This window comes from Miniopterus schreibersii (genome assembly GCF_964146895.1).
Source record: "Miniopterus schreibersii genome assembly, chromosome: 10".
Lineage (NCBI taxonomy): Eukaryota > Metazoa > Chordata > Mammalia > Chiroptera > Miniopteridae > Miniopterus > Miniopterus schreibersii.
In genome coordinates, this window is record NC_138110.1 from 49163552 (window position 1) to 49232602 (window position 69051).

General features: G+C 55.8%; 1 protein-coding gene across 3 annotated transcripts; it reads left to right on the plus strand.

The window, feature by feature from the left end:
• The first annotated feature begins 2058 nt into the window (after positions 1 to 2058).
• On the plus strand, positions 2059 to 51976 carry PLXNA1 (plexin A1). 3 transcript variants are annotated; one of them, XM_081149178.1, is made up of 32 exons: positions 2059 to 2121; positions 7506 to 8763; positions 10841 to 11023; positions 21981 to 22121; positions 23004 to 23104; positions 23433 to 23556; positions 23643 to 23796; positions 24154 to 24253; positions 25656 to 25770; positions 26976 to 27176; positions 29055 to 29151; positions 29222 to 29415; positions 29539 to 29690; positions 29782 to 29902; positions 30242 to 30378; positions 31593 to 31760; positions 32342 to 32435; positions 32642 to 32881; positions 32989 to 33132; positions 33471 to 33705; positions 36202 to 36344; positions 37687 to 37943; positions 38305 to 38371; positions 42654 to 42800; positions 42892 to 43051; positions 43839 to 43942; positions 44236 to 44332; positions 44697 to 44887; positions 45008 to 45177; positions 46455 to 46667; positions 46749 to 46899; positions 48628 to 51976. In XM_081149178.1, the coding sequence occupies exons 2-32, from the start codon at positions 7528 to 7530 to the stop codon at positions 48721 to 48723; spliced, it is 5733 nt and encodes a 1910-aa protein (XP_081005304.1). In that variant the 5' UTR covers positions 2059 to 2121; positions 7506 to 7527; the 3' UTR covers positions 48724 to 51976. The 3 variants fall into 3 exon arrangements, with proteins under 3 accessions (XP_081005304.1, XP_081005303.1, XP_081005305.1); XM_081149177.1 differs by lacking the exon at positions 2059 to 2121 and adding an exon at positions 2178 to 2232; XM_081149179.1 differs by lacking the exon at positions 2059 to 2121 and adding an exon at positions 2178 to 2232 and having other exon boundaries at positions 37693 to 37943.
• Positions 51977 to 69051: the final 17075 nt, after the last annotated feature.

Here is a 69051-nt window from a genome sequence, read left to right on the forward strand (position 1 = left end):
TAGAGGGCTGGACCCCAAAAGAGCGGCCCTGGCTCTTGGGGACTGTTGAGCACAGAGTGAGAAGGGCCTTGAGCAGTGCCTGCCTCAGTGGCTCCACAGAGGATAGGTTAGCAAGAAGCAGACAGGTGAGGACAGCCCTGGTGCCAACACAGGGAGCAGGGATGGACATTTTCTCAGGTCCACTGTGGCACTAACACTACACCTCCTCACCATACCTCCAAGAGGGGTTTCCAATTCCAGCTCCGGAACAAGGAATGCAGGGCTTGGAAACAGATGGGATTTACTGCATGTCAGACAACCATGTCAGAGTCCGCACCCAGGTGTGTGGCTCAGAAGTCCACAAGAAAGGAAGGTACTTGGGTCTGGTTTGCTGGTTCATGTGTGTGCAGTGTAGCAGAGTGGCTGAGCTGAGACCACAGACTATGGAGCTAGACTGCCAGGGGTAGCCTCCCAGCTCTGCCACCTATCAGCTAGGCAACTTGGGCAAGTCATGTCACCTCTCCTGCCTCAGTTTACCCATCTGTAAAATGTAGCAGAGTCCTGTATAGAGTCAGTGCTAGATAAGTGCTTGTTCAATAAAATAGTAAATAGAACTTTTGAAAAAGATGCTCACCCTCATTCAGGGGCATGCAAATTAAAGCCACAATGAAAAACCAGTGCATGTCACCAGATAGGCAACCACTCCAGAGTGACAGTACCAAGTGTGGACGAGCATGGGGGCCACCAGGACCCTCCCAAAGTGCTGCCAGGACTGCAACTCAGCTATCATTTAGGAAAATTGTTTTGGGTATCTGCCAAAACTAAGCGCACACCTTTGTGGCGAGCTTAGAGTCCACCCCAGCTTCTAACTGCCGCCAAGGGCCTATAAAGATATGTCCATAGCAACCCACTGCACAGTGGCCCTAAACCAGGGGCGCTGGTCCGTCTGCCGAAGGGATGGCCAGTACTGTAAGGACACTACAGAGCGGAGTGAACAAACTGCCCACCAGCAACCCCACCAGCGGGGGTGGGTCCTCGCAGCGGGCAGGTGGCACTTCCGTGAAGTCCCACAAGCACAGCAAAGGAAACCCAGGGAAGGATTAACCCAGACAGGGGATAAGGGCAGAGCGAGGGGAGGGAGCGGGGCGCGGCGGGAGGGACCCCTTGGCCAATCTAAGCTCCGATCCCCGCGCTGTGGCAGTTTTCTCTTCCGTGGAGATGACAGCCAGGTTCGCACACAGCGTGAGCACGGAGGTGCCTGCTGCCCGCACCCACCCCGCTCGCCTCCCCAGCGCGGGCTCTCTGGCCCCGCGGGTGCAGTGAGACACGCTCCTGCGCCTCGCCTCGCCTCCCCTCCCCGGGCACGCTGCCGGGAGGCCTCCCCCGCCCACCTTCGGGCGGCTCTGGAGCCTGCAGGCCGCGAGGTGGGCGTCAGCACGGTCGACTGCCCTCTGCCCTCCTGCTGGGCAGCCCCGGCCCCCGCGCCCCCGGCCGCGCGGCCTCGGTCCCTGACCGCCGGGGTCTTCCCGCCACGCCCCCCGCTCAGGACCCTGAAGCTGAACTTTCCTCCAGGGTGGCGTCCGCAGCAGTCAATGCGCAGCAGGGGTGGGGAGGGGTGGGTCTTGCAGCGCGGCCGACAAAGGGCACTGTTTTGCTCCCTGGAGAGGGCACCCATCCCATCCAACAGCCGTGGCCAAGAGGACCTGCGGCGCCGCTTCCCGCCTTCGGCCTCGGTTTACCCTCCCGTGAGTGGAAGTTGTGCTCCCAGCCCAGGCACACGGAATCCCGGCCCAGCCCCTGGAGACCCGGGTTCAGGACAGCCCAGACGCGGGGGCCACCCGGGGACACCCCGCCGCGGCCCCCGCGCGGAGCCATTTAAGGCTGGCGGCTGCATCGCCCTTAGAAGGCGCGCGGTGGGTCCGGGAGGGCGCGCGGCGCGGGGCAGAGCGCCCTCTGGAGGCCGCTTCCGGCCCCGCCCCCGTGCCTGCCCCGCCCCCGCCAGCCCCTCCCCGGCCGCGGGCCGCGCATGCGCGTGGCGCGCCGCTCCGCGGGCGGTGAGATCGAGGCTGGTCTGCAGCCGCGCGGCGCTCGGCGCCCCATTCATGCTGGGCAGCGGCGACGCGGCCACGCAACGGAGCCCGGGTGCGGCGGCGGCGGCCTCGGGCTGGGCGGCCCCGCGGCTGGGCAGGCGGCGGCGGCGCGGGCGGCGGGGCGCGGCGATGGCCGGCGGCGGGGCGTGCCCCGGGGCAGCCCGTGAGTAGGGGCGCAACTTTCCCCTTGGCGCGGAGCGGGGGCGGCTGGGGTCCCCGGCGAGGGCGCCCCGGGTGGGAGACGCCCTCGGGCCCTCTTCGGCGGCCTCCGCTGGGTAGCGGACGTGCGACCGGGCGGACAGGGGGTGTGCGTGGGGGACTGCGGCGCGCGTGTCCGCGTGTCCCTGCGGCTGCGGCCCGTCTCTCGCGTGTGTCCGGGCGCGGCCGCGGCGCCGGCGGTGAGCTGGTCGCGTCTCCGCTCGTCCGGAGTCGGACCCGGCCCAAGGCCCCGCGCGATTGGCCTCCCGCCGGCCGGTCCCGGCCTGCGGAGCTCCGCGGGCAGCGCTGTGTGCGGGGCGCCGAGGCTAGGGCCGGCGCTGCCCTCCCTTCATAGGCAGGAAAGAAAGTTTGCGGCGGCCCCGCGGGGAGGGCCGTTGTGGGTGCCCAGGCCGCGCCCGGGGCTGGACCGCGGGTCGGACCTCCGGCCGCCGGCAGGGCCGGGCCGGGCCGGGCAGGGCAGGGCAGGCCCCGGCAGGGCCGTGGAGCCGGAGGAGGGCGTGCGGGGCTGCGCCCCCGGTCGCCCCTCAGGGCCCCGGAGTAGAAGCTGGAACCTCTTCCTCTGGACCCACGCCCGCCCCTGCTCCCTCTGGCCTCGGGCCCCGGGAGATGGGTGCTATGTCCGCCCCAGGCCCGCAGGGCCGCGCACCCGGGCTGGAAGGGGCGGTCGCCCCGCTCGCCTGGGCCTCCTCGGACCTCCTCCGACTCCCCCTCGCAGGGCCTCTCCAGGGTCAGCCTGCTTCCCTTGGAGGCTTCCGATTGCTTCCTGAAAGGTCCGGGCCTGGTGTGCACCATAGCTGGGGGCAGCGTGGCTGATTGCGGGCTGCCTTTGGGAAGGGGGAGCGGGGCTCCAGGGAGTCCCTTTCCTGCTGTAAGATCCAAAGTGCAGTCCGGGAAAGGGGGGTGAGAGGGGTTCCAGTGACTGCTTAGAGCCTGAAGCTGCCATTCCTCTTCTGTGGGGTGCTGGGGCCACGCCCCTTGAAAGAAAGGGGTGTGTGTGTTGGGGGTGATGTGGACGATGCCTTTGCCCCCTGAACCTGAGCTCTGGCACCTTCTCCTATGCTGGCCCCGGTTCTCTGGGTCTTCGTAGGGAGTGGGGGCATGGGGGAGGGCTCAGCCTTTGCTCCTCTGGCCCCTATGGAGCACCCCCTAGTACCTTTGGCTCCCTGCTGGTTTGGGGGTATACAGGAGAGACCAGGTGTTGCACCAGGCAGCCAAGACTCTGCCCGGCCCTTGAAGGGCAGCACCCAGTCCTAATGCCAGAGGCAGACTGTTTTGCTTCAGGGGCAGGCTGCAAGCCTAGGAGGGTGGCACAGAGAGGCCCCGCAAGGGCATTTTAGGCTGGGGACAGCATGGACAGAGGTCTTGCAAGCCCGTGTGGTTGAGGTGTGTGTTTGGGAGTGGGTGACAAGTGAGATCCAATGGACAAAGTAGATAGCCCTTTTCTGGCCTCGTGTGGCCCGAGGTTGTTGCCTTTGTGTTTTGGTCCCCCAGGAAGCCCCCCCTCCACCCTCCCATCCCCCTGTCTAAAGCAGCTGGCCAGGAGGAGAGGGCACCACATCCAGGGAAGGCCAAGTGGTTGACATTTTTTCTGAGAAACAGGACTCCAGTGCCCCAGGTCTTGGTACCTTAGGACTGATCTGGTGGGAGAGCAGGTCTTCTTGGGACCATCTCCCGAGGCCTCTGTTGGGGGAGGTGAGGTGACAGGCAGCTCTTTGTCTGGTTGATAATGGTATACCACTGGGTAGTATTGTAGAATCTTCTCAGTACCCCCATGCTCCAAACTGTCTAAGCCCCAGAAGGATCCAAAGCCAGGGATTTGGGGCTTGGCCTCTCCCTCTGTGAAGAAGCTTCTGAGTGAGTGAGGGTCTTTGTTTCTCAGGGTGAGGAAGAGTGGTGGAGAGGCCACTGGGAGAAGGACAGGGGACATTGCTCTCTCCATACTCTGTTGCATAGCTGAGCCTATCCTGTCCAGGAGTGGAGCCTGCTGTTCCAGGCCTGCCTGCTTCTGTCCTGGCCTTTTTCTCCCTTGCTTACCCCCAGTTGGCACACCTAACACCAGTTCAGCTTCTTCCTCCCCAGTCTGGCTCTGACTGGGCCCCAACACAGCCTGCTTCCCATGCCAGGAAGCTGCAGTCATTCTCACTGCCCACTCCAGGAGGTTCCACTCTAGGCCTTTGCTCTTGCTTTCTGCCACCCAGGACGCCCCCTCCTCCACCAGCTCCCACTGTGCCTGGTCCTTCTAGAACAGGTGAATAAACTCCCTGGGGAGCTTCCCCAGACCACAGTGGCTGGTTCTGGTCCTTCCCAGCAGCAGAGCACAGCATGTGTGGTGCTCCGCTCCCCTAGCCCAGCATGGTCCTCCCCAGCACCCAAGGCAGCTTTGGAATGAATGCATTTTTCTCCTGGGCAGACCAGAGGTATGTGGGAGTCCCAGCAAGTCTGCTGGCCGTCCTGGTCTCTGTAGGAGCGTGGGAATCCTTCCCTGTCCTGCCTGGACTAGCTGGGTGACCTTGGGCCTATCTAAGCCGTGGGTGCCCTATCTCTAAGATTAGAGAAGTGACCCAGACATCTTTGCTGGCTCTTGTGAGATGGTGAGCATGAGGGATCCAGCCCTGAGTACCAGATCCCCCTTTTCCTGGCTGGCAGCCCCATCCCCTTGGCCCATCCCTTGTCCCTTCCCTTCCCTTCTGGGCAGTCTCTGTTGTGGGAGGAGACGGGGAGTGGGCCCAGGGTTTGGATGGTGGCTTCTTCAGCTGGGTCTCTCCTGTTTAATATAAAAAGTAGGGCCCGTAATTGCATTAAGATGTGTATAATTATCCCAGAGGAGGGGAGAGCCCAGCCCCTGGTAATTGCAGGTCTGCTTTGAACTGATAAACGGTGAGTGATTCATGTTTTCTTTGGAGTTCACATGCACTCAGCTTTCAGCCCAGGCCTTGCTGCCACTGTGAGGAGCCTTTTCTCTGGTCTGCCTTGCACTCCTGAGCTGGAGGCAGGGTTGTGGGGGGTTGGGGACTCCTCTCCTGGCTGCCAGCAGAGGTCCCTTGTGACTGTAGTTCTTGGGGCTATGTCTGGGCAGAGATCCTCAAGGGAAGGCAGCTGACAGCCTGCTGGGAGGGTCCTACAAGGCAGCACAACCCAGTTTTCTTGCTGGTGGGGTCCTGACTAATGCCTCTCGCTTCCTGAGCATCACCTTCCCTACGTGAGCAGTGGGTGTGGGCATTCACTGGGCAAAGGGTATGTGGAGAGTGAGGACAAGGTGAGGGAGCAGGTCCTGCTCTGTCCAGGACCCGTTCATTCATTCACAAGTACTGGCTCCTGGAGTCAGCTTTGAGGATACTGTGGCAAACCACAGAGCTAGGCCTTGTTCTTAGGAAACTGTCATACTAGTAGTGGGGAGAGTGTCTGGGAACAATAAGTAACAAAGCCATTAGCAAGCTTTGTGCCTCAAATTCAAACTGGGTGACTGGTTGTGAGAGAGCAGCTGCTACCTTCAGCTAGCAGGTCAGGGGAGGCAGCTGAGATTGGGTAGGGGTGTGGGGGCAGGGGAAGGAAGAGCACTCAGGGGAGGGGACAGCAAGTCCAAGGGCCCAGGGGAAGACAGACATGGAGGCCCAGAGACCATTTGGCCTTATCTGGCAGCCAGCTGCCCTGTGCCTAGCTCCCAACCTGGACTTGGCTGAGAGCCCTTTGAGCCTCAGCTTCCTCGTCTGTAAAATGGAGCTGCAGAGCTATATTAGGGGCATTGTCTGGGAGCAAAGGATATGTGCAGCTCCTGCCAGCACCTGCCTGCAGTTGGTGCTCAGCATCTCTGTGGTCAGTCTCTAACCAGGAGTTGGGTGAGAGGCCCAACACCAGGGCGGGGCCCCTGCTAACTTGGAGAGAGTACTCCTGCTGATGACACCTTGCAGGAGTGCCCTGATCTTCCCCCTTTTACTCATGAGAAAGAAGCTATTGTTATCCCCATTTTACAAATGGAAAAGCTGCTTGGCTACAGGGACAGAGTCTGGATTTAACCCCGTACCTGAGTGCCACCTTCTGGGCTGGGGGAAGATGAGACTTTTCCAGAGGAAGGGACCATGGTAGGATTTAGGGGGGCTAGTGACCTTATGTGTAGTTCAGAAAAGTGCCCAGGCTACTGTGTGGAGACTGGGCTGTAGGTGGACATGAGTGGATGGGGACAAGTGCTGTGGTCATCCAGGTGGGAGAGGGTGTGCAGATTAGAGAAGATTTAGGGGGTGGTGTGACCTGGGGGTTGAGGGTAAGGTCATGAGCATGCCTGGGGCCTGGTATTAGAATGGATGGTGTTGGTAGTGTGATGAGGTAGGAGAGGAGTGTCAGGTGGAGGTGAGCCTAGGGGCTGGTCAGATTGGGGGCTGGTTGGGTGTAGAGGGGCTGGAGGTTGGGGAGTGAGGGCTACAGCTGAGGGGTGGGGTTCAGGGATTTCTCTTTCCTTAGAGCTGGGTTGAGGGTTTTGAAGGGGAACTCAGAGGCAGTTGACAAGGGAACCTGAGAGGGGTCAGGTGGGGGGGACCCATTGGCTGGGGATGGTAGGTGGGAGGTACACACAGCTTGGCTTCTGGATCAGTCCTCAGAGTACAGTGGCTTAAAGTCCAGCAAGGGGCTGGCCCCAGGGCCAGGGTGACCCAGACTGCCCTCTACCCGCACAGAATTGCTGCCCATATGTCCTTGTCTGCTGTGGGGGTAGTGCCTGCAAGTAGGATTGTCCAGGGCATGCAAGGGAGCATGTGTCCCCAGATCCTTGAGCAGAGGCTGTCATTCACCCTGAGAGCTTGGAGCTTGGGGGGGCTTGCCCCTAGTACATAGAGAGGCTCTGAGGTAGGAGGGAATGGCTCCCAGTCTAGACCCCCAAGCCCTTCTCACTTGCCTCCTTGTTCCTGGGCCCATTACTTTCTTCCACCCAGCTGGTGATGGCAGGCCTAGGCATTCATAGTGTGTGTCTGGTGGCTAGACAGGTGTCCTGTGCTACGTGCTGGGGTCACAGGCTTGGTCTTGATGACTCCTGGTGTACCCCTTGCTGTTTGCAGGGCTTTAGCCAGGGAGGTGTTCTCTCTTCACCTCTGGTTTTTCCAGGGTTAGATCGTGCCCATGAGGGTGGAGCACACCAAAGACCTCAGCAGATGGTGTGTGGGCATGTCTGCTCTCTCAGGGGTAAGGCCTTGCCCACCCTCACACCTTCTTTTGCTGTTCTCCCCACAGGGCTGAGGCTCCTGGCTCCGTGATGTCCATCCCTGTAGGACCTGCACGCCGAGGCCTGAGGCCCAGGCCTGCCATGCCACTTCTACATGTGAGCCCGCGGGCACTCCTGATGCTGTTGCTGCTGCTGGGGGTTGTTCGGGCACTGGTGGGTGCCTCTAAAGCAGGTGGAGGTCCTCAGCCTGTCTTCCGCACCTTCTCAGCCAGCGACTGGGGCCTCACCCACCTGGTGGTCCACGAGCAAACAGGCGAGGTGTACGTGGGCGCGGTGAACCGCATCTACAAGCTGTCGGGGAACCTGACACTGCTGCGGGCTCACGTGACAGGCCCTGTTGAGGACAACGAGAAGTGCTACCCACCACCCAGCGTGCAGTCGTGCCCACATGGCTTGGGCAGCACTGACAATGTCAACAAGCTGCTGCTTTTGGACTATGCTGCTAACCGCCTGCTAGCCTGTGGCAGTGCCTCCCAGGGTATCTGCCAATTTCTGCGGCTGGATGACCTCTTTAAGCTGGGCGAACCGCACCACCGCAAGGAGCACTACCTGTCGAGTGTGCGTGAGGCTGGCAGCATGGCAGGTGTGCTCATTGCCGGGCCGCCTGGCCAGGCCCAGGCCAAGCTCTTTGTGGGCACACCCATTGATGGCAAGTCCGAGTACTTCCCCACACTGTCCAGCCGCCGGCTCATGGCCAATGAGGAGGATGCAGACATGTTCAGCTTCGTATACCAGGATGAGTTTGTGTCGTCGCAGCTCAAGATCCCTTCGGACACGCTGTCCAAGTTCCCGGCCTTTGACATCTACTACGTGTACAGCTTCCGCAGTGAGCAGTTTGTGTACTACCTCACTCTGCAGCTAGACACACAGCTGACTTCACCCGATGCCGCCGGAGAGCACTTCTTCACCTCCAAGATTGTGCGACTGTGTGTGGATGACCCCAAATTCTACTCATATGTTGAGTTCCCCATCGGCTGCGAACAGGCGGGGGTGGAGTACCGCCTGGTGCAGGACGCGTACCTGAGCCGGCCTGGCAGCACCCTGGCCCGCCAGCTGGGCCTGGCTGACAACGAAGATGTGCTGTTCACCGTATTTGCTCAGGGCCAGAAGAACCGTGTGAAGCCACCCAAGGAATCGGTGCTTTGCCTGTTCACGCTCAGGGCCATCAAGGAGAAGATCAAGGAGCGTATCCAGTCCTGCTACCGTGGTGACGGCAAGCTCTCGCTGCCCTGGCTGCTCAACAAGGAGCTGCGTTGCATCAACTCGGTGAGTGGGTGCCTCACCTCCTTGGTGTGGCTGCTCCTGCCCTGCCAGCCTCACAAACTGGGCAGCCTTGGCTCCATGTGACCCGTTCTCTGAAACAATAATAGTGTTGACCACATGCCTGTGTGTCACTTGCCCTATGCCAGGTGCTGACGCTTGCCCATTGTCTCCCAGAAGGTAGGGCCTGTCCCCTTGGTGCCAGCCTCAGAGCCTGTTTGCAGGTCTATGCTGTCCTCTTTAGGAGATGGGGGTGGAGGGAATAGGACATGTCCTTCAGTACACAAGTCCTTGGGGATGTTGGATGGAGCACTGCCCATGTGCCTGTCACTGTTCTGGGTGCTTGCTGGGCCCATGTAGTCTCCATTTTACAGATGAGGCCTCTGAGGCTCAGAGAGATGAGGTGACTTGCCAAAGGTTACACAGTCAGCCAGTAAGAGGCAGAGCTGGGGCCAGACCAGTGTCAGGTGTGCACCAGACACCGTCTCCCTCCCAAAGTCCCCTGTCAAGAGCTCTACTCACCCTTGTTCTTGGCGCCTGGCCATGTGTCTGCCCTCTGGGCCTTTCTGCCCTCACCTAGCAGTGGGATCTGATGATACCAACACTGACATTGGGGCTGCCTGAGCCCTGTGGGTACTGCGAGCTCAGTAGCTGGTAGCCACAGCTCCTGTCCCTAGGCTCTGATTGGGCCGGCCTGAGGCCAGCTGCTTTTTGGGGGACAACTTGTGTGGCCAGGTGGTAGCAACCACTGTTTTCCAGAGGAAGACACCAGGCTTAGAGTTGAACTTGTTCAGGGTCGCAAGGGAAAGATCCGGGAATTCACTCAGGTTGGGGACTTCCAGAGCCAGGCCTCAGTCCCACTACCCTTGCTGCCTGGGACTTGCTGGGTGGCCCAGCAAAAGCCCAACCCCACTCTGGCCTCAGTTTTCCCATGTCTCTCCCGGGAGTGACACTGGTTTGTCTCTAGGGCAAGTGGGACGGTGAGGGTCCCCTTATGTCCAGTGCAGTGGGGGCCTTGTGACAGGGCCACCCTTCGCATCAAGGCCCTGGGTGCATAGGCAGATGCATCATTCATCCTCCTCGTGGCCTTTCAAGGGCGGTGTTTTATCTCCATTGTACAGATGGAGTAAGGCTCTGAAGGGCAGTGCCTGCTGCAGTCACACTGTGTGATCTGCATTTCTTGTGCTCATGGCTAGGTCTGTCCCTTTCCTGGGCATTGTTCCCACTTCTTCCTCACATCCCTTCCATTCCCTCTTCCTTATGGCCCAGATGGCCATGTCCCCATCCTGGGGCTGCTCCAGGACCCCGGCCCAGCCCTAACATTGCCTCTTCGCCGTTGCATCCCCTTCTGGCTCCCAACCCTGGTGGCCCTACCTCATTGGTGACCTTTCCCCTGCAAACCTCAGACTCTGAGCCTGGTACCAGAGAGAACAGCTGTCCCCTTTGTCCACCTAGAACCTGCTTCTTTCACCCTGCCCTCTCTCCCTCTTGCGGTGGAACAGCTCCCACATTTCTTGTCCCCTGGCCTTCTCTGTAACTTCACACTCAGTCACCTCCTCAGCTGGGCCCCTCCCTTTGCCTTTTAGGTGTGACCCTTGTCTTCTGTTTTAAATAAACCCTTTAAGACAGGATGCAGTCCACAGCCCCCAAGGGCTGTCCCCTGCTTCTGTGTGGCTATCACTGGTGCAATGGGCCTGGCTCCCTGGTTGGCTGCTTTCTGGTCTTCCCCAGGCTGCCTCCTCCTCCACTCTTCTCGATCCAGGATCAGGCCCTATGGCCTGTGTGTAGTGTGCATGTGAGAAATGGATTCAGCTCTGGGTCCATCTGGGCCTCAGGCAGCCTCGAGGAGCCTTGATTTCTCCATCTGTCAAATTGTTTCAGGAGTCCCTGACCCCTCAGGTATATGTGGCTGTGCTCTGGGCCACATCCCTCTTGGGTGGCCCTGCGCTTGCCTGTGAGGACCCTCGGTGAGCTCCTTTCAGCTGGTAGAGCTGACCCGTTCTGGCTGTGAGGCCCCACCCTCAGGGAGAAGGTGTTTGGGGCAGGCTGGGCAGCCTAGGGTCTCACCTCTCCCCTCCCACAGCCCCTACAGATCGACGATGATTTCTGCGGGCAGGACTTCAACCAGCCTCTGGGGGGCACGGTTACCATTGAGGGCACGCCCCTGTTTGTGGACAAGGAGGATGGCCTGACTGCCGTGGCTGCCTATGACTACCGAGGCCATACCGTGGTGTTCACTGGCACTCGAAGTGGCCGCATCCGAAAGGTCAGGCCTGGGGGTGTGGGTGGGGTTGGGGGTGGAGTAATGGGGTAGATGGAGCTGGGGGTAGGACACAGCATTGGTCTGTGACCTTGAGGCCAGATCCAGTGTATGAGGAGGTGGGGGTGCCTCCCCTGATGATCATGGGGGCTCGGGTAAAGGGTAAGGGTGGGCCAGGGTGCCTCAGTGGGCCCCTGCCTACCTTCCCCTGCTGCTCCTGTAGGTCAGTGTTGCATTTGACACTGTTAAACCTCTGGCTGGGTGGGTCAGGTTTTGTGAGAAACCCTGACCAGGGACCTGGAGATGCTGTCCCTGCTCTCTGAGGACACATAGTGACTTGGGAAGTCTGTGTGTGGGGGTGGTAGGGGCAGGCAGGTATGCCTGGGCCCCCTCCCCTCCTAGGAATCCAGTGTCTGCTGAGGTAGCCCTCTGCTATGTGGGAAGCCCCCCGCCCTTTGAGGAGGCAGCAAGGCCAAGGGCAGGGTAAGGGTAGTGCTCCTCACCCCCACCCACCATTGCCTCATGTGAGTGAAGTGTGATGACTTACTGCACAGTGATAGGCCCCAGCTTCAGGACGTCCCCTGGGCCTCTCAAGATGAGAACTGGCCCAGCCGGGCGTGGCTCAGTCCGGCCTGGCATGGCTCAGTGGTTGAGCGTTGACCTAGGATCCAGGCGATCAGGGTTCGATTCCTGGTCAGAGCACATGCCCGGGTTGTGGGCTCGATCTCCAGTCAGAGGCATGCAGGAGGCAGCCGATCAATGACTCTCTCATCATTGATGTTTCTGTCTCTCTCTTTCCCTCTCCTTTCCTCTCTCTGAAATTAATAAAGATATATTTAAAAAAAAAAAAAGATGAGAACTGGGGGTGCTGTGGGGCAGGTCCTGTCTGGTGTTTGCAAGTTTCCTTCTTTCCAGCAAGTGTTGGGCTGAGTGGAGCTGTTATGGAACTGGGCTGGGAGGGCTTCCTGGAAGGGCAGGTGGAGTGAGCCACCTTGTGGGTCAGGCTGACTTGGTGGGTGGGTACCAGACCAGAGTAGGATTGGCCTGCTGTGGAGACAGTTCCCAGGGTGAATGTAGGGTGGGATTACCTACGGGCCGCAGAGGGTCAGTGCAGGAGCGGAGCCTGGTAGATGAAATAACAGTTGTCCTGAGGCCTAGTGCTGACACAGCTCCTTGTTGTGTGCCTGTGGGTGGGGGCTGGGGTTGTCTGTACTCTCAGCCCCCATGTAGGGTATGCAGGAGAGATCTCCCCATGTCTACATGGTGGGAATCATGTTCCTTCCACCACTCACAGATTCTGATCTCTGAGAAGGGACACCCCTCCCCAGCTTTGGGCTGGGGTGGCCCTGGGGGCCCCACTGCTGACTGAAGATCACCCTGGGGTGCTGTGGGTGACTGTGAGGCTGAATGCCTGCCTAATTCCAGTTAGTGGGGATAGGGGGAGGCCAGTGCAGACCCTGCCACCTTCTGTGCAAGCCTCTTTGTCCTCAGAACCAATCCTCTGGTGTGACCCACCCCCATACCCCCTAGCCCTGGTGATGAGGGTACTGCCTGTGGCCTGAGTATGGGGCCCTTTCCCTTCCCAGGGATGAGGCCCCCACTCAGAATTCACTCCTTCCTGTCCCAGGGAGGACACACGGGGCTGGGGGAGAAGGGGAGAGGACCAGCAGAGCCTCCATGGAGTGTGCTGTGCAGGTTGTGCCTGGTAGGGGCCAGAGAACCTCCTCTTGAGGTGGGTACGTGGGAAGTGGTGGGGGAGCCTCTTGGAGACATTCCACAGGGTGTCCCAGAGCCTGTTACCCAGCAGGAGATCAGGCTCCCTGGGGCTGGGAATGCCTCTCCCAGTCTTTTGATGGCTGATGGCTGGCAGGCAGCTGGCTGAGGTGCTGTCTGTGCCCACAGACCACCCTGCAAGTCTGGGAGAACAGGTTAGTCCAACCCTACTCCCTGCCCCACCCCCCACCCCCCTCCAGCCCCAGAGCCTCTCCTGGGTGAGGTCTGGGTGGGAGTTTTTGAGCCCAGTTAGTCCTGCTCTCCTGCCTGCCTGACTTCTCCCACAGAGGAGAAACAAACTCGGCATGTAGACTGTGGAGTTGGACTTGGACCCATTAATAAGAGGTTTAATTGGGCATGGGGAAGCCACAGCCAGAAGTCCCCTTCTTCCCCGCCTTCCCCAATACCTGTTTTACAGAGCCCCATCCTGGGTACCAGCTCCTTCCACCCCTGGAATCATTAGCTGGGCACCACGCACTGCACATGAGTGGACAATGCACTTTCTGGGTGGTGAGGTCAGCTGTGCCCAGATGCTGCTGGCTCAGCAGTGGCAGTCTGGGAGTTTGGGGATTCTATTGCATTGTTTTGAGGCTCTTCCATAGAAGTGTACCCCTGCCTCATCCCTAGACCTGCCACCTATACCCCTTTCATCCGGATGTACCTGCCTGAGTAGAGGGCATCTCAGTAGGCTGCTGCATTGTTGTTCACACCCCAATTTCATACAAATGGCTGAGCATGGCGTGGTCTCTGCTTTCCTCCTTACCAGCCGTGTGATCTGGAACTGGCCAGTCCAGCTTCTCTGAGCCATGGTTTCCCCGAGTGCAGCTGAGGAAGGAGAGAGGATGTGCAGGCAGGCGCAGAGCCTGATGCTCTCCTGCTCCCACTGAGGACATGTAATGGGTGCTTGTGTGGTGGCATCTCACAGAGTCCTCACAGTAACCTTGTTATTTGTTTGACAGATGGGGAAACTGAGGCACATGGGTGAAAGTGGCAGGCATCCAGGGTTACTGGCTCCAGGGTCCTTGCTTACGACTGCAGCCTCTCTCCCTTTTGTATGGGTGGGTCCCTGGAGGACAGGAAATGGGAGCCCCTACTTCAGTGACCCTCTCCCTCCCTGAGTAAGCCTAAGGCGGCCCCTCTCCCAGGAGACCCCACAGCCTGCTCCTGACCTGAGCTGCCAGCCTGCAGAGCTCTTTTTTTTCACAGCCCAGGATATCAGCCTGGGACCAGGTGGGGCTCTAGCTCCTATGGCCCAGCCTTCCTCTGTCTGCCTCCTCTTCCTAGAAACTGTGTGCCCTTGAGGCTCAAATTCCACCCCAGGGCACGTCTAGAGGTGGGAACTTAGAGCAGGGTAGGGCTAGGGGGAAAGGGCATCCCCTTTGTCTGCTCCTCAGCCCAGGTTCCAGTCCCATTCTGCCTACCACAGCTCTGTGACCTCCCCTAGGTCCCCATACTAGGCATCCAGCCTTGACCCACTGCAAAGGATGCCTGCTCCCTGGCACATGTCTCCTGGACTAAGGCCCAGTCTGCAGCAGCAGAAATTACTCTACTGCCCCATCCCAACCATGGGGGTGGCTGTAGTCCAAGGGCTAGGGCCCGGGCAGGGAAGGCCATGAGGTGCCCTCTGCTTAGCCCAGCTCAGGGCTATGCTGTTTTCCTACTTGGCTGTCTAGCTACCTCTCCTCTAGGCCTTAGGAAGGGCTGGGCCCTTCCTGCTCAGGAGATGGGTCCAGGCCTGCCTCCAGTGTGTGAGTGCAGCGGGCAGGCATTGCCTTCCTGCCTCCTGTCCTCTGTTCTTGTCCCATGCTGGGGTATGGGCCCCGGGCCCTGGGGAGCCCCACCCACTGCTGAGCCAGGGGCAGTACCTGCTGTGCTGGATGGGCTGCTGTCGCTAAGTGCGTAGCTTCACATCTGGAGCTTCCTGTTGTCACCTTGCCCTTGGGCATCACTGCTTTGCCTGTGGTTGCTGCTCTGGGTCTAGACTGCCAGGGACAGGAACACTTCTTACTGGGCCTGGGCTGCTGAGGACAGGGACACCTCTTACCCTCCAAAGACCTTTACCTTTCTAGAAGCTTCCCTCTTAATGTGTCTTTCCACTCCCCTGGCACCACCTTTCCCCCGACAGGATTCTGAAATTCAGAGATCCTGAAAGTCCAGTGGTGCATCCACGACCTGTGTGGAGTGATTGGCAGCAAGTTCGTACTGCGGGGGGGTGGCGCGCAGTGTGGGCTCTTCTCAGGATCTCTGTGCACACTGGGGAGTCTTGTGAGGCTGGGGCCAGGGGTGGGCAGGGTTGCTGGCCCCAACAGAGATTCTGGTCAGGACTGGGCCCTAGGCCCCCAAGCCCCTCAGCTTGCTGTGCCACCTTCCCCTGACCTGCTGCCTATGGCCCTGTGGGCCTGCATCTTATGGGCAGACGGGGTGTTGATTTCTAACAACTTGCCCCCCAGAGGCTACAGAAGCTCTGAGGAGCAGCCTGCACTGTCGACTTCTGTGGGCCCACATGTGTTCTCTTGCTGAAACATGAGCCCCGAGCATGTGCACATGGCTGCTTGTAGCGTGTGGCTACTTTGTGACTGACATCCACTCTGGAGGGTGATGCACCTGCAGGACAGTGCACAGCTGTGGACAGGCAGACCGGAAAGTGTCAATGAGAGCACATTGAGCACCTTGTTTCCTTGGAGCCTCTGGTCATTCCCCTTCTCCAAGGGTTGCTACACTGGTTGACCTCCATTCTCCCAAGGGCTGTGTTGTTGCTTTGGGGACTTCTGTGGCATGGGCCATACAACACAACTTCTTTTCTTTTCCTTTGCTCAGAGCTGTTTGTGAGACTTGGCCCTGCTGTGTGGGCAGCAGAGATGGTTCTGTGTGGTGGTGGCATGTACTCCACACACATGTGCATGGTGTTCTACTTTGGAGGATGCACATACGTATTCCATGTGGGTCTGTCACAGCAGTGCTGCTTTGTGAGCTTCTGTGCATGGCTTCTGTGGCTTTGGTTGGTTTTCTACCTGGGAGAAGGGCTGCCAGATCGTCTATGGTTTTTATGCTCTGAATCCCCAGACTAGGTGGGGTTGTGTGGCAGTGCCTGGCAGGGTGGTTGGTCAGCATGCAGCCAGGCTCATGGCAGGTTATAGGTCCTAGTGGTGTTCCTTCCCCTGGGGATTGTTGGTGGAGAGTGGAGTGGTCCTGGCTGCCTGCTTGCTTGTCTTAGTTGTTGGGCCTGTTTGCACCATGGGTGTACTGCCCCTGCTCACCAAGGACAGTAGTCACTAGAACCTTTGGGTGGCATTGTATTGTGCCCTGCAGACATCAGTGTGACCTGCTTTTTGTGGTTCTTCAAGGTGCAGCTGGCCATGGTGTACTGAGCCAGAAGGGCACAGGGACCTTTCATTCACCCTGCAGGTCTGTCTAGTGCCATCCCAACCCCTTGTCCCAGAGCCCATGCCACATGAGCATTGCTCCTGCTTCCCACCAGATCGTGGTCAGTGGAGTCACTCACAGATGTACACGGAGGGTCCTGCACCAGGCCCAGCACTCCAGGCCCTCCTTTTTGTGGGGTCTGGCTAATCAGGCCTCAGCCCTGGCAGGGGCACCTGGGTACCTTTGATATGAATGACCCTTGTAGGTGCTGGCTAGCAGTGGCCTCCTTAGTGGTGCTGTGCTAAGTCCTTAGCATGTCCAGGCTCAGGACCAGCCTGCTCGGGACAGCTTCATGAGGGCCCAAGGTTACTGCCCACAATATGCAGCCCCCCTCCCTCCCATAGCAGACAGGGCCCTGCCCTCCAGGACCTGTCCTCTTGGGAGTCAGAGTGTGAGAATTCTGGCAGCACAGTGAGATGGGTACAGAGGCTGGAACAGTCCAGGGGATTAGGAGTCTGCTGGGAAGGGTTTTTGGAGGGAGGGAACAGCATGGCCAAATCTCAGGGGTGCCCTAATGCATGCTGGGAACTGAGGGGGACCTGAGGAAGAAGAGGTATCAGGTGGTGCCTCAGGTGCCCCTTATTTGCCATGTGGTGGGTAATTCACTCGTGACCCTGTAGTGGTCAGCATCATGGGGGTAGGGAGATGTCACACAGGATTCTGAGAGAGGTTTTGGCGGGCTGGCCTGGATGGAGGCAGGGAGCCAGAGGATTATGGTGGCTTAGAGAAAGTAGAAGGGGCTTGCCTCTACTTGCTTGTGTTGGGGACCCAGCGGGTGAGGGTAGTGTGGGCAACATGGGTCTGTGAGGGCCCACCTCTGTGGGACTCTGGAGTCATAAATGGGAGGGTGGGCAGCAAATGGCTTTTGGGTTTGAGATAATATCAGGCCAGTCACTGCTGCCTGCCACAGCATTCTTGGTTGCACCAGGTACTAAATTTCAGGCTGCAGGTGAGCACCCTGGCCACATCCAAGCTGAGGACAGTCCCAGACAAAGACATGTGATGTAAGGCCATGTAATCTACTCTGCCTCGTGGCCTAGCTTTGTGCAGCCTCCACAACAGTCGCAGGTTCTCTGGAAGAGCTTTGCATCTCTGCCGTGTGGCAGGATTGAGCCTTGGGAGTCGTCTCCAGGCAGCTTCCAACAGGCTGGCCTCCCCAACTTTTGGAAACTTGAGCTTCTCACTTAGCCCTGTGAAAGGTGGTTGTCTGTTGGCAGATGAGACTGAGGGTTGTGGAGAACCACTGCTTGTGGCCCCTGTTCTTCTCTGTCTGCGAGTTGGAGGTGAGAAAGATAAGATTCCTGGGATCCTCCCCCCACACACCTTGCCAGGTGGCTTTGGCCCATTTATAGCCATTGGGTTTCTTGCAAATCATGTTTTAATTACCCAGTTACTGCCAAGAGGAAATTGCTTTTCCAATATCCAATTCTTCCTGGCCTTTCTGAGAATGTTCCCAGGAAGGGGCCTGGAACCTTACCCCAGGCAGAGGAGGAGGGAATCCTGTGGCAACCCATGAGGGGGTAAAGAATGGTCTGGGAGCTTGTGTCTATCAGGGCCTCAGTCATTTGGCCTGATCAGGAAGGAGAGGGAAGATGAGCTCTGCGCCTTGGGGAGTCCTTCCAAGAGAGGGCGGCAGAGGCTCCTTCCCCTTGCACAGCCCCTTCTCGGACCACCTTGCCTCCCGGAGGGCTGGAAACAGGCTTGGCAACTGCATCTCAGGAGGAAGGAGAAGCCTGTGAGGTGCCAGCCCTGTGTGTGGCCAGCTTGCTGGCTGCTGCCCCTGTCCTCTGCCTGTCCTCCCACCCATGCTCCTGTTTTCCCACCCCCACCTCCCGTCTGGAGACCAGGAATTGGCTTGCTCAGTGTACCTTCACTTCACAGAGAATTTAGGGCTGCCATCTTGGGGTGGGCATAGCAGGGAACTCTCTCTTCTCCTTTCCGGCTAAGCTGGGCAGTCCCCTGCCTCCGGGCAGCTAGGGCGCGTGCCGGCCTTGGCAAGCAGCCTGAACAGCCCAGAAATCCACCCCAGTGCCCCCGCCTGCCCTCAGTCTGGAGAATGGGCCCTTTGTTGGTTCCAGGCTGGACAGACAGCTGACCTGGTCCGGCTGTCAGCTGCTTGCCCACAGCAGTTGGCCAGGGCTGTGCAGTGATAAGTGCAGGGGCAGCAACTGAGCCAGCCTGGGGCCGGGACCTCCAGGGCCAGGGGCCACCCACCTTTCCCTATCTGCCTCACTTTGGCCCTGGACAGGGCTCCCTTTGCAGGGACTTGGGGGCGAAAGGGTGCACCTGTTCCCTGGCCCATCTGTGGGAGAGCAGACGATGCCCCAATGGTGGTGGTGTTAGGTGTTCGGCCCATGATCAGTGCCTTGCCTGACCCAGCCCCTCCCTGGGGGTACTGATAGCCCTTTGCCTCAGCTCAGAATCCAGGGGACTCCCCACTACAGAGGGACAGGGAATACGAAGGGAGAAGTAGACAGGGCTGGAAAGCACAGGCAGAGGCTGGGTGGTGGTGGCTATGCCCCTCTGGGCCAGAGGTGTGGGTGGGTAGGTGACCAGGCCTGGTGCAGCCTGGGAGATGTGACCAGGGAGGCTAGACAGCTTCACTAAGGCCATCTGGGTAGATGGAAGGCTCCTTTCTCAGCAAGGGTGGAGAAGGCCACTATGGCAGAGGGACCTCTGTGGGCAGGGCTGGGTGTGGGCCCTGAGTTTTTTGTGGTGGTGAGAGGAAGGTGGTCACAGCCAGTCCTGGAACGTTCTGGTGGTCTTTGGGGAAAGGTTTTCCAAGCACAGAGGTGACAGCTGGAGGTGGGGGGATCAGGAGGGGACTCCGGAAGTCTCCTGTGTACTCTTGCAGGCCCAGCTGCCCCAGGGTGGGCCACTCCCAGTAGGTGGCCTTAGAATGGACAGCTGTGGGTGTGGGAGTGGTGTTGGCATGCTCACTGCTGGTGGCATGTTCCACGATGTCCTGCCAGAGGTCTGGCCCTGTGCCTGCCCTGCATGCTCTTTCTCCCTGGAATGCCCTCCTGGTGGCATGCTGCATCCATCCTCCTACTTTTGGGGCAGACTCTGTGTTCTCCGGTTCAATTGGCAGTCCAGGGCCCTTGTGAGCCTCAGTTTACGTGTCTGCTACACAAGCCCTGCAACCTGAAAAACAGCTGGGTGCAGTGGGCATGTCCCCAGGACTGGTCATTCCCAGCCAGATGCATGCAGGGGCCCTGTTGAGCCTGACCATGGCTATTCAGTGCATAGCATGAAGCTGTCACCCACCTCACATTTACCCTCTGGCCTGTGGGCTGGACCTCCTACACCCCCCCTCGCTTTGCGCCCTTTAGGAATGCTCCGTCTCCCTGAGGCCTGCCTGTGTGTGTTTTAGGGCTGGGGGCCATCCAATGTTGGGCAGGTGGATGGACAGATGATGTGCTTCCTCCCTGTCGCAGCTGTTGGGTGCCACCTGTCAGAGTCGGCATGCTGCTGGCCCAGGGGCGGGGGCATTCCAGAGCCCATGCCTGGCCTGCCTCCCCTCTCCCACCTTCTCCAGGACCCAGGGAGGAGGCCTGCTCTCTGCTCACCCCCTGCAATGACTCAGAGCTGGTGTGACCCTGGATGTGATATCCATGTATCAGCCCATGCCCTCATCCCTGAGAGGGAGAGGCATGCAGGCCTGACCAGGTGGGGGTCAGGATTGGCACCATGTGACCCCTGATGGTCAGAGTGGGAGAGGCTGGGGCCCCTCAAATGTCCCTGTTTAGGAGACACCTCAAGAATGTTCCCTGTCAAGGACCTGGGGGCAAGTGTTCCCCAGTAAGAAAGACTAGCCTGGGGTATTGAGGTAAAGGGCCATAGGCCTGGCACTCAAAGATGGGGTCAGGCTTGGGCTTCTGAGTGCTGCTGGAGGCATCTGCAGGGATGGGAACAGGGGAGAGCCAGGCCTTGGGGAGAAATCCAGAGTCCTGATTCTAATCATTTGGATTAAGACAGTCTTTTTGAGCTCAGGGTCTCCACTGGGGCCCTGCCTTGCCCTCCTGTCTCTTGCTCCCTGGCTGCTGTCCAGGCTGGCCTTGCCAGGCCTATGTGACTGGCTGCTGGGGTTTGGTGATTGCTGTGGGGCTGGGCTACTTCGTGTCCCCCTGTTTGGCACACTGGCTTGGTCCTTATTTAACCCTCAGAAAAGCTTTGGTGTGGAGAGGGCTGTCTGTCATTCCCTTTTGACAGGTAGGGAAGTTGAGGCTCAGAAAGATTCAGCACCCTCCAGGGTCACACAGCTGGAGGTTACCTGAGCCAGGGCTTGGGCCCAGGCATTGTGGGTCCAGAGACTGGACTCCTGGCTTCTCTGGCTCTCCCTTGTGGCTGATGTCTCTCCTGGGCCCACCCAGCTCAAGGAGCTGACCTCCAGCTCCCTGTGAGCAGCTCTCTGTAATCAGTGCCTGCCTGCACGCTGCCCACCCAAGCAGGGCAGGAAGTTCGTGGGAGTAGGCTAGATGCAGGGTTGGGGTCCTGTCCAGTTTCCACCCATAGGGGCTCTGAGGCTGGGGGCCCCTCACCCGGTACCTTCTTCCCAGAAGCCAGCCTGGAGCCATTGCGGCAGCTACAGGCCCAACCCAGGTTCGCCGTCCCTTGCCCAGCACTGGGCTCTGCTCTTCCTGCTCTGCTTTGACTTAAGCCTGCCTGCCTGGCTGGGAGGCAGCTGAGAGGATGTGCAGCTGAGCAGATGTGGGGGGTGGCTCTGGGCTCTCAGGAATGCGGCCCTCCCAGTCTTCTGCAGCCAGCAGCCTCTGGCCCAGAAACACAGCGCCCCACCCTGGCTGGCCATCCTTGCCCAGCCCCTGTTGGAGCTGGTGCGAGCCAGGGGCTTTTACTTGCCCTGAAGCCCACCACAGCCAGTCAGGCCCCGCCCTCTTCCGTCAGTGTGGGGCTGCAAAGCAAGGGCTGAGAGCTCTAGCCCAGGCCCTCTCCCTGAGGTGGAGGTGGAGAGGTGGGCTCGCTGCCCTGGTTATAGCCAGAGCCGGCCTGAGTAGGGCTAGCAGCCCTGTGCCCTGGGAGCCTGCCCAGACCAGCTGAGCTGTGCCGATGCTGCCCCATGAGTCCCATCTCTGGAAAGCCCCCTGGGTCTCTCTGTTAATTAAATACATTTGTTTGGTAAAAGCAACTAAAAATACTTGTAGCATTGCAAGCTGCAGAGAAGAGCTCACTAATTAATGCCTGGTTTGTTTGGTATCTGAAATAAGCCTTCCTCTGGGGGGTGCCCCAACTCCAGGATGCCCTGGGGCTCGGCCTCTCATACTCAAGCAGCCCCCTCACCCTGGAGGCGACAGGGGTCTCACTTTTTAGCCTTCTCAGCTGTACTGGACCTCCCATGCTCCCTGTAGGCCCTTTTCCTCCCTCCCAATATCCCCTCCTCTGGGAGGCCCAGCTCGTCCCAGGGAAGGTGGTGCGCTTTCAGGGATACCTGGGCCTTTGCATTGGATTTGGCTGTGCAACTCGATGGGGGGTGAGGGATGGGGAGCTGTGGTTCTCTCCAACGCCCAAAGACCCTCACCCCTGGGCTGTGGCCTCTGGTGACTAATGAAGGGGCTAGGCCAGGACCAGCTTACTGGTACGCAGTTTGTCCTGCATATACTGCTTGGGTTGAGGTGGGGGGCCTCCGCCTTGTTCTTGTAGGGCTTTGGAGGATGGCTAGGGGAGGGGCTTGGGACCTACACCTTACGTGGGCATAGGGCTGGGACACAAAGACATCGGCACAGCTTCTCTCAGGCCCTCAATGCCACAGATCCTGGTGGACCTGGCCAATCCCGGCGGCCGGCCAGCCCTGACCTACGAGAGCGTGGTCGCCCAAGAAGGTAGCCCCATCCTTCGTGACCTGGTCCTCAGCCCCGACCGCCAGTACCTCTACGCCATGACAGAAAAGCAGGTGGGTGCTGCACTGCTGGATGCATGTGGCTGGGCCCACACTGTCCATGCTGCCTCTAGGTTCTCCTGGTCCAAGTTTAGAATCCCCACCCCTCCCTGAATGACTTCATATCCATTGGAGCAGATACTTGAATGAAAGCATTATCAGGGTATTAGGGTCATTGCAGGGTTTGGGGCATGCACCTGGGGCCCTGAGTTCTCAAACTGTGACCTGGCCCAGCACTGGCTCATCTGCCTGGTGGGGACTTTGGGCAGCAGCCTCTGTGGGGCCTGTGATTAGCCTGGCCCAGCTTGTCAAGGCTACATGCTTGTGTTCCTGGCTGGCTGCCAGCCTCTGCCTTTCTGCTCTACCTGGTGAACCATGCAGTTGGGGTGAGGGGGTTGGGAGGCAGGTGGGAAAGACCAAGACCTCTTTCCCTTCCTGACCAGCTCTTGCTTCTCCTCTTCCCCTCTCTGGCTGTCCGGTTCTTCCGCCTTTCCGGGGACCTCAGGTCCAAGCAGGCGAGGTTGGGGTGAGCAGGGCCCAACCTACCTCTGTGCTTAAGATTGGTGCCATGAAGCCATGGCTCCCCTGGAACCCCGGAGTCCAGACAGATGGGAGAGTGACTGTGGCTGGAGCAGTCAGTTCTCTGGGTGGCTCACCTGCACCAACTTCCTCACTACCTGGTTGTCACCACCCTGGGCTCCCAGGGGAGAGGCGTGATTCAGCCAAGGCCATGTCACCTACAACTGACTTTTGAATAGACCTAGCTAGAGGAAGTCCTGAGATGGGGGTGCCCCTGGAGTGTGGGATCAGGGGGACACATAGTCGTGGTGAAGTGAGACTGGTGGGGGTCCCTGGGATAGGCCTGGTGGAGGCCTGACACAGAGCCCCTACTGCCAGGTGACACGAGTGCCTGTGGAGAGCTGCGTGCAGTACACATCGTGTGAGCTGTGCCTGGGCTCCCGGGACCCCCACTGCGGCTGGTGTGTCCTGCATAGCATGTGAGTCTTGATGGGGGTGGGGACGTGCCGGAGGGCCCTGATGCCCTGGCCTGGTTGTCTCTGCTCTGAGAGGGCCCCAGGCGGCTGTGCTGTGTGCCTCAGGTGGTCACAGCTTACCTCCAAGCTCCTCTGGGTCTCCCTGGGTTTGGCTGTTTCCTGGGACCAGCTGAATAACGGCCAGCTCAGCCACATCCCAGTAAAGACGAGATGCAGTGAAGCTGGTGGGCTTCCCCGAGTGCAGGTGTTGGCTCCCCTGAGCAGGGGCTAGGTGCTGGGTTGCTCCTTGGGCCTCCCTGCCTGCAGCAAGGCCAACCTCCTCTGCCTGTAGCTGCTCCCGTCGGGATGCCTGTGATCGGGCGGATGAACCTCAGCGCTTTGCCTCAGACCTGCTGCAGTGCGTGCAGCTGACTGTGCAGCCTCGCAATGTCTCTGTCACCATGTCCCAGGTCCCGGTGAGTGTGGCTACCCTGCGAGGGCTGAGGGATGGGTGGGGTGACAGGACTCTGTTCACTCACGCCTCCTGCCATGGGTACTCTAGCTCGTGCTGCAGGCCTGGAATGTGCCTGACCTCTCAGCCGGCGTCAACTGCTCCTTCGAGGACTTCACTGAGTCTGAGAGCATTCTAGAGGATGGCCGCATCCACTGCCACTCACCATCCTCTGGGGATGTGGCACCCATCACTCGGGGCCAGGGTAAATGCACCACAGCTGGGTCTGGGCAGTGTCCGAAGGGGCTTCCTGCTAGGGGAGGTGGACTGTCATTTGGGGACAGAGAATGGGTGTCACATGGTGACTGGGGAGGATGGATTGGCAAGGTAAAGAGTAGATGCCAACCAGGAGCAGTATAGACAGGAAGCAGTGACCATAGGTGCAAAGATGCAGGGGGTCCACCTGGTATGCTCAGGTGTCCACAAGCCGGAGGGGCTTAGGTGCACACTGGCCAGGGGCTGTGCACTTGGTGGTTGGGATGGTCCTTGGCAAGATCATTTCCTGTTTGGGGATTGCCCTACATGGGTGGCCCTTGTGACTTGAGCCTGTGTTGCCCTGCAGGAGACCAGCGGGTGGTGAAGCTCTACCTGAAGTCTAAGGAGACGGGCAAGAAGTTTGCATCTGTGGACTTTGTCTTCTACAACTGCAGTGTCCACCAGTCGTGAGTGTTTCATGCATGAGCAGGACATGGTGTAGCATGACCCAGTGGTCAGGATGGGAGGCGAGTTCTGTCCTGAGAGCAGCCCCCTGGGCAGAGAGGCCAGATGAGTATGAGGCTGGGGCAGCAGTCAGAGCAGGTGTGGCAGAGGTGGTGGGGAGTAATGCACACTGGTTCACACCTGGAGAGTCTTGCTCTTAGGCTCAGTGTGAGGAATGACCTATGGGCACCAGAGCGAGGCAGAGAGCTCTGGGGGTTGGGGAGGGAGGCCGCTGCCTCATCTAGATGGGAAAATGGTGTGCCATGGGACAGGCTATTCAGTACCTGCTTTCTGGGACAGATAGAAGTCCTGGTCCTCTCTAGCTCATGCTGCCCCAGGTGTGAGTTGAGGGGTGGGGAGTGGAGAGGCTGGGGCACAGAGAACCAGAATGGGAGCTTTCCCTGGTGCTGGCCTGGTGCTTGTCTGCTGCCTGTCTTGGCTGAGTAGCAGGTAGAATGGAAGAAGCTGAGGACCTACTGGTATTCCTGCCATGGGCCAGGACACTGAACCTAGAGGGCACTCTCAGCCTCATTCATGACCTAGAGGTGTCTGGCCTTGGAAGGACCAGTATGGGGCATGGGGACTCAGCTGTGCCTGCCTTTGTTGAAGTGGCCTGGGTGTTGTTATTACCAGGGCATGACCTGTCTTTCCTGGGCAGGCTGGGATCTTTGGGGCAGAGGGCAGTACTCCAGAGCTGGAGGTGGTTGAGCATCTCAGGAGAAGCCCAGTGGCTGGCAGGTTGGGATGTCTTCTAGAGAGCCAGTGGCATTTGTCTGGGGGTAAAGCGAGCCATGGAGGCTGTAGAGATGAGGCCAGTCACATGAAGCTGTGGGGGCCAGAGCACTGAAAGGGTCCTGTCCAGGCTCTGGGGACATGTCAGAATGAATGGGACAAACTCCTGCCAGGTGGAGCCTTCAGAGTAGTGGATGTCTCCCATACTTTATCCACCAAAATTGAAAGACAAGACAGAATTTAAAATGCCTTAGTTTCACTAACACATTTCCAGTGGTAATTGTCATGTGTGTCTTGGTATGGCCAGTGGTCCCTACAGTGGACGGTGTAGACTTTAGACGTGTCCATCAGGAAGGCTCTGTGGGCTGGTTCTAGGGTGGACTGTCAGGTGATTGAGGGTCTGGGGGAGGAGCAGTGAAGGAGGGAGGGGAGCTCCGGGCAGTTCAATGGGTAAGACCAGTTGACAGGGAAGGTCTATCTGAGTAGGTGGAGGATCAGCCAGTGCAAAGGCCCTGGGATGGCCCTGTGATCAACCACTGGAGGGACAGCAGGAAGGTGGTGTGGTGTGGCCCTGTATAGCAACTGGTGGAGGCAAGTGATGCTCAGCCTTACTGTCCTACTCTCTCCTTGCAGCTGCCTGTCATGTGTCAATGGCTCCTTCCCCTGCCACTGGTGCAAATACCGCCACGTGTGTACACACAATGCCGCTGACTGTGCCTTCCTGGAGGGCCGCGTCAATGTGTCTGAGGTAAGGCCATCTTGGAGAGGATGCTCAGTGTTTCAGAGGTGCAGCAGAACCAGATTTTGCCTGCAGGTGGGCCTGGGAGAGCTCCTATGGGTAGCTGGGATGCCAACCACGAGGTCTCAGGCCAACCAGTGGCATCTGTTGGTGGTCACTGGGTCTCTTGTGACCGTTATGGGAAGTGCAGAAGCCTCAGACCAGTGGGCCCTCCTGGGGGAGGATGTGGAAAGGGGACTGTCCATGCAGGACAGTGGGAGCCTGGTGCGTGAGGTATCTGGCTAGGTGGGCCCAGTGCCCTGAGTCCATGTGGACAAGGGAACATGTCAGAGTATCTGCAAGAAGCTGGTCAATTCCTTGGAGCCATCTAAGGTCTTTGCTTGGTAACTGATAGTAATTAGGTCGTAATTGTTTGGAGCCTGGGCAAGGTACTGACTTTTATTTATGAGCAGTAGGGCCACTACTCCTGGAACCCAGGCTCTCAGAACTAGGATGGGGGGGCACCCTGTAGACCCAGGGGAAGTGGTCAACCTGCCTGGCCATACCCTGCTGGCTCTGCTCCCCCAGTTTCCTTTAAGAGCCCCAAAAAGCTCTGCAGAGCCAGGCCTGGGCCTGTGCTGTGTTGGGACATATTGCAGGCCTTGGGGATTATGGCCTGTTTTCAGCATCTCTATTTAAAACACAGCTCAGTAGCATGCCCCTGGGTCTTTCTCCTCCTGTGGCTGCTGTCAGTGTACTGCAAGGGAGCTAGGCTGTTGCATCAGTTATTGTTGCTGAAATGCTGGCCCTGGGGGCCCCAACTGTTTTTCTGCCTGGCTATTTTTACATGCTTTCCGGGCCCCCAGTCGAGCTTACAGCCCCAGTGCCCCACTCTTGGCTGCTTCTGTCTCAAGGGCCTTTTCAGCTGTGGGCCAGATGGGACCTCTTGGTCACTGAATGGTGGGGTCCTAGAACACTAGGCCAGGCCCTCTGGGCCCAGAGGGGAGAAGGCCTGCCCCAGGGCACAGAATGTAGCCACAAAGTCTGGCAAGTGTAGAACCCAGGCCTCCTGCCTCTGGTCCAGCTGGCTGTTCCTGAGGTCCTCAATCTGCTGGTGTGTAAAGTGGGCCCAGTGGTGCTTGCCTTGGAGAAGCACAGACTGTACACATAGATTGCAGTCTGGGCTGCAGTGGGGTACCTTCCTCTGGGCTCAGCTGAAGCTTTGTCACCCCCAGGACTGCCCGCAGATCCTGCCCTCCACACAGATCTACGTGCCAGTGGGTGTGGTGAAGCCCATCACCCTCACCGCCCGGAACCTGCCGCAGCCACAGTCAGGCCAGCGTGGGTATGAGTGCCTCTTTCACATCCCAGGAAGCCCGGCACGTGTCACCGCTCTGCGCTTCAACAGCTCTAGTCTGCAGTGCCAGAACTCCTCGGTGAGGCTGGGTGGAGCTGGCAGGGGGCTTTTGGGGACCCCTTCTGCTAGACTGGGCTAGTCACACAGCCTTGGGATCTGGTTTCTGCTCATGAGCAAAAGGACAGGGCACAATCAGGTGTTCAGAGGGGCTTCAACCTCCCAAGGCAAGTGCCACGCCCCTAAGGTATGCCTGGGTGTGCAGGTGGGGCACTGCCAAGAGCCACCCATATGTTTGGAGGGAGCACATCTCAGACGTGGGAGTGGGCAACTTAGATGTGGCGAGATTTGCAGACGTGGAATTGCATGGGGTCTTCAGAACATGGGTGAGGAAGCCATGTTGAGGGTATGTGGAAACGCCCACAGGCTGTCATCACCCAGTGCTTCCTGGAGGGTCAAGGTCAGGGTGATTGTGCTCAAACACCCAGCTCTGTTTATATCTCCTGTGGCCAGACACAGAAATTGTTCATAGCAGACCATGCATTTGCACACTAGCAGGCAGGTGTTGCCCAAGTGCCAAGAGTCAGCTACATTTGGAGCCTTGAATCTAATAGGATGCCATTTCCAAAGCTTTTTATCAGGTTCAGTGAATTTAGTAATAGTGATATTTGCAGAACCAAACCCTTCCCTAATGGGTGGGGGTAGTGGTGATCCCGAGAAGCCCTCTTCCAGCTCTTTCTGTGACCTCTTACCCATTCAGGAAGAGTGTAGTTAGGAGAGCAGTGGGTTTACTGCAGTGGCCAAGGCCCTGTTGGTGGTGGTGCTTCTGGGTTCTCTGCAAGGCTTGTGTTTGGCCCAGGAGAAGGGCTTTGAGGCAGAGGTCTGTCCCCCTACCAATGGTAACAGACCCTTGGCCGACCTCTCCTCTTTCCTAGCAGGGTGGTCTGGGGCCCATAGCAAATTCCTAGGGGCAGGTCAGGCAGCTGGCTGGTGCTAGAGTTCCTTGCGCCCTCCTACCTGTCCTGTCCTTTCAGTTCTCTCTTCCTTGCTGTATCACTGACTCCTGCCAGCCACACCTTCCACCTGCATCTCTGTGTGGCTCCCTGGCCTAGCTTTGCCCACCCTCCCCTTCCTCTCCGTCTAAGGTTGTCGGTCTGTATGTCTCTATTTCCGTCTCTCCACCATTCCTGAGCCTCTGTCACCTTTTCCCCTGCATTCCTCATCCCCTGTAGCTCTCCCCTCTCACCAGGCGCACATTTATCTTTTCTGTAGCCATTTTCAAAGGGAAAGGGAGTATCGGGGAATGTGAAAGGTTCCAGTTAAATTCCTGCAGATAAAATGATGATGAATTGCTCTGGGACAGAGTGGAGGACCTCAACTGTAGAAAAATGGGACACAGCTGGGAGTGCTGGGCCTGAGCTCCCAGGGAGGGGCAGTGTCTCCGAGCCTGGGGGTGGAGAGGCTGAGCCTCACCTGACAGTGATTTTTGCCAGTCTATGCCCAGGACATGGGAGCACACCACTTGCACCTCAGTTCACAGAGCACCCCTGACAGGCATCCAGGGGGTCTACGTAGGAAGTCCTGATTTTCTGGTGGGCCTGACTACAGAGGGGAGGTAGGGAGGTCAACCTGGAGGGTGTGCCTCGTGCTGCTGGGGATGGAGGCTTGGCTGGAGAGCAGGGGCCATGGCCACCAGGAAGGAAGACCTGGGGTTGGGGGCTTGAAGGGAGAGCTGGGTGTGGCAGGAGAGGATTAGTTCCCTAGGTTGTTTGGCAGCCAGGTGTTTCTGTTGGGTATCCGGCCCTAGATTGGAAATGCCAGTCTGGACAAGCAAAGCCCCGAGACCCTCCCCCACCAAGCTTGCTCCCAGCATCCAGTCCCACAGGTGGCCAGGAGGGGTACACAAATCCTGACCTGCCCCTTGAGGTTTTGGCCTGACTGTACTGCATACTGCCTACAGTACTCCTACGAGGGCAATGACATCAGTGACCTGCCAGTGAACCTCTCGGTGGTGTGGAACGGCAACTTCATCATCGATAACCCTCAGAACATCCAGGGTAAGCCGGGTGGGGTGGCGCTAGGGGTGGGGCCCTGGCTTGCCCCAGCTGACTATGATTCCCCCCACAGCCCACCTCTACAAATGCCCAGCCCTGCGGGAGAGCTGTGGCCTCTGCCTCAAAGCTGACCCTCGCTTTGAGTGTGGCTGGTGCGTGGCTGAGCGCCGCTGCTCCCTGCGTCCCCACTGCCCTGCTGACTTGCCTGCTGCCTGGATGCATGCCCGCCATGGCAGCAGCCGTTGCACTGACCCCAAGATCCTCAAGGTAGGTGCACCTCTTGGGCCACCAAGGGCAGTGGGGTCTCTGACTGCCCAGCTGCCTCCCCTGTGCAGCCCCTTGTGACCCAGGATGGCTCTTACTGGCCTCCCACACTCTGTCTCCCCATAGCTGTCCCCAGAGACAGGCCCACGGCAGGGAGGCACAAGGCTCACAATCATGGGTGAGAACTTGGGCCTACGCTTCGAGGATGTGCGGCTGGGCGTGCGTGTGGGCAAGGTGCTATGCAGTCCTGTGGAGAGCGAGTACATCAGTGCTGAGCAGTGAGTGTCCCCCAGGGGTGTGGGAGGATGGAGGGAAGCCCTGACACCTGGGTGGACCCTGCAGCCTGTTGAGGCCCCTGTTGTCCCACAGGATCGTCTGTGAGATCGGAGATGCCAGCACAGTGCGGGCCCATGACGCTCTGGTGGAGGTGTGCGTACGGGACTGTTCCCCCCAGTTCCGGGCCCTGTCTCCCAAACGCTTCACCTTTGTGGTAAGTCCCACCCCAGTCAGCCTGGAGTCCTCCTCCCACGAGGTCTCAGGGGAGGTCTGTCTCTGCAGGGACTGACTTGGCCCAAAGTCTACCTTAAGTAAAGGGCTCCTTGTCCTCATGGGCCCCCTCGTGCAGCAGCACCTCTGCTGCTGATCTCTATCTCCCCTCCTCATCTCTGGGGTCTGACTCCAGGTTCCCCTATACACTTTGGGCCCTGCCTGTGGGCTATGTCTGAGAGCCCATGAGCATAGGGCCTGGGCAAGGCTGGAGATGCAGGCAAGCCTCTGGGCCAAGGGGTAGGCCTTTCCTGGAGCTCTAGCAACTTTCTTCTTCCCATAGACTCCAACCTTCTACCGCGTGAGTCCTGCCCGTGGGCCTCTTTCGGGGGGCACGTGGATTGGCATTGAGGGTAGCCACCTCAACGCAGGCAGTGATGTGACCGTGTCTGTTGGTGGCCGGCCCTGCTCCTTCTCCTGGTAAGGGGTGTGGATGGGGTTGGGGGTGGGGCGGTGGGCATGGCCCACCTTCCCCTTGTGGTGGTTGGTTCAGATGGCTGCATGTCCCCTCCTGTTGCCTGGGAAACAAGGGGAGCATGGAGAGCCTGGCCAGGGTGATCACTATGGAAACCAGTGGTGAGAAGGTTACTATGGAAACAGGCTACCTCAGAGTAGGAAAGGCAGGTGGGGCGGGCTGGCGGGTGGGCAGGGCCTGGCCAGAGGGGCAGGCACAACCATCCTGTCTTAGGGATGGGGAATCCCTTGGGAACATACGTATTTTTAAAAAAATTTTGGGAGAAAAAAGTGCTAACAAAAGCCCTGAGGCTTGAAGTAGATAATTTTAGATTAGGGATGATAATGGAGCGGCCCTTTAAATATTTTCCTGTGGTAATTACCCATTATCAGACTAATTATTGGTATTTGCAGCCTTGCTGCGCTTACGGGCCTGGTGGCTGCGGGGCCTCCCAGCTGTGCCAAAAGAGCTGAGGAGATGGGGACCCAGGTGCAAGTAGTGACTGGCTGGCTGCTCAGTGGGGGTGACCCAGTTCCCCCACTCCGGCCAGTTCATTTTGCCTACTCATGGTCCAGGCCCAGGCTTAGCCCCAGTTTCACATCAGGGGAGGCGTGTACATCACTCAGCATAGCAAGAGTTGGCACTGAGCTTGGCACTCTGGCTCTCCTGGCAACAGAAGCCACAGGCTTAGTGGAGGCAGTGCCACAGCAAGTGGGAAGGTCAGAGTCCATAGGCTCTGTCCCCCTGGTCATCCCTGGGCTTCCTTGAGCTCCCTTACCACTCTACAGGTCTGCTTGTGGTGCCTGCCCAGACTGGGCTCTCACAAGTCCAGGCATGAGTGTGGCCGAGTCACCTGGAGAATGAATGGGGCAGTCATGGTTGCCCCTCAGCTGGTGGGTCAGTCAGATAGGGCCAGGAATACCAAGCAGGGCAGTTCAGAAGGAGAGGGCCAGATTGGGGCCCAAGGTGGTGAGACAAGCACCTGACTCCTCAAAGGGGCTGATGGGGAAGTGACTGAAATAGTCCTCAGGTCCTGGTGTGGCCCATTTTACAAGTGGGCAGGTGAGGCCTGGGGAGTAACTTGTCCATACATCTGTTTTCGATGGAACCTAGAAGCTCAGCCCACCGGGGAGGTGAGCTGCAGCACCCACATCCTCACTGTCCCACCTGGCCCCTCCAGGAGGAATTCCCGGGAGATCCGGTGTCTGACACCCCCTGGGCAGAGCCCTGGCAGTGCCCCCATCGTCATCAACATCAACCGTGCTCAGCTTACCAACCCTGAGGTGAAGTACAACTACACCGCGGACCCCACCATCCTGAAGATTGACCCTGAGTGGAGCATCAACAGGTAGGGCTGCCCTAGCCCACCTTGAGCCCCTGTGATCCACTCCATCCAGTGTGATGCTGCTGAGGACAGAGTTCTTGCACTAGGTTCTCTCTCTCCTCCATTGTGTGGTCCTGCCACCAAATGTTTTGGTTGTTTGGAGGAACCAGTTGAATTTCTGGTTACATTTTCTTACCGTGGTGGTTCCTGGCTCAGAGCTGGGCATGGGGTGAGTCAGACCCTTTCTGTGCTGCCTGGGTCTGTCTCTCTGGGTGGAGTAGAAACAGCAGAGTTTAAGACTTGGTTACTCTCGTGCTGTAGATGCAGCAACCTGGAAAATGATGGTAAGCAAAAATTTCTCTAAATTCAGATATCTGTGCTCTTAAAAAAGAAAGAACAGAGATAAGATGTTTAAGCCACAGCTCTCAGGATAATGGACCGCTGTCCACTCTGAGATGTGGTTGCTATAATCTTAATTCTGGTGCTGAGAGACTGTAACCTGCTTACATCCTCTGGGAAACTGGGTGGTATGTCTGGCCCCACCTGTTTGTGCTGGGCTAGGGCAGAGAGCTTCTTCCCATGACCCTCATCTCCTCATCTTCTAGTGGAGGAACCCTCCTAACAGTCACAGGCACCAACCTGGCCACTGTCCGAGAACCCCGCATCCGAGCCAAGTACGGAGGTGTCGAGAGGGAAAATGTGAGTCCTTGCCCCTTCCCTTCCCTCTCCCCTTCCCCTGCCTGGTAGTTCAGGCTACCTTGGCTGTTGCTGTGCCTGGAGGCCCCAGAGAAAGAAGCCGACCCTGGCCTCTGGTGTGCATATGTGGCTGCAGCCCCTTGGTCCTACCAGGGTCTGGCTCCATGTTCAGAGCAGCCAGCCCAGCATCCTCATGCCTATGTCCCCAGAGTTGCCTGGTGTACAACGACACCACCATGGTGTGCCGGGCCCCATCGGTGGACAACCCTTCCCGCAGCCCGCCCGAGCTAGGGGAGCGGCCTGAAGAGCTGGGCTTTGTCATGGATGATGTGCGTGCCCTGCTGGTGCTCAACACCTCCTCATTCCTCTATTTTCCCGACCCTGTGCTGGAGCCACTTAGCCCCACCGGCCTCCTGGAGCTGAAGCCCAGCTCCCCGCTCATCCTCAAGGTGGGCCTCAGTCATTGGTCAAGAGTGTGGGCAACAGGTGGCGGGGGGGGGGGTGCAGGTGAGGCAGCAGGGCCAATGGGGCTCTCTGACTCACCCCTGCCCTCTAGGGCCGTAATCTACTGCCACCGGCACCCGGCAACTTGAGGCTCAACTACACGGTGCTCATCGGCTCCACACCCTGCACCCTCACTGTGTCGGAGACGCAGCTGCTCTGCGAGTCGCCCAACCTCACAGGGCAGCACAAGGTCACGGTATGTCCATGACCAGGTGATCTGTGCCTCAGCCCTGGCTCTGGTCTACTGGGTCCCTCCTGCCTTTGACCTGCTGACTTGGCAACCCCAACTCTGTAACTGAGCCCCAGACTGACCTCTTGCCCAGAGGGAGCCCAGCTCTAGTGCAAGCCCCAGCTCTGCTCTCACCCAGTCTGTGTGCCCCCCTGGTAGGCCTGGTGCCTACCTGCAGTCCCCAGTGTCCCCATCCCTGCTGAGCAGTCCAGGCCAGCGGCAGATGCCGTGGGGATCTTGAGGGGGTGGGGCCAGGAAGCTCTGAGTGTGCATGTCACCTGAGCAGCCTGCACCCCCACCCCTAGGTTCGGGCTGGTGGCTTCGAGTTCTCGCCGGGCATGCTGCAGGTGTACTCAGACAGCCTGCTGACCCTGCCTGCCATCGTGGGTATCGGTGGGGGCGGAGGTCTCCTGTTGCTTGTCATCGTGGTTGTGCTCATTGCCTATAAGCGCAAGTCTCGAGATGCCGACCGCACCCTCAAGCGGCTGCAGCTCCAGATGGACAACCTGGAGTCCCGTGTGGCCCTCGAATGCAAGGAAGGTCTGTTGGGGCTGTGGGTAGGGGGAACATGGGGGGTCCCAGGGGTGCAGGGCTCGCTGGGGGTGCTGCTACCTGAGTCAGGGCCTATCTGCCTGCTGATTCCACTCAGTTTACAACATTCCTGATGGCCTCACTGTGCCGGGCTTGATCTCAGTGAGGTAGGCTAGGGCCTGCCTGGGGCCCTGGGGTCATGGGGCAGGTATGGCTTCTTGGGGTGCTGCGTACAATACAGACTCTTTAGCCAGCGAACCCGCATCTGAGCCCCATCTTGGCTGTAGGACCTTGGACAGACATAGTCATTTGTGTCTCGGTTCCTTATCCGTAGGATGGGCATAGTGCTGGTGCCCACTTCACTGGGTGCTGTGAGTGTCCAGGTGGCCCGGGCAGTGCAGCTCATGCTAGCGTGGTGCCTCTATGCCTGTGGCCCACGTGGTGCTGAGGAGTGGGGCTCTTTCCTTATCCCTCAGCACATGCAGACCTGGCCTGGGCTCGCCTTTGATTTTTGAGGAGCCCTTTCTCAGGGAGTCAGGCTGTAGCCCACCCTCTTAGGGTGGGGCGTGTGTATGTCATGACCGTGGGGGTGAGTGGCAGAAATCTGCTCTGACTGGCTTCTGCAGGGAAAGTGCAGAGGAGCTGGCTACCCAGAATATAAGCCTGTCAGGAATCCCTTCCTCTTGGGGCCCCTTTCTCCCTGTGCTGACAAGATGGCCACAGTGGGTGAGCTCTGCCCAACTTGGGCCAATTCCTAATGGCACACCTGGTCACATGCCCCCCAAGCCTATGACCCTGAATCCCCTGATGGAAAGTGGGTGGACCTCAAGGGCAGGTGAAGGTGGTCCAGAGACTGGGGTGGGTTCTGGCAGGCAGAGGCTACAGACGTTGGAAATGGGCAAGCAGTGGGCTCAGGTCAGCAAGCTAGAACAGAGGGTGTCCCCTTGGCTGCCTGTCTCTGCCTGATGTTTCACAGGAAGGCCAGTGTGCCCAAGGCCCTGGCTCATTCCTGGCAGAGATGAGGGCACCACTGCTGGCTAGGTGGGTGGAACTGGGTATTGGCAGCATGGAAGTAGGGGCTGGGTGGTGGGCTGCACAGTGGTCACTTGAGGGTTTGGTTCAGTTCCCATGTATGTGCCTTGGCCCACGATGGCCAGCTTCCCTGGCTAAGTGTGAGATGGTGCCTCAGGGCAGGGTCCTCAGCAAAAGGACAGCCTGGGGCAGCCCCCACCCACTCATGGTCTTGAGCTCTGTGTATGTCTCTGAGCATCATCTAAGGAGTCTGGGGCTGTTACGAGGGATGAACAGAGCAGCACTGGTGATCAACAGTTACTGGATGTTTGTGAGGTGCTAGGCATTTTGCTGATGTTGGCTAGTGAACACTCACTGTTCTAGAAGGCAGACACTAGCAGTATTCCTGTTTTTAAATGAAGAAAGGGAGCTAAGTGGTAGGGTAGGTTTTGAACAGCTGCATAAGGGCCTCAAGGCCAAAATGAGCCTGTCATCACATTGTTAACTCCATTGGGACCAAGGTAGCCATTTGCCGAGTACCCTACCAGTCCTGGGAGCCCCCTCACTCCTGGACAAACCTACCGGCCCACTGGGCAGTCCTGGTGGGACATAAGCAGATGTGCAGGGACTGGTGGGGTGTTCTGCAGGTGGGAACCTCCACTGGGGCAAGGACGGCTGCCCACTGAGGTGAGTGCATGAAGCCTCAATCTGCCAGCATGTGTAAGTACAAGAGCTGGCAGGCACTCCAGGGCAGCCAGGTAGAGATAACCAGATGCCCGGCAGCCATGCCGAAGAGATGAAGTCCTGGCTCTCAATTAAACCTGTCAGCCATTGCCCAGAGCCCACCAGTCACTCCTTTGGCTCCTGATGAGATAGCTCATCCCTTGGGCTGCTGCAGGGTCAATATCTCACACTTCTGGAATGTTTCTGTCAGGGCCTGCACCTACCTGCCTTTGTTTCTGAAAGAGGCAGAGCCGCCTGGAGTGGGCAGGCAATGTAGAGGGCCTGACGGCCTGAGCTGTGCATTTGGTGGTTGTCAGTGTGGAGGGCTGGGGAGGCTTGCACAGCCCCTGGGTCTGGCACCTCTGCCACCCACCATCGCCCTCACCTGGACATGCCCCTTCTCTTACCAGGTGACTGAGTCCAGGGAAACTAGTGTAGGCAACGGGTGCCCCCTCAGGTGGCAAAGAGCTGACACCTATAGTTACTCTACCCTCAAATGCCATTTTGAGGTATGGGGACCCCTCAGAGCCTGGACCTCATCCCAGTGCCTTCTCTGCTCTTGTCTTGGCTAATCCTGTGACAACTCAGAGAAACAAAGGGGTTTTATCCCTGTGTTAGGACTAGGGAGACTAATGCATAGGCAGGTGCAGTAGTTTCCTAAGGTCACCCAACCAGCGAGCAGCAGAGCCAGGGTTTGAGCCTGGACCTGAGTGGGGGTGGGGGAGCCTGGAGGCAGCAGGGCACCTGCCTTGATACCTGGTCTGGCCATAGCCTTTGCAGAGCTGCAGACAGACATCCATGAGCTGACCAACGACCTGGACGGTGCTGGCATCCCCTTCCTCGACTACAGGACATATGCCATGCGGGTGCTCTTCCCTGGGATTGAGGACCACCCAGTGCTCAAGGAGATGGAGGTGGGCTGCTGGCTGAGGCTTATCCCACATCTGCCTAAGGGGGCTCCTTGGGTGGTGGTGGGCAGCTGGAGGGTCCTTATGGATGGCTTGAGCCTGCAGGGAGGGGAGCTGGGAAGCAAGGAGGAAGGTCTGGCAGGCGCCTGGAGTCGGGGGGTCACAGCCCAGCAAACCACCCCAGTAGCTGGGCTCCTTGGGGCCTCCTTTGTTTTATGGGGGCTCTTTTGTTTTGTGGGGCCCTCTAGTCTGTTTCATATACCCCACAGCTCACCTGGGTGGTTCTGAATGCCAAGCTTCACTGGGCAGAACCTTGGCCCATGTGTGCTGGGAGGCGTGAGTGCCCAGCTGGAATTATTGTAGCTGTTTGGGGCAGGAACACGTGACTGAGGCAGCATGGAGACTGTCAGGGAGCTGGGGTTTTCTCTGAAAATGTTGGCAGACCCCAGGCTGCTGGTACAACATATCTTCTAAGGGCCTCCCATGGCAGGCCAGGAGCCCAGTTCCTAGCTAGGAATAGCCAGGGCTTTGCAAATAAGGTCTGTCATGTTCTCTAGTCCAGGGCATCCCATCTCTGTGCACCTTGCACATTGGAGGCCTACTCCCCTGTGCAGTTCCATTGGTGGGATGTCTTCTCTTAAACTAAACCTGAAAGGGCTTTCCTGTCACTCTGGCTTGGGTACAGGACATTTCCTGGGATTGCTGCCATGTTGGGAGTTCCACTTCCTCCTTCTGTCAGGTCTCTCTCCTGATGTTGCTCTCTGCTCTGTTGGTTCTACTTGGGACCTGTCATCTGTCTGCCTGGGTTGGGAGCCAGGTGTTACTGGTAGCCTCTGGCACAGCCTAGTGGGGGGGACCTCCTGCCTGACAAGCCTTGGTACAGATAAAAGAGAGAGCAGGGGCCCTGGAGCCAGCCATGCCTACATTCCACCTCTTTTTCCTACTTCCATGCTTTGTGGCCCTAAGTAAGCCTCGACCCCACTGGACTTTAGGCATCTTCTGTGAAGTGGGGAGGGTGGTTTCTGTGTTGATAGTTGTAACAAGAGCAGAGTGAAACCGTGGATGTGCACTCCTGGTGCCCAGCAGATGGGGTGTTGGGTTGGGCTCCCTCCAAGCTGCTAGGTGGTGGCAGGAGCAGGCCCTCATTTTACACTCATCACTTGCCTGGGTCTCTGCCTGGAGTGGGCTGAGGACAACTGAGGCCTGGACACCTGTCGGTATCACCAGCCTCCGAGGCCTGCTCTCCAACCCTGCCTTGTCCTGTACACCTGGCCTGGACAGTCCCTCGGCCAGAGTACCACCCCCATGATGCTACTGGGTACCCTGAGCAGGCTCCTGTCCTCCCCAGGTACAGGCCAATGTGGAGAAATCACTAACACTGTTTGGGCAGCTGCTGACCAAGAAGCACTTTCTGCTGACCTTTATCCGCACGCTGGAGGCCCAGCGCAGCTTCTCTATGCGCGACCGTGGGAACGTGGCCTCACTCATCATGACGGCTCTGCAGGGTGAGATGGAATATGCCACAGGCGTGCTTAAGCAGCTGCTGTCGGACCTCATTGAGAAGAACCTCGAGAGCAAGAACCACCCCAAACTGCTCCTGCGGCGGTGAGCCCACACCTTCTACCTGAAGCCACCAGAAGCCCCGCTGGGCGCTCAGCCCCAGGGCGTTACTTTGCGGTTCTGGGGGAAGCCTCTGCTTCCTCTGACCAGATATTGGTACTGGGGACCAGGTGTGCTGGGCATGGGCTCCACTCTGAGGCCATTGGTGCCGGGCCTGAGTCATGCTCAGAGACCTGCTCTGGGGCTGAGGACCGGGGTCTCTACTGCAGTCTTCCAGTCCATGGTTGCCTTTCAAAGCCTGGCCTTTAGAAAGTTCTGTAGAAAGGACCATGTGGATGGTGGGGTGGGCATGTGGTGTGGGCCTGGCAGTGGGAGTTACGTCACCCCTGCCTGTGTCTGTCTCCAGGACCGAGTCAGTGGCAGAGAAGATGTTGACCAACTGGTTCACCTTCCTCTTGTACAAATTCCTCAAGGTAGGTAGGCTGGGGAGGAGAGAACGTCAAGAGGGTGTTGGGGACAGATGGATGGGTGTGAGGAACAAAGGAGACCAGAGATGAACAGTCTCAGCCCAGAGTGGCTCAAAGGGGGCTGGGGCCTCCGTGTGGACTCCCCTAGGACATGCACCCATTGGCCCCTATCCTGGCTCTCCATGATGCTGTCCAGGCCTCATCCAGCCACCGAGGCAGGAGTAGACACCCCAGCTCTGAGTAAGGCAAGCTGTCTTGGGCCTCATGCCCAGTGTGTGACTGAGCTGGAGTTTGAATACAGGCCCAGGTCTCTGCCCTGTGCCCGTGGCCTGCAGCTAAGGATGAAGGGGGACAACCTGGCAGGATCCTCTGTGTGTCCAGCACCCAGCGCTGGGCCAGCCTGGGGAGATATCTGGGGGTTCCTGTTGGCTCTTGTGGGGGGGGAGTGCACAGACAAGCCCCTGTTCAGGCTTGGGAGGATCCCCCATCCCTCGAAGACAAGCTCTGGCCTGTGGCCATCCTCAGAATGGAGTGGAGGCCAGAGGGTACAAACTGCAGCTCCAAGCTAGATATGGGTCTAGATGGATCCTGTTTGGACTGCACTTAGAAAGTAGGAGATCGCCCAGACCCAGATATCTGGTTTCCCTTGAAATCTGAAGGCTTGGCAGACATTTTTACGAGGTGGGGACAGTGGGGCCCCCAGGCCAAGCCCAGGATGGATGTTCATGCATGCTTCTGCTCATTTCTCTGACCTCTGTAGACACTCTGTAGATGGACAGCATGATGGGCAATGGAGCCTAATGGCCTGAATATCCCTGTGGTTGCTTCTTAGCCATGGACCTCCCTTTCCTGTGTCCTTACTGAATCGGGGACACCCGAGGGGCCCGTCAGCCCTTCATGCAGAATTCTGCTGGGCCAGGCCATGGTCACTCAGAGGTACCCAGAGCAGAGTCTTGGCTGGAGAGAGAGGGTAAATGGGAATCAGGACATGTGAAAAGGGGGCAGACATCAAGAAGGTGGGTGAGGTTTGAGCAAAGAAGTAAGGGAAGCAGGTAGCAAGGCAGAGGGAGCGACAGCTTTGAGGTGGGCGTGAGGCAGTGTAGGGCAGGGCTTACCTGGGAACATCTGGGCCTGTGGAGAGTCCAGTAAATTCTAGAGTGGTTATGCTGAACCTGGGAGCCAGTAACACAAAGTTGTGCATTTCCTGTAAAATTCTGTGAGACTGTGTGATGTATTTACATGCTCATTAAATTACACTCTGGAAGTCAGGAGAAGCAAGGTTTAGGGACATGGGCCTCTGGGCCCGAGCTATCTTAGCTTTATCGACCCATCTGCTCCTGAGTCTTTGCAGGCAGAGAAAGGGGACTCAGTTTGACAAACCCAGTCTGAGGACCTAAATTGGGTGTGTGTTGTGTGTAATGCCAGGTGGAGGGTCAGGCTGCAGGAAGTAGGGCAAGTGGGGCCGGCGCAGGGTGTTGAAGGCAGAGCGGCTGAGTGGGTGCTGCTTTCAGGGAGCTGTGCTTTGGGATCAAGGGTGGGGGCTACGTCATGGAGGGTCTGGTAGGGTATTGGATAGAGGGAGAGGGAGGCCAGGCCTGGCCAAGGGAGCAGGGAGGAGGGCTATAGGGAGGTGGGGGCAGAGTGTTGGGAGCCACGGGCCAAGCTGACTGGTCTACCCTCATGGGATTACATTAAAAGAGCTGAACAGGGCCAAGGTGTGCTTTGATCTGTTCAGAGCACTCCCCTACTTCCAAATTATGTTTGCCCCTTCACAATATGGTTGAGGAAAGGTGCTGGGCAGGAGGAACCAGCCCAGGACCATTGGTAGAGATGGTCCACACTTACATTGTGTGCTCACACCAACTGCAGGAGGGGTACCCGGCACTGGTCCAGGCTGCTCCTGTCTGCATTAGCTGGCCGCTGACTTCTTTGTGCCACAGACTGTTTTGGTTTTTTTCAAGGTGTGCAGTCAGTCCTCTGTCTCTGCGGGTTCTATATCCATGGATTCAACCAACCGCAGATAAAAAATATTCAGGAAAAACGACATTACATTGTTACTGACGTTACCATGTAGTTAGGCCTCTGATCGTTGGGTCTGTACTGAACAGGTACAGACATTATCCCGTAAGCAATACAGTATAACAACTATTTACATAGTATTTACATTGTATTAGGTAATATAAGTAATTTAGAGATGATTTAAAGTAAATGGGAGGATGTCCGTAGGTTATATGCAGATACTATCCATTTTATATAAGGGACTTTGAGCATCCTCAGAGTTGCTTATGAGGGAGGTCCTGGAACCAGTCACCATGGGTACCGAGGGGCAACTGCACTGTGGTACTTTTTCCAGTTTTAGTAAGAAATAATTGACATAGATTGCTGTATAAGTTTAAGGTATACAGCATAATGGTTTGATTTACAGATATTGTGAAATGATTACCACCGAAGGTTTAGTTAATATCACCATCTCATATGGATACAAAAAAAAATTCCTGTGATAACTTTTTTTTTCCATCGATCCATGTCTTGACTGGAAAGACCTTTTAGAGCTGTTTCAGTTTCACAACAAAATGGAGCAGAAGGCGCGGAGATTCCCGTGCACCATGTGCTCTCAGAGCCGCCCGTCATTGCACCCTCCACCACAGTGGTACCAGTGTTGGCTGCAGTCAGTGCTGCTGTGTTGAGAAACGTCCCCTAAAGGCCATAGCTCACGTGGGGTTCACTCTTGGTGCTGTACATTTTGTGGGTTTGGACAAATGATAGTGACCTGTGTCCACCATCATAGTATTAAAGAGTAATTTCACTGCCCTAAAAGTCCCTGTGCCCCACCTGCTCACCTGGCAACCACTGATATTTTACTGTCTCCATAGTTTTACCTTTTCCAGGATGTCCTGTAGTTGGAACCATACAGTAGGTAGCCTTTTCAGACTGTCGTTTTCCACGTAGAAATGTGCATTTAAGGTTCCTCCATGTCTTCCCATGGCTTGATAGCTCATTTCTTTTTAGTGCTACAAATTTTTTAAACACCCCAAGTCCCCTTCATTCTTTGCTATTTTTAAAAACAATAAACATGAACTAGAAAAGTAACCCGTGCTCATTTTAGCATACCTAAACACAGAAGTAAGTGTAAGTGGGGAAGATCCCCTTGTGGTGTGGCATCTGCAATCAGGGCCAGCTCTGGGGTAGACAGGACTGGCGAGCTCTGACGTTGGCTTTCTTCACTTTGCTGTGAAGACATGAGCCTCTTCCTTTGACAACTTTTTCACTCATGGCATTTGTTGTCCAGCAGTGTCTGGAGCCCCGCGCGTGTGCAGGCTCCATGCTGGGCATTGGGATATAATGTGAGTCAGCTGTGCCCTGGCCCTCAGGCAGCTTCCACTCCAGCTGGGAGAAGGCATCAAAGACAACAACAGAAACTGGGGTGTAGCTTTGGCCTGGTGGTCAGGGAGAGCTGTTCTGAACAGGCAAATTGGGCGGAGTCCAGAGGGCCAGTAAAAACCCGAGGGAGAGATTTCTGGCTGTAGGGATAGCCGGTATCGAGGCCCTGAGGTGGGACACTGGGTGGTTGGGAGAGCAGGAGACGGCTTTTGTGGCTGCTATGTGGGGAGCTGGAGGACAACGGTCAGGGGTAGGAGCAGAGCAGACCTGTGAGGCTTCCCCACAGGGCCTTTGCCCTGGACCCCGGTGCCCCTCAGTGCTGATGAGCTTCCCTGGGTTAGTGCATCTGTGCCTCTTAGTAACGGGGGCAGCCTCCACCTGCAGTGGTGCAGGCCCCAGCCAGGTGGGCCCCTGACAACCAACAAATCAAGGTCATGCCTAGTGTTCCATGGCACAGGGTCTGCCTGTGCCGTGGTCCAGGGGGGTCCAGAGTGCAGTGTTGGCACCGCATTCAGGCTCCAGCGCGTGGGGTGCTAGGGCAGTGGCTGGGGACTGGGGCAATGGGCCCGCTGAGACCTGCGCTGGGGAGACTTGAGAGCTTCAGTCTTCTTTGGCGTGAAGCCCGCTTGGCCATATTGTGTTCACCTCTGATAGACTCCTGGCATTCCTTCCTGGCTACGGCGCACGGGTTTGACAGGGCCAGGGGTCTGCTGTTTAACTCATTCTCTCGCACAGTCTCTGTCGGGCTCTAGAACCAGGATTCTACTTGCCTCCTTAAAAGAATTTGGAAATGTTGCTAATCTCTTCTTGTGGAAACGGTACAGAGGCACTGGAGGGATGGGCAATGGGCAGGGGCGGAAGCGCGTGGGTCCTGGCTGCAGCCTGACTGCCCGCTCGCCTGCGGCAGGAGTGCGCCGGGGAGCCGCTGTTTATGTTGTACTGCGCAATCAAGCAGCAGATGGAGAAGGGCCCCATCGACGCCATCACTGGGGAGGCGCGCTACTCCCTGAGTGAGGACAAGCTTATCCGGCAGCAGATCGACTACAAGATGCTGGTGAGCACAAGCCCGGCGTCCTGCTCTGCCCCACCCACAGGCCGGCTCCCTGGGAGGTGGGTGCTGATGCTGTGCCCCTCTTTGCCCCCAGACCCTGAACTGCGTGAACCCTGAGAACGAGAATGCGCCTGAGGTGCCAGTGAAGGGACTAAACTGCGACACAGTGACACAGGTCAAGGAGAAGCTGCTGGACGCTGTGTACAAGGGTGTGCCCTACTCCCAGCGGCCCAAGGCTGGGGACATGGACCTGGGTGAGTGAGGGAGGGGCGCTCACACTAATTGGTAGCGTGGCCATGCTAAGGTTCTGGGCAGTGGGCCTGCCAAGGTGCACAGCGCAAGGAGAGGGGCAGGGCCAGGGGCCACAGGTAATGGGCTTAGAGGGAGAAGCTCAAGCAGGGCCTCTTGTTCCAGGCTGGGCCCTGGCTGCTGGAGGAGGGTGCTGGAGGTCATGGGGAGAAGGGGGTGTTGAGGGCTGGAGGGAAGGGATGTGATCCCAGCTGGGCTCGGTGTGGGCAGGCCAGGGTGGAGGCAGGTGGATAGAGAGTGGAATTAGGGGGCACACTCTAGGTAAGAGTCAAGGGTTGGGGTTCCCAGTTACTGAGGAGGGTGGGCCATCGGAGCTTGCGGGGTGGCACTGTGACTCGTGAGCTGGGCATGTAGAGGAACCTGCAGAGCTGGGGGAGGGCTAGAGGATGAGGGGCAGGCCTGGGGCTGGGGAGTCCCATGGTAGGCGTGGCTGGAGAGGTGGGGTACCACCACGGAGGCCTAAATGCCAGACTGAGGAGTTGGAAGAGCTTCCTAGAGCTCAAAGGCAGGGTGTTACGTGGAGGTGGGGCTGCCGTTGCGGGGCACAGGCTTCCTGCTCTGAGCCGGGATGGGAGCTGCTCTAGGGAGGAAGGGAGGAGCCTTGTTGTTACTCTGATGCTCAAGACCCTGCACTAAGTGCCCCTAGGACACCCGTGCTCCTCAGGCTGAGAGGTGAGACCCAGGAGAGGCGGGGAACGAGGCCCCGCCCTTCACTGTTTCCCTCTCCTTCAGAGTGGCGCCAGGGCCGCATGGCGCGCATCATCCTGCAAGATGAAGACGTCACCACCAAGATCGACAACGACTGGAAGAGGCTGAATACTCTGGCTCACTACCAGGTGGTCCCGCACCCCCTACCCTCTGGCCATGGGAGTGTGGAAGCCGGTGTCCAGACCCCTGGTTGTGGGTGGGAGACATGTTGGTAAAAAGGGGCATAGAGGCCACATGTATTACCTTCTCAGACCCAGCACGGGGCCCATCTGGTGGTTCTAACAGCTCTGGAGGTGCACCAGTGGGGAAACAGGCTTAGAGGGGTGAGGTGACTGGCCCCCAGGCATAGCACCAGATGGGCTGGAGGTGTCACCAAGGCTGCCAATGGTGGGTCATGAATCTCCTGGCCCTCTGCCCACAGGTGACGGACGGGTCCTCGGTGGCTCTGGTGCCCAAGCAGACGTCTGCCTACAACATCTCCAACTCATCCACCTTCACTAAGTCCCTCAGCAGATATGGTGAGGGGTTGGGTGGGGAGAGCGGGCACGGCTCACTGGTTTGAATAGGATACCTCCCTTGGCCTCTCTACAGCAGGGCCATGCAAAACTTGAAAGGGGCTACATCATGGCCCATCACTTGGACACTTAGCCTTTCCCTCCATTTGGAGGCTTCACCTTTCCCCCTACAGCATACAGCCATACACAGTAGACCATCTTCTGTCCCTATAACCCAGGGAGGTGGGACTGAGGACCCCAGTTTTCAGATGTGGAAACTGAGGCTCAGACAGAGGAGCTTCTAGCCTGAGGCTCCCCAGCCAGGGCCAGGGTAGGGTGTGGGTGCTGGCGGCAGTGGGCCTGTCAGCTGATTGTGTGGTGCCTGCAGAGAGCATGCTACGCACAGCCAGCAGCCCTGACAGCCTGCGCTCACGCACGCCCATGATCACACCTGACCTGGAGAGTGGCACCAAGCTGTGGCACCTGGTGAAGAATCACGACCACCTAGACCAGCGGGAGGGTGATCGTGGCAGCAAGATGGTCTCAGAGATCTACCTGACACGGCTGCTTGCCACCAAGGTAGGCCTGGATGGGCAGGTGGTAGGGACATGGGTGCAGCACAGCCAGCTGCCCAGGTCACCAAGGAGATGAGAGGTTGCTGGTGGTGCCCTGGAGCTCTGCGCCTTTGCCTACCTATAGGGCACACTGCAGAAGTTCGTGGATGACCTGTTTGAGACCATCTTTAGCACGGCACACCGGGGCTCGGCTCTGCCACTGGCCATCAAGTATATGTTCGACTTCTTGGATGAGCAGGCTGACCAGCACCAGATACATGACTCAGATGTGCGCCACACCTGGAAGAGCAACTGGTACCTTTGGAGTGGGATTTGGCAGTCGGGCCAGGTGGGGCACAGACAGGCTAGGCGGGCTGAGCAGCTGCAGGAGGCCTGTTATGATGGGTGAGGGGAAAGCCTTGCCTGGATTTGTTCTCTCCCTGCTACGGTCAGCTCCTCTTTGTGTGGGCCTTCCCTACTCGCCCACCTGAGGAGGGGCATCCACTGCCTCCCATGCTCCGGAACTGGGCATGGCCTCTGCTTCAACTCGGAGGACCCCCTTTGCTGTGGGAGCTTGGTGTATGTATGTGGGTTCATATGCATGTGGGTTCATCTGCATGTTTGCATACACAGCAGGTACAAGGGTGTAAGTGTGGGCTTTGAGGAATGAGCCTGGTGGACCAGGCTGGTGCCAGCCATTGGCAGTGATGAGGATGACAGTGGTAGTGACAGCAAACACTTTGGGACTCTCACACCCTCAGGTAGCCAGCACCCCACCCACAATGCCCACAACAAAAGCCACAAAGGCTTTTGTCTCCCTGAGCTTGACCACATGCCCCTGCAGCATTTGGCCCATCTTCAGAGAAGTTCCTGTGCCTCTGGCCTCTTCCTGCCTGATCCCCTGGTCATCTCACCCCTCCTAGTACTCTGGCCTCTATATGCTGCCACTTCCCAAACCTAGATGCACCCGTGGGCCTCCCACTCTGCCTGTGCTGCCCGTGGGCCTTGAAGGGGTTCCATGGGGCACCGGGCGAGGCAGCATCATCTAGGTCAGCACCATCCAGGAGAATTTCTGCGGTGACAGAATGTTCTAGATCTGTGCTGCCTAGAGTGGTGGCTGTTGGCCCCAAATGACTACTTGAGCATTTGACACATTACTATTGCAACTGAGAATCTGAATTTTTAACTTTGTGTATTTCCATTTAAACAGCCACAGGCTTGTGGCTATTGGGTAGCCCCATTGATGGCTGTCTTAGGGGTGGCATTTTGGGCACAGGGGTCAAATGTCTGTGGGGATGTGTCCCTGGAGCCCTTCCTGGACAGAAGTAGGGTTGTGACCATGTGTGAGTGCATGTGTAAACATGCGACCATGTGGAGGGACTGTCGTCCCAGAGTGTGAGTGGCAGGAGACAGCCCTCACTTCTTGAGTCCTTGGCCCTCTCTGGGCCTCAGTTTCCCTATCTGCATGGAAATCCATTGTCACTGAGAGTCAGAGCTAGGCTGGCTGGGAGGCCTCCGGCTGGCCCCTTCCCGTTGTCATCTGGAAGGGGTGCTGAGGCCCGGTCTGACCATGCATGTGACCTGCCACACAGCCTGCCCCTGCGCTTCTGGGTGAACGTGATCAAGAACCCCCAGTTTGTGTTCGACATCCACAAGAGCAGCATCACAGATGCCTGCCTTTCGGTGGTGGCCCAGACCTTCATGGACTCCTGCTCCACGTCTGAGCACAAGCTGGGCAAGGACTCGCCTTCCAACAAACTGCTCTACGCCAAGGACATTCCCAACTATAAGAGCTGGGTGGAGAGGTGCGTTGACTGTGCAGGGCGTGTGTGGGGGGCGCGAGGGCTGGGACCCAGCTCATGCGCCAACTGGCCGTCTGCCTACAGGTACTATGCTGATATTGCCAAGATGCCTGCCATCAGCGACCAGGACATGAGTGCGTACTTGGCCGAGCAGTCGAGGCTGCACCTGAGCCAATTCAACAGCATGAGCGCCTTACATGAGATCTATTCCTACATCACCAAGTACAAGGACGAGGTGAGTGTGAACACCAGCCTTGCCCAAGTCTGTCTGCTGCACACCACCCGGCTCAGCCCTAAACCAGGCCTTATCAAACAGGGCTCCCTCCCGGGACCCTTTTGCAACCCACATTCAGCCCCACCTTCTCCCTGGGCCTCTGGGCTAGCCAGGTGCCTGCCTTCTCCCATCTGCTCTCCCACTGGCCATCTCACTTGCTGAGGCAGGGATACAGTGCTGTTGTGATTGCCCACCAGGCCTAACAGGCTCGGCTAGATTGCCAAGCAGCCCTAGCATGCTTCTGGACAATTTAGGGGCATGGGGGAGCAGGGAGCAGATGGCAGTGGCTCCCTGAGGAGAACATGGTGAGGGACTGTTCTTTAGGGGCCCGTTACAAGGCTGACGGGCCTGGGAGGATGTCTGCAGAGCCACCTTCCTCCTTTAGTATCATGTCTGCTGACCTGGAGTGAGGCTGCAGCAGGTCTCCTTGCTGTCTGCTACCCAGAGCCGGGGCTTTCTGAGATGTCTGAGAAAGGAGGACTGATGCATGGGCTGAGTTGGATGGAGCACACAGGGCGGGAGAGGCAGGATGGACGTGGCCATTGCCAGAGTGGGCGTGGTGACAGGACTGTGGAGGCCGGGAGACTGAATCAGCTGTGCTGGGACGGGGAGGCCAGGCTGAGACAAGGGGCCTGTCACTGGGTGTGCAGGCCTTGGGGAATTTGAGCTTTCCCCTCAGTGAGATGGGCCATCGGGGTTTAGAGACAGAGCCATGATCTGACTGTTGAGTGCCCAGGGTGAAGGGGGGAGGCAGGGACCACGTAAGGGCTTGCCCATGGGTGGGAGAGACTAGGACTTGCTTATCAGACTGGCTGTGGGTGTGACTCCAGACTTAAGGTGGAGTGAGCTGTGGAAAGTGGGAAAGTCCAAGGAGTCCCTTGGACTTTTATTTGTTTGAGGGGAGTGGAGCTGGGACTCGGGAGAGACTCGGGCTCCAGGATCAGGGTGTGCACATTGGCAGCTGAGGCTGGAGAAGGTGGCCCTGGATGTGAGTCCAGAGCAGGAAGGGGATGGGCCGAGACTCAGGTGGGGCTGGGTGTCAGAAAGTGAGGTTGGGTAGATGTCCTGGGGCTGAGAAGGATAAGCAGCAGATCCTGGGTGACCTGGTGATACCGCCTGGGGGTGGGACTAAAGCCTGCCATCTGAGGTTCTCTGAGGAGCTCCACTGTAAAGGCACACAGAGGAACAATTGGGGAAGTGGAGGCAGATGGTGGCATGCTGGTGGGCTGATGCACCAGCAGGAACCAGGAGTGTGAACTCAGGGTGCTTCTGCTTCCTGGGGGGCTGGAAGCAGGCTGAATTGCAGTGCAGGGAGGGCTTCCAGTGGGTGGCGGCACATCCGTGTCCAGGGTGTCCAGGCCCAGTTCCCATCTACAGATGGGGAGCTGTACCGAGGGTACATGAAGGGCTAACTGTGACCAGAGCCCTGTTTGGGGCTGGTGTTTTGTGGGTCGAGAGTAGGAATAGTGACCAGGTGCAAGGAGGACTCATTCTTCACACCCGTGTCCTGTTCAGAACCAGGCCCCTCAGCTCAGAATGGATGGGATAGAATTGGGTATCTGCTCCAGAGCCCCCTAGCTACTGCCATGTCACTTGCTGGTTGTGTATAATCTTCCCAGCTTTCTGGTAGTGGTCCCACGTGAGCGGGAGCCCCTCCAGGCTCCCTTAACACCGCGCTTGCCTCCGCAGATCCTGATGGCCCTGGAGAAGGACGAGCAGGCTCGCCGGCAGCGGCTCCGGAGCAAGCTGGAGCAGGTGGTGGACACGATGGCCCTGAGCAGCTGAGCCACCCTGCCACCACTGCCCAACAGGAGATTAGTGAGAGGGCCTGCAAGGGTCGCCTCCAACCAACAGCCAAAGCTGGGAGGTCCCTGGAGGCAGCCTTCCCTTGTGTGTGCCGAGTGCCTGTGTGCTCGGGGTAGGCGTGCAGGCCAGCGTCCTCCCGGCCCTCTCTTCCCCCTGGCAGGGGGTCCTGGTTCCTACTGGTGTGGGTGAGACGGTGCCTGCAGCACCCTCTGTGCCCAGAGCTGCTGGCCACAGGGCAGGGGGAGCCCAGGTGCAGCTGGAGGCCTTCTCCGGAGACTCAGATGACTGCTGAAGACCTGGGGAGTAAGGCCGAGCCCTCTGGGAGGAGGGATGCCAGTCTGGCGAGGCCAGAAGGGTCAGGTCCAGGGGCTGGGAGGGGGTCAGCCTTCTCGGCTTCCCTGGCATAGTCTAAGGGCTGAGGCCTGTCTGGCAGCCTGGGGAGGCTGAATGCCAGGCCTGGCCAAGGTGAGCTGAAGTCAGTCTGGGCTGTTGCCCCCCGCCTGCCACCCTCACGCTCGCTGCTGCACCACGCCACTGTCCTCTGATTCACCGCGTGCTCTCTGCGGTGGAGGCAGGAGCACCTCGCCCAGAGAGAGGCCCAGCTCCCTCCTATGGAGGGGCTGCAGGAAGGCAGTGCTCGCAGCTCCCAGGTGACTTCCAGAAGGACTCGGTGACTCCCTCTGTGTCCTCAGGGCTGTGCCTCTGGGAGCCACTGGGGTCTGGGGCTCCAGTCATGAGCACACATTCCCATTATTTATTCCTCCACTGCATCTGCTCTGGGCATGCTCTCCAGTGTGGAGCTCCTGGGAGCCCCCCGGACCATCCTCTTCCGTCCCTCCATCTGTCTCCCCTGCTCTCACCACCTTCCAGCGGCTTCCAGTCTGGCATCTCAGCAGCATGCTGGCCCCTCAAGCGCAATGGGACATCTGGGGGCTATTTTTTATGGGGAACAGAAATCCTGCTGCACTCTGCTTGGGCAGCCAGGATCATGGCAGGGCTCCTTGGATCATACTCTATGGCCTGGCTGGGAGCAGGACAGTGACCAGAGGGCCCTGTGGTTGGCTCTGTCCACCCAGCCCTCGGTGAGCAAGAGAGAACAAATTTTTAACTAAACAAAACCTGTACATTAGTATATATATGTGTGTGTGTATATATATATATATATATGTATATATATATGTGGCTCTAGCCTCAGTCTCCAGCCCCAGTGGGGTCCTGTATAGTTGACTAGAGGAGGAGAAATTTTACAAACAGTTTAGAATAAGAAAATTAAGGCAGTGGGAAAGCAATACCAAATGGTCGTGAAGCAAGTGGCCGGTTTCCCTGAGCGGAACACCCCAGGCCTCCGCCCCTCGACCTGCGGTTTGTCCTGTTTTGTTTTTTTTTTGTTTTGATGTAAAAAGGAGAGAACTTCTCTTGGCGCCCCCGTCCCCCCCAGCTTCCAGGGCAAGGGGCTGTGAGTTCCTGCATGTCTGTGCTAGCGTTAAGTCTGACTTGATCTTTTTAAAACTGCAAGTGTTGAATACTAGAGATTGTTAGACACTTTTTAAAATGTTTTTTAATTAATCAGTCACTTGTGAAAGCAGACAAGTGGCCCCCCTCTTTCAAGTTCACTTTTTTGACGGTACTAAAGATTCCCATGGACTTTAAGGGACAGCTAACTGTGGCCAGCTCCATCTTGAGGTCCCTCCCGCTAAGCTGCGTGAGCCAGTCTGCACACCTTGGAGATTAAAGGGCTGTCCCCTTGCGCGGGGAAGCAGTGAGGAATCTGAGAAATCCTGACTTGGGAAGCTCCTGGAACAGGGGAAACCAATTCCCCCACACCGTTCCCATTCCCGCTCCCGGTCCGGTCCGGTCCCGAGGGCAGTGAGCAGGGCTCAGGCCTCCTGCTGTGGATGACTAGCTGGAGCTCAGGCAGCCCCTCCTGACGCTAGTGCAGCCTGTGAGGGCTCCTCCCTGGGCCACCGTGGGATCCAGAACTGAGGCCTGCCACTAAAGATCAAGCTGTCTTTGGTGGCCACTGCTTTGGCCTGAATTCCAGTCCTTGGTGCACCGTTGCCTCCCCTCTGATGCTGCCTGGCTGTGCCTGGGTATGGGCCTCAAGTTTCCTCCAAAGTCTTCCCTGGATGCTGGCTTCTAATTGAAGCCCTGTTCTTCCAGTTCCCTGCTCTGCCCTCGTCTGAATCCAGTTCCAACCCTGCTTCCTGAGGCCTCCCAGCCTGCAGAGAGCCACACATGCTCACCTCAGGCTGCTCTGGTGAGGAAGGAGGAGGGGTGGCCCACCTAATAGCGCACACCTGTCAGGCGCAAGCACTTTAGCAATATCTGTTTACATGTGAGCTGATCAAGCTGATTCTAAGCCTGCTGTCTGCTCAGTGCAGCAGGTCCCGCACCTCCCTCCCTGCCAGGTCTTGGAGTTAGGCTCTGAGTTCTTGTCAGTGGTTCTCACAGTCCTCTGAGCTCTGTAGCACCCCAGGTGCTGGACTTAGCACCATCACCTCCCTTGTGTTATCCTGCCAGAGGCTCTGACCCCAAGCTCTGGCACTGGCCTGGGGGGGTGTGGGGCCCTGGCAGGAGCCTGGGGATGGAGTCCCACTCTGCAATGAAGGCCCTGCTGCAGTCCCAAGCCCAGGGAGTCTGGGCCACAGCACGGGGTGCTGTGCAGGGACACCTGTCCTGTCCCAGGCACCGCTGCTATGGCCTGTCCTGCCTCGGGCTGTCCTAACCTTCCCCACTCTTGTCTCAGGAGTGCCCGGGGACGGCTCATGCCTTGGTCTTGGAGCCGGGCCTCAATATACCTCGAGCTTGCCCTGTGCTCCCTGACCCAGGGCGGAGCAACTAGGGTCACCCCAAGATGGAGGGCCCCAAATGTTCCCACCCTCCCTAGTCTGACCTTGCTGAGAGCCTCCGCCCTGGTTTTTCTCCCAGTTCTGGATGTGATGGCTCATGTTGGTGCTACACAAGCTAGAATAGATATATTTACAGAGAGATATTTTTAAGATGAAGCCCACAATTAGCTGTCCTTTAACGCCGCAGGGCCCCCACCCAAAAGAAGAGCAATCACTAGGCTGGCCTGAGCCGCCCCTTGCCGTTGCCTCTCCCAGGAGCAGTGTGGCTGATGGGATGCTCAGCCTGCAGATTGTGTAAATACACGGTCATTTCCTATTTTACTGTTCTTCAGATTTAGTACTTGTAAATACACACATTAAGGAGAGATTAAACATTTTTGCTAAAGCTCATGGCTCTAGGCTTTTCTTGCTAAGGGGCGTCTTGGGGTGGGGGTGGCATGTGGCTGAAGACTGCAAGCACATCCCTTGCTCAGAACAGCATCTGGGGCGTGTTGGGACTGTTGACCACAGGTGCTGGTTCTTGGCCTCCAGTGTTTCAGCAGCCCCAGAGGTGTGTTGTCTGGGCCAGGACTTGCATTGCTCCTATGTGCTAAGAACCTGCAGGTGTCCTGGGCCTTGGAGGCACCTTGAAACCATCTGAGCCTGAAAACACCAGCGCCTGAACACCTTGGCAGCCGGTTGTCCCTGGGGCCCTGTTAGTTGCTTTCCAGAGGCTCCCCAGGGGCTTCTTACATGCAGCAGGGTTGTGGACCCCTGGCTCAAGAGTAGTGGCTCCCAGAGGGCCTTGTTTAAAATGCAGGTGCTGATACAGGGGGTCTGGGTGGCCCCAGGCCTATGGCCAACAAGCTCTGGTGTGACCTGAGGCCATAGTCCTGGGACCCCACCTTGCTCAACAAGGGGCTGGAACTGCATGTCCCTGCTGTTGTCAGCCAGGAGCGCACTGTTGGGAGCCTTGCGGCTGAGAAACCCAGTTTGTTGACCTTTCCAGCACAGACCCCACTGTTCTGTCCCATGAAAATTGTGGGATACTTTGCTGACGGAGAAGGTATTGGTGCAGCCTTTGCTGGCTCTGGGCCTGTTTCCTCCATGGCCCAGTAGGGATGACCATTCCTGCCCCAGAGGATGGGTGAGGGGTCAGATGTGATAAGTTTTGGGTGAAGCAGGCCTGTGTCTGGATGACACAAGTGTGATGTGTCCCCAAACAGCAGATCTGGATCTGCTCTGTACCTGATCTTCAGGCTACCCCCAGGCAATGACAATGACAGAGGCTGATTGCTCACATGTAGTTCAGTCACTGTCCAAGCACAGGTGGGAAATGAACTGGCTTGGACCCACAGCAACTGTGAGGTAGGGGTTATTCTCCTCAACTTACAGACAGGATGCTGAGGGGCACACAGGTGTTGCCCAAGGCTGCACAATGGTAAGGGACAGCCAGGCTGAAAGCAGGTCACAGCAAGTCAGGAGGGAGGCTCCCAGAGCACCCTGGGAGCACTCTGGCCTGCCTTCCCACAGTATCTCTCCGTTCCATTCTGAGAGCTCTGACAGCAGGCCATAAATCATAATACCTCCTGCTCCAAAATGGGCCAGTCCTGACAGCCGGGGCTGCAGGCATCATGCTCAGCGCCAGGCTCAATTACGAAAAAGAAATCAGCATAATCACCATGAAATTGCATCGGAAACAAATTTAGCAAATGTGGTCCAGTCTGGGGTGTGACGTGGCCTGTTCTCATGGCTCGGTCCCCCTCCAGCTCTCTGTACAATCAGCCCTGCGTCAGTCACCCTCGTTAGGCCGCCCAGGGCTCCAGCCCCACCAGCCTGAATGCGAGCGATCATCTCTGGGCCGCAATCAGCGCACACCGTGCAGTGATCAAGTGCAATTATACAGCTGGCAGTGCGGGAAGGAGGCAGGCGCCTTCTGATTGCCGACCCAGTGGCTCATCGAGGGTATTAAAACTATCAGCTATTAATACCAGGGATGCCTGGCTGCTCCAAGCAGGGCATGTGGATGGGGGTGGATGGGTAGCAGAAGGGCGAGGCTAGCCTGCCATCCAGCGCATTCCACTGAGTCCCTTCTTTGCGTACAGCACTGTGTTCAGCCCTGGTGAGGGGATGGCAGACAGCACACGGACACTGTGAGCAGGGATAAAGTAGTAGAGCAGACTAAATAAACACCAAGGTAGCTGCATCTGGGTCACATGCATGAAGAAAACATAATCGCGTGTGACGGCAGCCAGGGGGCCAGGGAGGGCCGTCCGGGGAGTGGTGTGGAGACATGAGGAACAAGCGGGACCAGCCATGGTGGTATCAGGAGAGTGTTCCCTGAGTCAGGAATGAACAGGGCCTGCTGGAGTAACGGGGAGGCAGGGTGGGCAATGTGTGAGGAGGAGAAGGGCAGCAGGCTGGACCCAGGGCGGTCCGTGTCCTGGGGGCCTCAAGCCTGAAGAGGAGTAGGCAGGCTGTTCTGAGCTCCATGGGAAGCAAGGAGGGTGGGCTCTGATTTGCATGGGACTAGAGGGCCAGAGCCCGGAGGAGGCCAGAGACCATTTGGGAGGCTTCTGCAGATGTCCCCCAGTGACCTTGGCCCCAGTGCACCCCTTTGGTGCCTTCCTGGAGACCTGACAGCTCATCAGATGGTGCTACTTTGTGGGAACATGTGGACTTTCTGTTTTGATTGATCATTGGATTGTGAGTGGTAGTGGCTTGGGTCACTTCTGGGCTGGACATCTAGTCCTTCTGGAGTGAGGGTCTGGAGAGCAGAGCCTCTAGCCGGCCAGTATTGGGTGCGTGGCATGAGCACAGGACAAAGCTCGGTTGTGCCAGACATGGACATTTGGGGGATTGTTTCTGTGGCACAACTCAGACAATATTGACCGATACAGGTTGGCAGCATTGTCAGCACAGAAGAGGACCTGAGGACAAAGAGAGGGAAGACCCATCACTCATCCATGGACACAGAGCCAGGATTCAAACACAGACTGTCGACCAGCCCACTTGGGGTCTTATTACTTAGTTTGAGAAATCAACTTGCCAACATCATTGCTGCATCCAGTTGAAAACCACCAAGAAATACCCGAGCCTATGTTCCTTGCTGGGTGCCCATCTTAACCTAAACTGGCTTGAGCAATGACAGGACTGGTTGGCTCATGTAATAGAAAAGTCCAAGGGTGCATCTAGCGTCAGGCATGGCTGCATCCAGGGGCTCCATGGAGTCACAAGGAATCTGTTTTTCTCCTTCTCTGTCCTCTGTATGGGCTTCATTTTCAGGCAGGCTCTTGTCAAGTGGGGCCTAATAATGGCTACCAGCAGCTCTAGACTTAGCAGCTGGGTAACTGTGGAGGAAAGAGACTGCCTTTGGTCAGCACATGTCTGGGTAGGGATTTCAGGGGCCAACTTTAGGATCTATGTCTCTATTTGAACAAATTATCCTGGCCCATAGGATGAAATGCTCTGATTGGCCAGACCCAGGTCACATGCCCAGAGGGAGGCAAGGTCAACCCATTTGATCTTCAGTGTTTTACAAATTGTATAGAACTAGGGAGTCTCCTGCAATTTGTAAACTCTGCCTGTGTCTGCACCCAGGATACCTGAGGGGATGGATCAATTGTCAGAGGTGCCCTGGGGTATTTCTGTGATTACCTAGTCTCTTTCTGAGGGCTGTAATTAATTGCTGACTGCCCACTTTAAGCTCTGAAAATTCCAGAGCCCTGTTTACCACCCAGCTTTTGCTGTTTGTGTGACCTCTGCTGAGGGGGCGATCTGGCCTGAGGCTATCCACAATACCACTGAGCCCTGCCAGGCGACAGGACGGGTGGGCAGTGCCACATCTTTGGGCATGAGGGGTGATCAACCTTGTGAACATTCTGATCCCTAACCTAGAAGTATTTTTCACCAGAGGACTAGAGTGGGGAACTCCAGGGTTGGGGATGGGTGTGGGTTGGTCTACTCCAGTCTGAGTATAATTTCTCCTCCTTCACCCACCACCCTTCACCCACCAGTCCTCCACCCAACTCACCCACCCACCCAACCACTGATCTACCGCTGTTCCTTCATCCTACCCACCCACCAGTCCTCCCCACTGACACCCTACATTGCCATCTACCCACTTCTACCAGCGATTCACTCCTCTCCTTTCTCTCCAGTCTGCTAATTACCCATCCACAGATCCATCAGGTTGGGTTGAGGCCGCGTCCTGAAGGATCCTGAATGCCACATAAAGAGTTTAAGCCTCTCTCCTCTCTTTTCATGAGACTGTTTTTACTTTTTTAATGGATAAAGACGTTTTTTCTTTATATAACCACCTTGTCATTATTGCACTAATAAAATTAATATTTGCATATCAAATGTCTTCAATTGCCTCAAAACTGCATTTTCACAGGTGGTTTGTTTGATAGGACTGAAGAGCTGCCTGTCACGCTTGGTTTTCTATCCCCTTTGTCTGGGTCTACACGCCCCTTTTTGTTTTAAAAAACATTTCTCGTCAAAGAAGCAGGTCCTTTGTCCTCAGGACTGATGCAGTGTGTGGCAGCCGTGACTTGCTCCTTTGCCCCTGGTGGCTGGAGCACTGGATCTAGAAGCTTGGCAGGATTCAGGTTTCATTTTTCCAGGGAGCAGGCCCTGTGCTCAGGGAGCATCTGGCCAGGACCCCAGCCTTGGCCATGCCCTCTCCTGTCACAGCCCCCAAGTGTCCCACTACTTATATGGGCCCCTTGTCTCACCTTTTTCGCTTCTTATGCCACTGGGAGTCCTTCCAGCTACCTGGAATTCTCTAAATACCCCCTCTCCTTTTTAACTTAAAGAAATTATTTAAAAGGGAGACTTTATGGCACTATCATAAGTGGATGACCAGTATTGCTTGCCATAAATAGGTGACTGAAAAAATAGTACAATAAAAGTAAAAATAATATTAAATTTTAGCAACAAGTAGTTGCTCACATAAAGTCCTGTCTGTTAGTTACCAAGTGCCGGCCTGCCAGGGACAGACACCCAGAACCCCGACGTGGCTTTCCCCTCTGTTCTCTGCTGAGCCTCCACATTCTGCCTCCGAGTTCCCCTGCTGGTGGCCCTGGCAGGAGGCCGGGGTGAGAGGAGGGGAGGGCCCCGAAATCCCCCAGGGTGCCCCCCCACATCCCCGGGCTGGCACTGTCTGGCAGCCCATCTCAGCCAGTAATGCCACCTCTGCCTGCGGCTCCTTCAGCTGGGTCATCTCGGCTCCTGCCCCCTCTGGCCCCCCCGCCCCCGGTGGGAAGTCCCCTCCAGAGCATTGCTTCTTTTGTGACTGAATGCTGCCTGGGAGAGTCCTCAGCTCCGGTTAAGGTCGGGACTGTCCTGCCTAAAATACTCACGTACCACCCGGTGGGCCCGCCCCACATAGTCCAAGCACCTGGCGTCAGTGAACCTGCAGGGGTGGTGGGGCCCCAGTGCGCGTCCCTGCTCCCGTCGAGTGGCTCAGTTGCACCTTTCCTCCCTTTTTCCATTGGCTTCCTGCTACCTCATGGGGAAGCCCCAGGGGCCTCCCCCAGACACCAGCGGTGCCCCCACCCCACGTGTGTTGTGTCTGAGCAGTGCTGCGTCCATCTCCCTGTGGGCGCCGTCTCTCTGGCAACAGCACCACAGGTGTGTGACATTCTTGCCATTCTTTGAATGTTTGCAGGGCCCGAGAGGACAGAGGGGAGGGTGCAGCAACGGTTTTTAGTACAGGAAAGAGAACCGGAAAGGCCTCCTTTCTCTTGCTGAACAGATTACTTAAAATTAGCTTTCAAGACACAAATTTATCTTTAAGTCAGACGTCTGCAAGAGGGGGATGGGGCATTCCTGGCTTGGAAGCCTGCGTCTCATACTTAGCACTGTGTGATGGGGCAAGCCTCTGTCTCTTCCTCAGCCTCAGTTTCTTCATCTGTAAAATGGAAGAACAACTCTAACATCCCGTCTGGGTTGACGGTAGAATTGTATGATAACATCTGTGTAAAAAAGAGTAGCAGGGATTATGTCTGAGATTCGCCCAGGTGTGTTTTCATGCCCTGTAAATCCTATTATCCTGGAGGGGGAATAGCTATCCAGAGCAAAAGAATTCTCCCCTCACTTCTGGCTGAAGGGCTCACTTCCTCTGTGAGCCAACAGACAAGAGCAAAGGAGCAAAGGGGGGTTTCTAAACCCCTTAAGCTGCCTCAAGGGCCAGAAGCAGTTTCAAGCTGCAGAGTTCACTCAGCAGCCCCTGCCACAGCGGGCATGGTTGGGGTCCAGAAAGTCAAGAGCGAGGAAGAGGAAGGTACTGGGGTGAGGGGGGGAGCAGAGCAGCCTCCAGAGCCTCCGGAGGAGCAGCGCAGGCCCGAAAGCCTAGGTGCTCAGTAAAGAGCTGAGGCTGAGGAGCGTGGGACCAGGGCTGCTGCCGAGCAATTGCAGGGAGGGCCGTTTATGCACCAGCCGGTGACAGTCCCCTGTGGAGTCCTGCAGAGCGCGGCCTGCGGGCTGCACAGGGCGCCCCCAAACGGTGAGCTCTTCCCCTGGAGGCTGACAGGGGGACAGACCTCCCCTTCCCTAGTGTCGGGAAGCCTGGTAGGTTTTTCCCCAGACCCCAGTGTCGTACTGGGAGGAAGGAAAAAAAGGGAGGAAGAGCCCTTTTAGGATGTTGAATTGTGACTTAGACATAACTTTTTTTTTTTTTTTTTACAACAGAAACTCTGTTAAAACAAAATAAATATTAAATAGCACTGGATTGAGATTTTTTTTAAAGTTTAAGGTTTTGTTCCTATTTTCCAGTGGGGCTGAAGCTTGGGAGCAAGACTAGATAACTTACAGGCAATTAAGAAGCTACATCAACAAGAATACCTGAGCAGAGCCGCGTGCGTTCCCAGCCCTGGAGCCCGTGCTGGGCTCTGGGGCAGGGAGGGGAGCGTGGGCTCTGCTGCTGCTCTCCCAACTCTGATGGGCACATGACCCCAGCCAGAGCAGCCCTTCTTCCTCTCCGGCTGAGAGCGTCGCCCGAAACTGTTGAAAAGAGAGGATGCTCCCTTACTTGGGATGAGTTTGTAAACCAAGGGCCACCAGGAGCCACTTTAGAAGCCTGCCCAAAAGTGCAGCCAGATCAGACAAATGTGGAGCCAAGAGATGATAAATAGAAGAAAAAGAGGTAGAGGAAGGAGTGGGAGAGAGAAATAGGGAAGAGAAGGGGGGAGAGGGAGAGGGAGAAGTCAGAGGGGAGAGGAAGGCGCGGCCCCTGGATCCAGCTGTACCTAAAGACAAGCTCCATTCTGGCCTTTAACTATATCAGACAACCACTTCTTTTCTCTCCTGGCTTTGCGTAAATCGATCTGTCTTGTGCAACTTCAGGAGTGCAGACCTGCCCTGTCTAAAGCGATAGCCACTGTCTATTGAGAACTTTAAACGTGGCTGTTTGGAACTCAGATGTGCTGCGAGTATAAAATGCACATCTGAATGTAAAATATCTCATTAAAATTGTTTATACTGATTACATGTTGAAATGATAATACAGTATATTGGATAAATAAGGTTAAATACGTTATTAAATTTAATTATACTTGTTCCTTTTTAACTTTTAAAAATATGGCTGCTAGAAAGTTTAAAATTGCATCTCTGGCTCACGTTTTGTTTCTATTTGACAGAGCAGGACTAGATCAATTTTCTAGGAATAAAAGAATATGCGTTTTTATTGCACGTGTGTGTGTGTGTTGTGTGTGTGTGTGTGTGTGTCTGACTTTACACTAGCTGCTTCTGAGGAGAATGATTTCTGCTAACCAGGGGGGTCTTGGCTTTCTGAGTATGTGGTGGATCTCAGCGTGCAAGTTTGGGTGGGAACTGGGGAAGAGAGGAAATGCTCTGCTTTTTGTTTTCTAACAGCTTTATGGAGCGGTAATTCACATGTAATACAACTCACCTGTTTAGAGTGTATGAGTCAGTGCTTTGTAGTATATTCACATGGTTGTACAACCATCACTGCAATCAATTTTAGAGCATTTTCATCACCCCAGAGGAAACCGCCTCCCCCTTTCCTCCATGGTCCTCACCCTCCTACCCACAGTCCTTGGCACCACTAATCTCTCTGTCTCCATAGAGTTGCCTATTCTGGACATTTCACATAAATGGAATCACACAATATGTGGCCTTTTGTGCCTGGCTACTTGCCCTTGGCAATACGTTTTCAAGGTTCTTCTACATTGTGGCATGAATCAGCACTTCATTCTTTTTTATGACAGAATAATATTCTATTATATTGTTAACCTAAAAATAAAAGGCCAAAGTGAGAGGCAACAAGCATTTATTTGAGATCAAAAGAGTAGCAATTTGGAAAGCAACAATTTGGGCAAAAATCCAAATAGTTTTACCACGTGCACAAACCTGTTGACTACTTTTCTCTCGGCACTTTGAGGACATTAATCCATTGTTTTCTGGCTGCCATTCTTCTTCTTAAGACGTTGGCCATTAGTCTAATGGTCTTCCCTTGAAGGTGATTTTTTTTTTACTGGCTATTTTTAGGATCTGCGTTTCATCTCTGGTGTTCTGCAGTTTCGATCCAATGTCTTCCTAATCTTTGTATGATAGTTACAGCAGAATGTGCTAGATATCAACTCTCCCAATGGAGGTCACCCAGAGGTCATTTCTCAGCCTTTCCAGTGATGGTGCAAGGACATTGTTCCCACTGTTCAACATCTTTTTCTCGAAATCACTTCTTTTGATCAACAAGCCCTCAAGGGTACAGGGGCCCTCACCCCTGATCACACTACTGTGAGCTGCACTTCTACTCTTTGTCTGTGTCCCACAAGCTCTGACCCCAGTGCTGCTGCTGAAGGTCTTGGGGGGTAGGGCTCATGCTCCCCATGGTGTTGGGGGTTGGAGAGAAGCCTATATCCTACCAGGTGCTTCCAGTTCTCTCCTTCTCTTGTTACTACTAACCTTCCACCCCCTCATGGAGCATTGAGGGGGAGGCGGGGGAGCTTCCTGTTTCCCTCCTTGGAACCTGCAATCAATGGATCATGGTTAGTTCTTTTTATTTTTTTTAAATATGTCTTTATTGATTTCAGAGAGAGGAAGGGAGAGGGAGAGGGAGAGCGAGAGAGAGAAACATCAATGATGAGAAAGTCATTGATCGGCTGCCTCCTGCACGCCCCGACTGGGGATGGAGCCTGCAACTTGGGCATGTGCCCTGACCAGGAATCAAACCGCGATCTCCTGGATCCTAGGTCAATGCTCAACCGCTGAGCCACGCCAGGCTGGGCCATGGTTATTTCTGAGGGTGATCTGAACCAGGGCACAGAATGTTGTCAAGTTTGACAGCCCTAACAGCTTCTGATAGGAAGAACTTACAAAGCAACTCCTTGCTGGACTTTCTCAAAATCGGAGGGTCTTTTCCAGTAATTTCCTGGCTCTGGTTTACCTATAGAAGCCCCCTCCCTCCTCTCTCTGCAACCAGGACCCCATAGTTGGTATCAGGGGTGTCTGCTCAGAGCTGCTGTGGCCACCAGCTGGTGAGAGGTCAGAATGTTCCTCAGCTTAACTTCCCACTGGCTGAGACAGTATCCTTCTGCCTCCACCCACAGAGGTTGCCGGGCACCTGGGGATCCTGCTTGGACAGCAATGGAAAGGACATGAAGCCCTGGCCCCTGGCTCATGGCGGGTAATCCTGGATTAGGAAGCAACTGCAAAGCTGTGGAGCCACTTCATCCATGGTGAGTTCCCAGCACTCCTGATAAAGGCCCATTAAAGTTCTTAGGTGGGAGCCCTCGAAAGCTGACAGGCAGTCATTTTTGACTTCTGAATTCCTGCCAGTTGAAATACTTCCCCTAGCAAATGACTCTCAACATGTCTCCGACCATGAGGCTGAATCGAGGTCAGGAAAAGATATGTCCCCACAGCTCTGTACAGGTGGGGCTGGCAGATCTGTTGGGAGGGGCCGCCATGAGGAGCAGATGGTGTGTCACCCCGGTGTAGGGTCCCCAGGTTATGACCACTGGACCCTAGAAACTCAATATGCATCAAGGTCTAGTATTCTAGGTATGCTGGTCTGAATGCTCCATCTATTTCTCAGGTGCTGCCTTTTCAGTGAAACTTCCACCCACCCGTTTGTCGTGGCCATTACCCTACACTCTCTCCAGCTCTCTGTTCTGCTGTAGTTTTCTCCCAGGCACGGATCATCATTTTCCTTGTCTTGTTTCTTGCCCTGTGAGGGCAGGGATTTTTCCTGTCTTGGTCCCTCCTGTATCTTCTGCACCCAGACCAGCGCAGGGCACACAGCAGGCTGTCAGGAAACATCTGCTGCGTGGATGAATGAGTCTTTGCACATGCGTGGCCCACGCTTTTATGTGGCCATCCTCACCGGTCTTCGGCCAGGAGCATCAGCATTATTTCTCCTGCAGATGTATCACCCATTCCAAGGCAGGATTAGCTGTTTCCACAGCCTTTTCCCAGGAATCTGCAGGAACTTCTCCCCTCTCCCCCAGAGCAAAGCCTCTGTGCCCCCTACCCGGAGGACCATTTCTTCTTTTCAGTGGTTCCCAACTCTGACTTGCCCACAGAGCTCTGGGTCCAAACTGCACTCCCCTCCCATGAAGAAGTCACCATAAGCTCAGCATTAGGGGGCTCCAAGGCTGCCAGGGTAGATCGATTTTGAGAGTCCCTGCTCCTTACTTCTCCTGGTGATGCCCCGTGCTGCTCTTCCCAAGAGAACGCACGATCCATCTCCCTGCCCCTGGAGTCTGGGCTTGCCCTGTGGCTTAAGCTGATCCACAAAGTGTGGTTGAAGTGCTGGTGTGCCAGTTCTGAAATGGGCCTCAAGAGGCCTTGCTACACTCCCTTTCTCTTGGGTTATAGGAACACACCTTGACCAAACAGCTGGAGGATGAGAGGCCATGTGGAGCAGAGGCCAGCTGTCCTGGCCATCCAAGACCAGCTGACCCCAAACAGATGGCCTGTGCGCCTGTCAATAATTAATGTTTGTAATTTTAAGCCGCAGAGCTTGGAGTTGCTTTTAAAATGAAGGACACCCAGTTGAATTTGAATGTTAGGTAAACAATAGAAAATTATTTATTGTGTAAATGTAAGAACTGCCCAAAGCTGTAAGAATTTTTTATGAGTTTATGTGAGCCAAAGTGATGACAGTTGATGGGAAGCAAAATCTCAATGGATTGAGAAAATGCTATGAAAAATGGCAGTTTTACCGCTTATTTTATACATCAGAATCAAAGGGGAGCCCAGACAGTGTGGCTCAGTGTTTGAGCATTGACCTGTGGACCAGGAGATCACGGTTAAATTACAGGTCAGGGCACATGCCCGGGTTGCAGGCTAGATCCCCAATGGGGGATGTGCAGGAGGCAGCCGATCAATGACTCTCTCATCATTGATGTTTCTATCTCTCTCTCCCTCTCCTTTCCTCTCTCTGAGATCAATAAAGATATATTAAAAACAAAAAAAAATCAAAGGGGAAGTTGCAAGGGGGTTGCATAAAATCCACTGGTGATAGATTATGGAGGCGGGAGAGAGCAAAGAGGGGAAACCTCTGGGACTGGATCAAAAGTAAAATGATCGACACATATTCCTTTCACACAGGTGGGTACAGGATAGTTAACAGTTGACAATTAACATGATAATGATAACAATGAGGGGACTTGTGGTCTCTGCTCTGGTGCAGTTGTGCTTTGAGGTGTCTGGAAAAAAGGATATTGTCTGGCCGGGCGTGCCTCAGCAGTTGAGCATCGACCTAGGATCCAGGAGATCAGGGTTCGATTCCTGGTCAGGGCACATGCCCAGGTTGCGGGCTAGGCAGCCGATCAATGACTCTCTGATCACTGATGTTTCTATCTCTCTCTCTCCCCCTCCTTTCCTCTCTCTGAAATCAATAAAGATATGTTTAAAAAAAGAAAAAGAAAAAAGGATATTATTTTGATATTCCAAAGGTATGTTATCAGGTATGTTACTATAGATGAAAGAAAAAGACAACAGGCTCAGTTAAGGTAAAGATTGACCTTTGCTGGGGAAAAATACCAGCCTAGGACATGACTACCAGCCATGAACTACTTTTAGTTAATAAATTTTAATTTCAGACCATCTTATGTGGTTACAGTAGGTCTCTGAGTTTGTAAGGCCGCTACGCAGGCCTTCCCTGAGCTTGTCAGGGTCAGCATGAGGCCCCTTTTGTCCACAATTTCTTATCTGAAATTCAGATTTTACTCAGTGTGCTGTATTTTTATTTGCTAAATTTTGCAACCCTACTTAAGCAACCATGTTATGGGCTGAATTGTGGGCCCCCCAAATTCACATGTTGAAGTCCTAATTTTCTGTACCTCAGATTGTGACTGTATTTGGACCTTGAAAGAGGTAATTAAGGTAAAATGAGGTCATATGGGAGGGCCCTGATCCAATAGGACTGGGGTCCTTACAAGAAGAGGAGATTAGGACACAGAGACACACAGAGGGAAGACCACATGAGGACAAAGCGAGAAGATGGCCATCTGCAAATCACGAGAAAAGCCTGGAAGGAACCAGGTCTGCCCACATCCTGAGCTTGGACTCCAGGCCTCCACAACTGCGAGAACATTAATGCCTGTTGTTTAAGCTGCCCAGTCCGTGGCCTTCGTTAGCAGCCCGAGCGATGACACAGCTGTCCTGGGCTGCCATCTCTGCGGGAAGGTGACGTTCATCGTGCTTTCCCACCTCGGGGAAGCAACCCCTGCTGTACCCGCAAGCACGTTACCCGCGGGGTATGATCTGGGTTGGGGTGCGGAGCCGAGGTGTCTGCACTTAGTTCTCAGTCTTTACCAGCAAACAGAGCCCTGTAGCCAGTTCCATGCCCATAAAATGAGGATGCCCCTTTTCTGCTTGTTAAAAAACACATGCATTGAAATTGATATCAGAATCATAGGAATATTTAATTCAGTTTTTTCCATTGGTTCTTATTTATTAATCTAAATATTTAAGGCTATGAATTTTCCTCTGAAGACCATTAGCTCTAATGTAGTATTTTTATTATTTCTGGATATTCCAAATTTGGGTTTGATTTCTTCTTGGATCCAAATGTTGCTTAAAAAAGGGCTTTAAAATTTTCAGGCAAAGGGCCTATATATTAGTTATATCTAGTTTTATTGAATTGTGGATAGAGGCTTTTTTTGTACTTATTTTTTAGCACAATAAAATGTGTATAGCTTAAAAATTCAGATATATTTTTAACCCTTTTAGATACTTTCTCTGTTATGTATCATCATCCGTATCAGTAATAAAACCATACTACTAATTGTAGACATTTAGATATTAAATACCTGCTGAATTACATCTTCATACAATCAGGATGCAGTTTTTGTATATCCCACTCCTCCTCATCTCCACGTTCTACCTTGGTAGTTGTGTTAGTTTTTGGTTAAATCAATGTCCAGTGTTTATATGGCTCGGGTGGGATGCTGTTCATAGCTGAGTTGCATGTACCAGGGTCACATTTTTTTCTATGTCGCCTTGCCCCTGGAACTGCCCTGTTTTCTACATGAAGATGATGATGGCAATGATTCAAACACTTCAGTAATCCATGAATTTTAATTTTTCTTGATGCTATCCCCTTGGAGCCTGGATGTTTAAATGGACTCTGGCTGTGGTCTCGGGGCTCTTGTTTCTCATCCCTTTTGCTTCAGTCCTGGGCTCCGTCCTGAGGCTGGGAAGGGTCCCCCTTTCTCCCCGGCTGGTGCCCTGTATAGACTGAGTGCACTCTTCGGCAGGTTCCTTCGTAGATGCGTAGGCAGAAGGCAAGATTTTTGAGACCCTATGTGTCCAAAAATATTGTATTTTACATTTACACTATAAATTATGTATTTCACACTTATACTTGATACCAGTTTGGCTGGGTGTTGAATTCTAGGTGGGAACATGGCTCTCTCCAGCATTCGGAGCCATTGCATGTTGCCTGCCAGCTCCCGGGGTTGCTGTGGAGAGAGTGGGCACCCTGGGACCCTGGTCCTGGAAGGTGAGCTGCGCTGGCCCCCCCGAGGCGTGCCTGGTGCCTGGCCTTCAGCGCCCCGCCCTTATGGGGTGCGCCTCAGTGCGTGGCCTTTTTTATTCATCGGGCCTTAGTGAGGCTTGTCGCTGTGGACACGAATGTGACTCGGTTCTGTAATGTTCTCTTTTATTGTTTATTGGATAACTTACTCTCCGTAGTTTTCTGTGTTCTCCCTGAATTCCTGTTATTCAGACATGGGACATCCCGGATTGACTCTGATTTTCTTATGTCTTCTGCCCTTTTATCTTACTCCCTGGAATTTCCTCACTGAGTCACCCTATTGAATTTGTAAATTTGTGCTCCCACACATTTACTCCCTAAGCCTTCCGTAGGAATCGTTCCCCGGTTTCCTCCGCGAGCGTCCCGTGCTTCCCTGTCTCTCTGAGGGCGTTCGCTGCGGCGCCTCTCTGCTCTGCTCGGCTGCCTGCGTGAGGCACCCCGAGATCCTGCTTTACTCTCCACTTTGTGCGTCCCAGGCTTTCTCCAGGTGATCTTTGCCTGTCTATTTACACTGAAAGGGAAACAATAAAAGCTGATTAAACACATGATGAGTATTTGTAAGAGCCCAAACTGGAAATTACCCCGATCCCGTGGACGGCAGGATGGGTAAAACAGCGTGTCTCCACAACCGAGTGCTGTGGAGCGGTGGGAATGAGCCGTCTACACACGGCTGTGCAGGCGGCTCACAAACGCGGTGCTCAGTCAGAGCAGTCAGGCATGAAGCGGTGCACACGCGTGATTCCATTTACACAGTGCATAAAACGGGCAGAATAAATCTGCTGCCAGGAGGCAGGACAGTGGTTCTGTTTGAAATGGGGTGAGGGCCATGAGGGGCTGAGGGACTTCTGTCATGCTGGTATATTCTGCTTCTTGATCTAGGTACTGGTGAAGGGGCACAGGGAAGTGATAAGTGCTTTTTAGTCAGGGAATGTCGTGGGTAGACAGGACACCCATCTTACAGAGGTCACTTCGGCTGTTTTATGGTATCTAGTTTAGAGAGGGCCTGTGTGACAGCAGGGACCAGTCAGGGTGCTGCCTCACAAGCAGAGGTGGATGCACCCTGGGCCATTCTGCTGACTTCTCCTCATGAGGTTTTCTCTCCCTGAGCGGTTTCCTGTGGCTCTTTGTATAGGAGCTCTTTTTACACTGTGTTGTGGGCATGTCTGCTTCCCTGGCTGGCTCCTTCAGGCAAAGCACATCTTGTGCCTCAGGGCCCTTGCACTTGCTGTTCCTTCTCCTGCAAGTATTTCCTCAGATGCCTGCACTGTATGTTTTGCTCTGTGACCCCCTTCTGGATTTTACTCAAAGCTCTTTCTTCCTGTGAGACCTTCCTTGACCACTCTGTTTAAAAGTATAGCCCCCTGTCTCCCTGATAATTCCCTCTCCTCCTTTTCAGCTTCAATGATCTTCATTGAACTTTTACCATCTCACATACAGTACAATTATTTGTTAATATTGCTCTACGTTTCCCCCTTCCTAGAATGTGACAGTGCCCCAGCGCCTGACACACACACAGTGGGTGCTTAATAGTGATTCATAGAACAAGTGAATAAATGGGAGAGTGAAGGATCTCTATGGCCTGAGGGCCCAGCAGAAGGACTAACATAAAGTAGGTGCTGACTAAGTGTTGAATGAATGAACATGCCTCAGAGGACCAAACTGTTCTCTTGATACAATTGGGGAAAACCCTCTCAGAGCTCGTCCTTTGTGCCACCATAGCATTTGAGGGCTCTAGAAGTATGCATGCCCTTGATCCAAGCATCTTGGGTTCCCTGCATCTTTTCGAGAAAGATAGCTCGGATGTGATCCCAGTTTGTCAGACAAGAACCTGGCATCCAGAGGGGTAATGTGACTTTGTCACAGCTGGTCAGTGAACGAGCCAGACTCTCCCTGACACCATTGCCTGGACAGAGGATTGTCCACATGTAGTTCTGGGCCCAGAACCCACCGACTCACATTTCCTTATCCCTACCATGAAGTGAACACAAAAAATTTTGAGTATCTCTTTCTGAAGAGTTGTTGCTTGGCAATGGTTGCTAGGCAAAATTCATAATTAATGAAGAGTTCAGGGCTCTTGATTGGAAGCCCTCAGGAATGCCGAGGCATCTGCAGACTATGGTGCAGGGAAGAATTCTGAGATGTCCCCAAGATTCCTGTCCCCAGGGGCGTACTGCCTGGATAATCTCCCTCCCTGGAGAATGGGCAGGGCGTGTGAATATGACGGGATAGCAGCTCCCTGGATTAATCCAGACTGGGTAGGATTTTCAGTCATTTCCACTTAAAAATTCTGATCAATTCAAGAGATGGTGGGTTCCCCCCTTCCCTTTGGGGCTCCTGCTCTAGGTGAGCTGGGGCTGCCCAGGAAGGGCCTTGACAATTTCTGAACTTCCAGACAGGGTCTCCTTGAAAACTATTTAGATGACTTTGATTCTAGCCATTTTCTTTGATACGCTACTTCAAAAAACCTTTAATTACTAAATAATAAATGGTCATGTAGACTATTCAAACAATAAATAAATATATAGACTCAAACGTGGAACTTCACCCCACTCTACCTTCCTGTAGATACCCAGTGTTCATGGTGTGGTGTAGCTCTCCTGTCTTTTTCCTATGTACCCCCTCCCCCCCGTTTTTTTCCGTAATGGGTCATACCAAACAAATACCATAGTGCAGCTTGCTTTAACAATATATCTCGGGCTTTTTCCTGCATTAGGACAGATGCCTCATTTAAGTGACTGTATCTGCCTCCTTTGGAAGTACGAACATCTAGTGATGGAATCTAGGTCTCCTCTTTTCCATCTTATTGTCCCAAATACCTTGAAAATGAAGGCTGGGATGCTTCACTTTGAGAAAATCATGCTTTGACCCTTTGAAAGAAGATCCACCTGGAGGTCAGGACAGGGGCAGGGGCTGGGCCAGGGTCCCCCTGTAGGTCAGGGCCATTTCCACAAGGGTATTGGGAGCTAGGTGCCACCTGCTTCCCTGCTCTTTGGCCATGGCTGAATGATGGGCTGGCGAGCTTGGGCTTGAGGACAGCTGCTCCCATGCGCACTTGGAGGCCTCTCAACCATGGGGACCTCTTCCTAGAGACAGGGGTCATGGGCCTAGGGAGGGGACCTGAGATCTCAGAGAGGATCCAGCAGGTGATGCAAGTTGAGGTGAAAGGGGCCCCTCCCCCACATGTGTGGACTCCTCCCGTTGCCATCAACCCCACACACAGTCTGCACTTTCTGCCTGCTATTGTGAAAAGGCAGCGTGATGCAAAATAGCATGTAAGAAAAAGGGGAGATGCAAATTAGGGTGCAATCATAAAGGGAGGCTAGTGAAGATTAAAATAAAGAATTAAGCATAACAGTAAAAAGAATGGATATTTTTATAATGTATGACATAAGATTTTGAAACAAGAGGTTAAAAAAAGAACCTAACAAAGATGAGAACTTCAGAATGTAGAAAAATAATAATAAAATAAAA

What these genes read in the sequence shown, in the direction of transcription:
- PLXNA1 (XM_081149178.1), top strand. Translation starts at nt 7,528, where the DNA reads ATGTCCATCCCTGTAGGACCTGCACGCCGAGGCCTGAGGCCCAGGCCT. An exon ending in TCACCATGTCCCAGGTCCCG is followed by an intron (nt 23,557 to 23,642) that starts GTGAGTGTGGCT and finishes TGGGTACTCTAG; the next exon opens with CTCGTGCTGCAGGCCTGGAA. An exon ending in TAACCCTCAGAACATCCAGG is followed by an intron (nt 29,152 to 29,221) that starts GTAAGCCGGGTG and finishes TTCCCCCCACAG; the next exon opens with CCCACCTCTACAAATGCCCA.